This window comes from Lathyrus oleraceus, chromosome 1 (assembly GCF_024323335.1).
Source record: "Lathyrus oleraceus cultivar Zhongwan6 chromosome 1, CAAS_Psat_ZW6_1.0, whole genome shotgun sequence".
NCBI classification, from domain to species: domain Eukaryota; kingdom Viridiplantae; phylum Streptophyta; class Magnoliopsida; order Fabales; family Fabaceae; genus Lathyrus; species Lathyrus oleraceus.
This window is the reverse complement of record NC_066579.1, coordinates 303,251,428-303,323,516: the sequence shown is the minus strand read 5'-3', so window position 1 is coordinate 303,323,516 and position 72,089 is coordinate 303,251,428. Positions and strand designations below refer to the sequence as shown.

Below are 72,089 nucleotides of genomic sequence, written 5' to 3'. Positions count from 1 at the left end.
TCAGGAATACCAAAGGATTGGTTCCTGGAGATTTCTAACTCAGATATCTTCTTAACTGGTAGAAGTATCAGAGTCAGAGGCAGAAACACATTTGTTTATATCAGAGTCTCATTTTACATCTTCAGAGCCACACTTCATTCAGAGCAATTTTGAATGTTCAGATTTTCTAAGATAAAAAGAAATCTATCTTCAGCTAGAGGCTTAGTAAAGATATCTGCCCATTGATGATCTGTATCAATGAACTTCAATGTTACTATCCCTTTCTGAACATAGTCTCTGATAAAATGATGTTTTATTTCAATGTGTTTAGCTCTGGAATGTAGAATGGGATTCTTACTTAGACAAATGGCAGCAGTATTATCACAGAAGATAGGAATGTTACTCTCGAAGATTTGCAGATCTTCTAACTGATGCTTCATCCAAAGCATCTGAGTTGTGCACAGTGATGCTGAGATATATTCTGCTTCTGCAGTTGATAGAGCGATAGTTGACTGTCTTTTGCTAGCCCAGGATATCAGATTGTTTCCCAGAAGCTGGCAATTTCCAAATGTGCTTTTTCGTTCTAGTCTATCTCCTGCATAATCTGCATCACAGTAACCCGAAAGTCTATACTCTGATGTTTTCTTATACATCAGGCCCAGGTTAGGAGTTCCTTTCAGATACTTGAGAATTCTCTTAACTGCTGTTAAATGAGATTCTCTAGGATCTGATTGGAATCTGGCACAGAGACAGACACTAAAGAGAATATCAGGACGAGTAGCAGTCAGATAGAGAAGAGAGCCTATCATTCCTCGATAGAGCTTCTGACAAACCTTTGCGCTTACTTCTTCCTTTTCAAGAATGCATGTCGGATGCATTGGAGTTTTTGCAGAGTTGCAGTCAGCCATGTCAAATTTCTTCAGAACATCTTTAATATATTTGCTTTGATGAACATATGTAACTTCTGAAGTTTGGTTAATTTGAATTCCCAGAAAGAACTTTAGTTCTTGCATTAAGCTCATTTCAAATTCTGCCTGCATTAACTTAGAGAATTCTTGACAAACGGAGGCGTTAACTGAACCAAAAATAATATCATCAACGTATATCTGGCATATCATGAGATCATTGTTAAGGTTCTTACAGAAAAGTGTGGAGTCAACTTTCCCTCTGATAAAATTGTGTTCCAGAAGAAAATTGCTTAAACGTTCATACCAAGCTCTGGGAGCTTGTTTAAGTCCATATAAAGATTTTTTAAGTTTAAAAACATGTTTTGGAAAATTTGGATTTTCAAAACCTGGAGGTTGGTTGACATACACTTCTTCTGAAACCCAGTCGTTATCTTGAAGTGCTTCATCACAGGACGTAGGCTCAATCAGAGACACTAGTCCCAGAGGAGTATCTTCAGAGGTCCTGAAGGTAGATCTGGTTCTAACAGGTTCGTCTTTGTTTCCCAGAATCAAATCTTCAGATACATTGATACGACTTTTAACTTTCTTTGGGATTTCTGGGGATTTAATTTCTTCAGAGTTCTGAGTGACAGTTGCTTCTGGAGTTTTATCAGATCCTGCAAGAGTGATTTCTAAATCTGCAAAATTTTCAACTAGCTTTGACTTTTCAGGGTCAAGCTTATCATCAAATCTGACATGAATTGATTCTTCCACAATTTTGGTTTCTGTGTTGTATACTCTGTAGCCTTTAGAGCGTTCTGAGTATCCTAACATAATACCTTTCTGTGCTTTGGAATCGAACTTGTTCAGATGTTCTTTAGTGTTTAAGATAAAGCAAGAACATCCAAAAAGATGAAAATATGAAATGTTTGGTTTTCTTCCTTTACACAGTTCATAAGGAGTCTTTTCCAGAATAGGTCTTATAGAGATTCTATTCTGAATGTAACATGTTGTATTTACAGCTTCTGCCCAAAAGTTCTTTGCCACATTAGTTTCATTGATCATGGTTCTGGCCATCTCTTGGAGTGTCCTATTCTTCCTCTCTACAACTCCATTTTGTTGTGGAGTTCTAGGGCAGGAGAAATCATGGGATATTCCATTAGAGTCAAATAATTCCTCAAAATCTTTGTTTTCAAATTCTCCACCATGATCACTTCTGACTCTAATAATTTTAGAGTCAAATTCTTTTTGCACTTTGGAGCAGAAACTAGTGAATACAGAGTGAGACTCACTCTTGTGCTTTAGGAATTTCACCCATGTCCAGCGACTGTAATCATCAACAATGACTAGTCCATACTTCTTTCCATTGACTGATGCTGTTTTCACAGGACCAAATAAGTCAATGTGGAGAAGTTCCAGAGGCTTAGAGGTAGAAACAACATTTTTCTTTTTAAAGGATGTTTTTGAAAATTTTCCTTTCTGACATGCTTCACACAGAGCATCTGAAGAAAACTTCAGTTTCGGTAGGCCTCTGACTAACTCGAGTTTATTTAGCTGAGAAAGTTTCCTCATGCAAATGTGGCCCAAGCGTCTATGCCACACCCATTGCTCTTCGTGAACAGTCATCAGACATTTAACATTTTGTTCTTTTAAATCAGAAAGATTGATTTTATAAATGTTGTTTTTCCTCTTGCCTGTGAATAGGACTGAACCATTGTTTTGATTTATGGCTTTACATGTTTTTTGATTAAAGATTACATCATAACCATTATCACTTAATTGACTTATGGATAACAAGTTATGCATTAATCCTTCTACGTAAAGGACATCAGATATAGAGGGAAGAGTACCATTACCAATAGTTCCGGAGCCTCTAATCCTTCCTTTCTGATCTCCTCCGAAACCTACAAATCCAGCGTCTTTAAGTTCCAGACTTTGGAACATAGACTTTCTTCCCGTCATGTGTCGCGAGCATCCAGAGTCCAGGTACCATGACTGGTGTCTGAACTTTGTTGCATAGGATATCTGCAACATAAACAATCTTATCTTTCGGTACCCAGAATCTCTTGGGTCATTTCTGATTAGTCTTCCCAGAGTTTCTTATAACTTTGGGTTTTCTAGCATTTCCAAATTTTTGTTCTTGTGTGTGTGTGTAGTGATATGAAAATGGAGATTTAAGTTGGTCACTAGAAGAAGTTTTAACTTCCTTAGGATCATACCCAATTCCTTTTTTATTGTTCTGACTGACTCCATAAATCATGGATGCCATAATACTCCTACCTATTCCATTTTTCAGAAATTCTTGAAAGGCTTCTTCGTATTCATAAATTAATTTATTTGAAGTTTGTGGTGCTTGAGACAACGCTTCTTCTAATTCTAAGCTTTTTCTTTTGGCTCCATCTCTTTCTAATGTTAAAGATCTGATTGTATCTTCCCGCTCTAGAATTGTCATCTCAAGCTTGCCACATTCTTCAAATTTTGCTTTAAAACAGCCTTTTATGTTTTTAAGCTTTTGTTTTAATTTCTGATATGAGCTAAGAGTTTCTGACAAGCATGATTCTAGATCAGATCGAGAGAGTTCAGAAAATACCTCTTCAGATTCTTCATCTGAGCTGCTCCTGGATGTGGTAGCCATAAGTGCCACGTTGGCCTTTTCATCAGAGTCAGATTCTGATGACTCAGATTCACTATCATCCCAGGTAGCCATCAATCCTTTCTTTGTCCTGAAGGTATTTTTCTTGAAGCTTTCTTTTCTAGAATTGTCTTTCTTTAGCTTGGGGCATTCATTCCTGTAGTGACCTGTTTCTTTACATTCATAACAAGTAATATCTTTGTTAGTTTTACCTTTTGAGGTTGATTCTGATCGATCCCCTCTGGGTCTTGGTCTTCTGAAGTTGTTGTTCCTCTTTTTCCAGAGTTGTTTAACTCTTCTGGTCAGGAGGGACAATTCTTCTTCATCATCAGAATCTTCTAGTTCAGAGTCATCAGTATCTTCAGTTTCTGCCTGGAGAGCTTTGGTTCTGTCAGGTTTGCGTCTTTCATATCTGGACTTTAATGCTACGGACTTGTTCCTTTTCTGAGGCTCATCTTCCTCTAGTTCTATCTCATGGCTTCTGAGAGAACTAACAAGTTCTTCAAGACTGATATTGTTCAGATCCTTTGACAGCTTCAGAGCAGTAACCATGGGTCTCCATTTCTTTGGCAGACTTCTGACTATCTTTTTGACGTGGTCTGCAGTTGTGTATCCTTTGTCTAGAACCTTGAGACCTGCAATCAGAGTTTGGAATCTAGAGAACATTGCCTCTATGGCTTCATCATCTTCCATTTTGAAGGCTTCATATTTCTGGATAAGCGCCAGAGCCTTTGTCTCTTTGACCTGAGAGTTTCCTTCATGAGTCATCCTCAGAGAGTCAAGTATGTCTTTGGTTGTTTCTCTGTTGGTGATCTTTTCATACTCGTTGTAAGATATAGCATTGAGGAGTATAGTTCTGGCCTTGTGATGATTTTTGAAAACTCGCTTCTGATCATCTGACATCTTACTTCTGGGAACTTCAGCTTCATCCTCTGTGATAGGAGGTTTGTATCCATCTGTGACAATGTCCCAGAGATCAGCATCATAGCCTAGAAAGAAACTTTCGATTCTATCTTTCCAGTAATCGAATTTCTCTCCATCAAAGACAGGAGGCTTAGCATTGTAACTATCCTTTTCATTTGTGTGGGCCATAGATTTTCTCGTTCTGGATCTCTATACACTGTTAAGTGTTTGATTAGAAAATCAATAACAGAGCCGGAGCTCTGATACCAATTGAAGGTGAGAAAAACAAGAAAGGGGGGGTTGAATTGTTTGGAAAATAAGCGCTTTTTCAAAATGAAAATCACACAAGGATTTTTATACTTGTTCGCTTATAACACAAAGCTACTCCAGTCCACCCGGCCAAGGTGATTTCGCCTTCAACAAGGACTTAATCCACTAATCTTTAAAGATTGATTACAAACAACGTCTAAGAGAAGGATCTCTTAGTCCTCTCAAGTATACAGACTGCACAGAGTCACTTGAGGAAATACAACAAAGATAAAAACTTATGTAATCTAGAGTGCTTCTAAGATAAGCAAATATTACAACAGTAAGAACAAAGTGTTTTACGTTTCAAGCAAAAGCTTTGTGAAAATCATGGAATCTGTTGTAGAACAATTTTTGTTCTTACACTTCTGAACTCCCTAGCCTATCTCAGGGGGAGCTCTTGTCTATCTGATCTGATATTGTTTATGTTTCATCTGCTAATTAAGTTTGTTTTGTCATCATCAAAAAGGGGGAGATTGTAAGAACAAAAATTGTTCTACAACAGATTCCATGATTTTGATGATAACAAAGGATGAAACCAAAAATGGCACCCTAACGAAAAGTTTCTAAGTGTGCAGGGTTCTAAGGAAAGAAGGAAGAAATCATCAGATACAGAATCATATCAGATACAAATTATCAGAAGACCAGAAGCATCTGAAGTAGAAACACGTTCAAGAAAGTCTAACTCTGAGCAAAACAGCAAAATATCAGAAGCATCTGAACAAGAAGTACGCTCTAGAAGTTCTGACTCTGAACAACGGTATGTCAAACTCCAGAAGTTCTCAGCGCTATCTGAAGAAACCATCAGAACTCAAAAGAGATCAACATCAGAAGTTAGATAGCAAGATTCCAAGATCTCCAGAAACACGAAGACTCTGATTATGGAATTGCTAAATAAGGAAGGTAACGTTAACTTCAAATAAAGTTATGGAAATGGACTTCCTAATACAGAAAGAGACGTTAACTCCAAATTCAAATGAATAGGAACTATATTTGGAAAGTAGTCATTCAAGGAGAAAAAGTTGTTTTGGCAACAAACAACATAAGTTATGGCACTAATTATTATTCAAGAGTTATTATCTGCTATGATTTTTTCAACGGCTCTTTCTCTCCTATATAAAGGACAGCAATCAACTTTGAGAGGTTAGAGAAAGCAAGCATACACAAAAACATTCTTCATCTCTCTCAATATTTCACAAAGCTTTTGCTTGAAACGTAAAACACTTTGTTCTTACTGTTGTAATATTTGCTTATCTTAGAAGCACTCTAGATTACATAAGTTTTTATCTTTGTTGTATTTCCTCAAGTGACTCTGTGCAGTCTGTATACTTGAGAGGACTAAGAGATCTTTCTCTTAGACGTTGTTTGTAATCAATCTTTCAAGATTAGTGGATTAAGTCCTTGTTGAAGGCGAAATCATCTTGGCCGGGTGGACTGGAGTAGCTTTGTGTTATAAGCGAACCAGTATAAAAATCCTTGTGTGATTTTCATTTTGAAAAAGCGCTTATTTTTCCAAACAATTCAAACCCCCCCTTTCTTGTTTTTCTCACCTTCATAGTCATCAACGATTACAAAACCATAATAATTTCCACCTAAGCTCTTTGTCCTAGAAGGTCCAAAGAGATCCATATGGAGAAGCTCAAGGGGTCGTGAAGTTGAAATTGCATTTTTAGATTTAAAAGAGACCCTCGTTTGTTTTTCCATTTGGCACGCGTCACATAGGTGGTCTTTTGAAAATTTTATTTTTGGAAGACCGACTACTAGATCCTTAGATACAACCTTATTAAACAAATCGAAATTAACATGCGCTAAACGTCTATGCCAAAGCCAAGAATCATCATTCAAGGTAACTAGACATTTAGTACTTGTTAAAGATACATCAAAAAGGTCAAGCATATAGATATTGTTTACTCTTACACCCTTAAACACAACGTTCTGTTCAGCATGTTCAATTATGCAGCAAGTTTTTGTGAAAGAAACTTTATAACCCTTGTCACACAATTGACTTATGCTTAACAAATTGTGTTTAAGCCCCTCTACTAAATGGACATCAGAAATAGTAGTGGTATAGGGATTACCTACACTACCTTTGCCAAGTATAGCTCCTTTGTTATTGTCTCCATAAGTAACATATCCCTTCTTCTTTGCTTTGAAGTCTATAAAAAGCGATATGTCACCGGTCATGTGCCTTGAGCAACCGCTGTCAAGAAACCATCTCCTATCTACGGAAGCAAGGCACTCATCCTACAATATCAAAAGAGAGAAGTTGGTATCCAATTTTCATTGGGTCCAAGTGGGTAAGTGCTAACATGGTTGCCTTTTGGCTTCCATTGATAAATACCTTTAGGAACAAGAAATCTCCTAAACTTGCATTTCTCAATGGTATGGCCAGCACGACAACAATAATGACATAAACCATGATGATGTGTTTGTTTATTCTTGTTCCTTAAATCCTTTGGAATAAAAGAGTATTTTGCATATGGTGGATTTAATGACTTCTTAAACAACCTAGAGTCAATGACATAAATAACCTTAGGTTGTAAAGCTTTTTCCAATTTGACCTTGAGAATGTTTACCTCTTGTTGCCAAATATGACAAGCTTCACAATCCCCAACTTTACTACATCCATCAATGTCAATATTTTTTGAATTTTCTGCAATACTAGCTTTTAACCATTCTAAATCTTTTTCAGCTTTGTATACTTTACCTTCTAGAAATGAAAAAATTTATTTATCGGAAGATAATCTTTTAAAAGCATCTACAGCTTCGTTATGCAGTTTTTCAAAAGCTATTTTCAGTTCAGAAAAAGACATAGAAGAGAAATTATTATAATAGGCTTGTTTTACCTTTTTATCATTGATTTTCTTCTTGTGGTAGGACAAATTTTTGGTGTGATCCATAAGGCACAGATTTGCGGTTTCATCACTATCACTTGAACTTTGTGTGCTTGATGAATCACTATCACTTTCCCATGCAATGTAAGCTCTTCGTTGTTTGATGTACCCTTTTGGTGGAGCTTTTCCTTGATCCTTATACTTCATAGGACAATCTGTTTTATAATGTCCAGATTTACCACAATTAAAACAAGATCCTTTTCCTCTACTCTTCTTATTCTCTTCCTGTTTTGAATCTGTAGATTGTCTTCGAAACTTCATGAGGTTTTTGTCGGAATGCTTGACTCCGTTCTTTCGAATGAATCTATTATATCTCCTTACAAAAAGTCCCATTTCCTCATCATCCGAATCTTTGTCACTACTAGAATCATTGTCACTTTGCTCTTTTCGTGAGGACTTAGAGCTAGAGGCCACAAGAGCTATTGGCTTCTTCTCTCCCTCTTTGTCTCTCTTCTTCTCCTTTTCCTTCTTACTTTTGTTCTCAAACTTTTCAAGACTTTCTAATGCTTGCTGATGTTCTTCCAGCTTTCCAAACAGAGTTGTAATAGTAAGTGTCGTTAGATCGTTGGCTTCCTTAATAGTTGTTACTTTAGGTTGCCATTCCCTGCTAAGACATCTCAGAATTTTATTAGTAGCTATTTCATTGGAAACAGGTTTTTCAAGTGCATTCAAACGATTTGTGAGATGAGTAAATCTCTTTTGCATGTCGGAGATAGATTCTCCTTGTTTCATGCGAAAGAGCTCAAACTCTTGATTGAGTGTGTTAATGCGGGACTGTTTTACTTCAGTAGTACCCTCATGGGCAACTTCTAAAGCATCCCACATTTCTTTAGCTGTCGTGCAATGGGATACCCGATAATACTCATCAACACCAAGTGCTGAAATTAGCATATTTCGAGCTCTCCAATCACTCGACCACTTTTTCTCATCTTTCTCATTCCAATCACCTTCTGGTTTAGGAACTATGGCGCGATTTGTCATAGTAATTTGAAAAGGATCATTTTCAATGGCAGCCCATACTAGCCTATCAACAGAATTTATATGAACTCGTATGCAGTCTTTCCAGTAGCCGTAATTTTCACCGATGAAAATCGGCGCTCTATTATACGCCCCCTTTGGTTCAAAATCCATATCGTTACAGGGAGCCACAGAACACCAGCGAACCGGCGCTCTGATACCACTTGTTAGACGGTGTGGCTAGTGATCGAGAGGGGGGTGAATAGATCACCTCTTTTAAATAAACGGATTAAAAAAAATCTTATCAGAGTTATTGAAACTTAACGAAAAATTACAGTCCCGAATCGACTTCCGTCTAATCTGAACCGCTACTAGAAAACCGGACACGCGAATTTATTGCTGGATTTGAATAGGAACGATAGAGATTATTAACACCAGAATATTATCAAATCAAATGCACTTATCACTAAATTCTAATTCCAATGAATAAAACTCAGCTGACAGTTTTGTCAAACATTTGGTGTGTATGTGATCAATGATGAACAATGGTGGAGTTTAGATAAAGAAGTTTTCTTGCCACTATTGTATCACGAAATGTACAGCCACAATACACTAACTGAAATCACAAAACTGTTGAAAACGTAAAGATAAATAAGGAAAGAATACGATACGCAGAGATTTGGTAAGGAAGTTCCCCACTGTCGTCCTCGCGTGTGGGTACGTCTCCCTCTCAATTTCAAATGAAATTGAGAACTGTTGTTATCAATAATGTCGAATTCGTTGATACAAGGTTACAATACAAAGACAGAAATCTAAATCCCAAGATCTTCTTCTTGTATAAAACTTCCACTTGATCTGAGCTCGATCAAGAATTTCCTGCAAGAAATTGCAAACAATTCACCGGTTTCACGACCTATTTGCGAAATTACCCAATTTCCAAACCCTACGCTACGGCTGAATCTGTTCTGCAAACGTGACTAACAAACCCGCAAGAACACTTCAGTTCTTGAAGGACAAACCATTTGGTTTTTCCTCGAAACCCCCTTCAACCTTCAACTCAGCTAGATCCTCGATCGTTCCACTGAACACCTCAGCTAGATCCTTCATCGTTCCACTGAACGTTATCTCGTTGATCCTTTAATCCAAAGAACAAGAATGATTATGTGTTGATGTTCTTGAAGAAAAGAGATTGAGAAGATGAAGAAGATGAAGTCTCTTTCAGATTTCTAACTGCTCAAAACAATTGCTGCTACACACTCCTTTGATTTGTGTTACAACTGTTTTTCACTTCTGAATTCGTACTCTTTAACTGAGCTGTCAAAAATACTTCTTATATGTGAAAGACAGAAGCTGTTAGTAGACAAAACAGAATTATGTATTGATACAAAAGATTATGCATCGATACATACTGTAGCTTTGATTAATTTTAGAGAATTAATACAAGCATGTATCGATACAAAGCTCGTATGTATCGATACATAGAACATTTTAACTAAGCATGTATCGATACAAAGCTCGTATGTATCGATACATAGAACATTTTAACTAAGCATGTATCGATACAAAGCTCGTATGTATCGATACATACTGAAGCAAAAACGTTTTGTGATTTAAAACAAATTTATGTATCGATGCAGATGAACATGTATCGATACATACTGACACAAAACAGTTTTTATGAGTTCTTTTAAGAAATGTATCAATGTGGATCTTTATGTATAGACACGAAACAATAGTATAGGCTAAAAACACAAATGAAACATGTAAAATAATGCACAACCAACAATTAGACAATGATCACACAATTTACTATCATTCAAAACTTATTCAAAGTAAAGAATTTGCTCACAAACTTTCCGCTAAGTTTCAATAACTCTGATAAGATTTTTTAAATCCGTTTAGTTAAAAGAGGTGATCTATTCACCCCCCTCTCGATCACTAGCCACACCGTCTAACAAAAAGGCCATAGATTTTAGACTATATCCTTATGCAATGTCACTCTTAAAATCATCACTAAACTATTGTTAACAGAATCAAACCTATGCTTAATACTACTATCAACCCTTGTCAAAGTGCTTCCATTCCGAAGAGATTAATAAATGACAATATCATTTTGGATTTTGAATCCTTCCACTCTCTTAGCAAGAATAAAAAATAAAAATAAACGCTACGTTTGACTAAAGTTAGACATGACTAAATCCTATGATAGACTTAAATTAGATTTCATCAAGAATAGCTTACTTGTAATGGGATTTCATCAAAACCTCACTAGCACTATTCTTAATTGTGTTAATATTGTTTCTTTCTCTATTCTCATTAATGATAGTAATTATGGTTCTACTTTTTCTAGAGGTATCAGATAAGGGGACCATATATCCCCTACATTGTCATTCTTTGTGTTGAGATGTTGTCAAGGAAGATCACTAATAGCCAATCTATATGTTGTACTCACGACCTAAAAATATCCAAGGTTGCCCCTAACAATATCACATCTATTTTTTTTTGCTGATGATATCTTAATTTTTGGTAGGGCTAATGAGGAGGAATCAAAAGAGCCTTACCCAATCCTAAAAAAGTACCAAAATAGTCTGCGTCAACTTATTTATTTCAACTAATATTTTCTATGATATTGAGTAGTAAATCAAATAATGATACTCGAATGAATTTCATTTAGTAGATGCCCATTGACATAACTAATCAAATGAGAAAGTACATGGGCCTTCCCTCTCATATATGCAGATCTAACTTCAGTTTATTTTCTTGATAGGGTCAAAAACAAGATTAATGACTGGAACAACAAACATCTATCTTATGCCAGAAAAGTTATCCTCATTAAAGCAAAAGCAGTTATTCAAGACATTCCTACTTATGCTATGAATGTCTTTAAACTTCCTAGTAACCTAAATGATAAGATCGACAATATGATTAGGAATTTTTGGTGGGGGAGAACCAAATAAGAGAAGCATATGTTGGAAAATTTGGGATAAGATTCTCCTTTTGAAAGACAAAGGTAGCTTAGGATTTAGGAAGATGACCATCATTAATGATGCTCTTCTAGCTAAGAAAATTTGGAGAATCCTAATTAATGAAAACACTCTTATCAACATTTATTTGGAAGCTTAATATTTCCCGAATTCCATTATTTAGGATATCAAGACCAACCTTAAGGATAATTACATATGGAAAAGCCTTACGCACTAGCCGAACAAATCGCAAAAGTCAAAGTCACAAGAAGAACAATAATTCTACCTATATGAACTTCAACAATAATAGACAGACTACTAAGGAGAACAAGAAGAAGGATATTGGAAAGAAGGACACCTTATATGAGAGCATCAATATCAGCAATGAGAAAACCAACCACTCGAACTATGCTTCCACCACTTCTACAAATCACAACAATATTTCCCAACTTGTCAACAACAAAAAGCAGCTTAAAAGATGCAAAAGATCCCTAACACATAAGCATACTGAAGATAATAGTACCCATACAGTCAAAGCCAATATAATTAGAATACCAGATGCTCATTTGGAAGGTATTGTGATCTATAATATCTTCATTCAATATAATTATTCCGGGCACCAGAATTTCAACAACAGCAAACCCAACAAAAAGGAGAACAAAAGTCAGAAGAATACTATAGATACAACAAAAGAAAAGGAAATTAAAAATAACAAAGGTAATACTAAAATTGACCTTCTTAAGGGGCAATATAAAGAGCTCTGCAACATAAGGAAAATAACCATGAACCTGCATATCAGAACCACCCAAGTCAACCACTCTCCCAATCATATCAATAATAAAGCATAAACAAGGCCATCCACCTTCAATAATAAGAGAATTTGGTGTAAGGATATCCCCAAAAGTTTTATCATAAATCCTACTGAAGATAAGATCATCTATCAAATGGAGAAAGTTAATAGGAATTCTAACATCTCTAACAACAAGTATTACGACAATAACCCTAAAATAAAAAATGACAGATATAGATATGCAGGAAAAGAGAACACAAGTAATTACTTAAATGATCTCAACAAGCATCTATAGGCCAATGGTGATGAGCAACCATACAAGAAGCGTAAGAGCATCACCAATGTTCTTACTTGGAAGGATAATTTGCAAAGGCATAAAAGTCAACATCAAAATCAGAAAGCCAATAGTCAAAAGAAGCCCAGTAAGAAGAACCAAGGCCAAGAGGATAAAAATAACCATATGTCAACTTATATCTCAAGCATAATCTGAATGATAACGCAAGAAAGAATAAGAATTCCATGCCCAAATTCCAACTGGGAATCATACAGAATCAGAAGACGAATCCTCAATCCCATACTTGGAAACCCAAAAGTGTTATCATATACATGTATGCCAACTTAACGAGAGAATGGGAGTGGAATTTAGGAGTTTACTTCAAAAGTGATACCAACGAGGACTTGGCAGAATGCACTTGGAAACAAAAGGGCTATAATAACCCTCAATAAATTGAAGATCATGTGATCTTGGAAGCTCTCCAAGCACCAACCCACATGCAAGCTATATACATGACTATTTTCACTAACTGCAAAGCAATGGTGTAAAAAATCATTCAGGACAAATATGAAAAAATTAGAGATCAATATAAAATAGGTAAAAAGCCAAAGTGATAAATCATAAGGAAATAGATAATACCAACAGAAATCGATGTACAACTCAAAATAAGAACAACAACGACTATCGTAACAAGGATGACCAGAAAGAGAAGAAGCAAGAGCAAGATAGGTTCAAGCCCGTGCATAAATTCCAAAATGAAGTCTCAAATAAGAGAAAGAATGAAGCAAGCGATGAGATTAGGGACCGTACGCATATTGGATGGTTATCATCCAACATAAGAAAATTTTACCTTTACCCCTATAGTTAGCTTCATACCCCTACAAAATTCTAAAAATTCTCATTCTACCCTTAATTGGTTTTAACCAATTTACCATTTCATTTTTACCATTCAGTTGAAAATTTCAGAAATTACACTTTCACACCCCTCGCACCGAAACTCCTGCAAAAAGTCTTCCGATATGTATTTTTCCCAAACCGGAAGACTTTAAGAATGACTTCCGGAACACACAAAACAATGAACCGGAAGACTTCATAAAAGAGTTCCGGTTCAATCAAAAAAAATTTATAAAACCAGAACACTTCTTGAAAGAGTTCCGGTGAACAAATTTACACATACCGGAACTCTTTGGAAAAGTGTTCCGGTTTGTATTATATATGTTCCATAAGTCTTTCATGAAGTCTTCCGGTTCGTTTTTTTTTTTAATTTTTTTTAATTTGTTTTTTATTTTGCAGGAATGGAAAATCTTCCCCAAATATGTGTAGATACTACTGATGCGTTTATAACGACGGAAAGATTTGGTACACGAGAAGAGGTTATCAGATGGATTAAAGAGGTTGGAATCGATAATAAAGTAACTGTTATTATCAGTCGTTCAGATACTGAAACGGGGAAGAGAGGGAGAAGTAACAAAATAATATTTGGTTGTGATAAAGGTGGGAAACACAAGATTAGTGATAGTGGTACCCAAAGTGCGTCCTAGAAATGTGGATGCCCATTTACCTGATAGATTAGAAGGTCGTTCATTTATTGGTAGGTTGACCACAGATGAGAAGCAACATGTCGCTGATTTGGCAAAGAGACATGTACCACCTAGACATATATTGCTTTCCTTGCAAGACCGATATCCTGAGAATGTCACTAGGATTACGCAAGTATACAAGCATAAGAGTGTGATACAAAAAGAGATAAGAGGTCCTAGGAGTGAGATACAACATCTGTTTAAGCTTATTGAGGATGCAGACTATGTCTATTGGAGTAGAAAAAAGGATGACTCAAAAGTGGTGAGAGAGATATTTTGGGCACATCCTGATTCACTGAAGTTGTTTAATATTTTTCCGATTGTGTTAGTTATGGATAGCACCTACAAGACAAACAAATATAGACAACCTTTGTTTGAAATTGTTGGCATGACATCGACCGAGTTGACTTTTGCTGTTGGATTTGCGTATATGGAGTCTGAGCAAACAGAGAATTTTTGCTAGGTATTGGAGAAATTAAAAGAGTTGTTTGTGAAGAAAGACATGTGCCCACAAGTGATTTTGACAGATAGAGATCTTGCTTTGATGAAAGCAATTGAAATTGTGTTTTCTAGGTCGATTAATTTGCTATGTAGATTTCACATTAACAAAAACGTTGGTGCCAAATGCAAACAACATGTGGTGAATGACCTGCAAAAGACGATAGACACATTATGGATGGAAGTTGTCTGGGCTAGTGATGAGGTTGAGTATGGTCAACAATTGCATCAACTTGAGCAAGCATCTGTCAGGCATGTATGGAACAACTGTTTCACCCCACTTCAAACAGCCCCTGTAAAGACATATCTCATCAAATAGACGTCATGCTCTATGATCCTCAAATGGACGCCATATGACGTCGGCAGGTGTCAGCTCATCCAAAATAGGTCGTAAATCATCAACCTTTAGGACTCCTTGCCTATATGACCATCTCATCGCTCGGGGAAGACCACAGTTATCAGCAGGTTTCCAATTCTCCCCTCTTTTTCCAACAGTTGGAAAGTATTCGTGAATCCAGCACTGTTACAAAATACAAACATAATAAATAAAATTAATTAAGTTAACATATTTTATAAAATGAATCTAACACTTAATAAACAAAATTAAATTATATACCTGTAGGAGAGTAGGATATCCACCGAGCTGTTTGCAACTGTACATGGACGCATCTCCAAGATATCTGTAGAGGGTAACTAGTGCAGTTGCTCCCTAACTATATCCTGAACATCTATCCAAGTCCGTAAACATGAGGAGGTATCGTGCCTCTACAAGTGTAAAGGTCTTATCAGCAAATATGGTGGAACCCACCAACATCAATAGATATGCTCTGGTCGCATATGTCCAGCTGGAAGCAGCTCTATGTTGTACGAATAAATCGTATAACCACTCCAACTTGTAATACGACCCCCTGCAGCTACGAACATGTGACTGTGCCTGACCCTGTGACACTCCTAGGTAGTCAACAGCAAGTTCAACAGCTACCTCTTCAGTCACATCCTGAGGACTCCAGAAGATACCCCTGATGGGCAAGTGAAGTAGACATGAGACATCATCTAAAGTAATGCTCATTTCACCAAACGGCATGTGAAATGAAGATGTCTCTAGATGCCATCTTTCCACAAATGCAGAGACAAGATTTGTGTCTATCTTATTCAGACTAGTTCTCTGCAGTGAAGATAAACCGGGTCTAGATACCCAACTCTCCATCTGTGGTGGAAGAGCCAATGGAACCCTAGAAGTCAACTTCAGTCCATGTCCAGTAACCTTCAACTCTTTCTTTGGACCTCTTTCCTAAAAACAATTAAAACACATATTAGAAAACAAAATATAAAATATTCAACTATTAATCATTTTCAAATATATCCCGTTTACTTGCCTCACTGAACCATAAATGTCAAGCAACATGATGCTCGTACTTCACCAAAAGAGATGTATCGTACAACCCTCTTGGATATCCAGTCGGCTCAGCTGCAGATGAAGATGCACCCCGATCTAACGTGCGGACTGGAATCCTACCATTTGCACCTCGTCTTAGAACCACTGCAAAAAGAAAGTTTAAAAAAATAATTAAAATTTAAAAATAAAATAAAAATACGTACCAGAACACTTCAAAGAAGAGTTCTGGTTAGTAAAAAAACAAGATGACTTCCAGAACACTTTCTTAAAGAGTTCCGGTTTAGATTATCCAACCCGGAAGTCTTTAAGAAAGACTTCCGGTATACAATAATCCAAACCGGAAGACTTTCTAAAAGACTTCCGTTTCAGTGCCCCTAAAGGTAACAAACCGGAACTCTTTAGAGAAGTGTTCCGGTATACATTTCATGAACCGGAAGACTTACTCTGAGTGTTCTGGTTTACAATGCCAAAAAGCGAAAAATTTCTCTTCTCCGGAACTCTTGAGCGAAAATGGTAAAAAAAAATAGAAATGGAAAATATACCCTATTTATATGAGGGTATTTTGGTCAAAAAAATTAAATGTAGGGGTGTGGGTATAATTGTAGGGGTACGGGGTAAAGTTTTCCCAACATAAATGTAACCTTAATGGGCTTGAGAATCGGGTAGGTCCAATTTGTTAGCAGATTACATAATACTTTGTGAGATATTGGATCAAACTCTAGTATGGTCGAAGGGTAGCTTCTTGGTTCGAAAATTCGACAAGACCTTAGCATGTCGTCAAAGTCTATTCACATGTTGTAGTCGAAATATGTTAGGATTGTTAGCATGTCGAATTGGACCTGTTTATTATGCTCAATTGTTTAAGTTAGCTTGTGTAATAGGCATGTGTGTAAAAGCTCATTAGTTTAGTGTGTTAGTTTTCTTATAAAAGCATACTAGACTCTCATCATTGCATAAGGAAAACCCGAATTAGGGCGAGAGAGGTTATTTGCTATTTTGTAATACTTGTAATCTTGTTTCAAAGAGAAAGTAAAGAATAGTAGTTTATAACCAATTTCATTGTGTTCTTCTTCTTGTTTCCTTTCTACCCTTGTGGGCTTCTAACCGATCAAGAAACCAATTATACTTACAACAAATTGGTGCATTGAGCATGGAGAAGTTGCCATCAACAAAGTATGAGATTGAAAAGTTCATGGGAGTGAACGATTTCGATTTGTGGCGCTTGAAGATGAAAGTCCTACTGGTTCAGCAGGGTTGTTTAGAAGCGTTGAAGGGAGCCGCAACCATGGACCATGCGTTCAAGGATAATATTTTTTTTACTATGGTAGAGAAAGCTCACATCGTCATCTTATTGAGCCTTGGTGATAAGGTTCTTCGACATGTTTCAAAGGAGACGACAACGTCGGGTCTTTAGGAGAAACTCGAAAGTTTATACATGACCAAATCATTGGCCAATCGCTTCTGTTATACCCTAAAATTTACCCTCCCCTTTTCATTTTTTCATTTGAACTATGACTTGAGATAAATTTAAACCCATACCTTATTCATGTGCATCATTCATTCATGATTAACACTTCCTAACAAACATCATAGATTCAAGGTTCATGGTTGGTGAAAACAAGGGCCTTGCCTGAAAATTATGGTTTTGCTCATCATGCGGGGTGAAACCCTAATTGATTACTTCTTTGAGGCCTTGACTCTTAAAGTCTATTTCATGACATTCATTTGGGTATCCCAACCCTAATTCTTGGCTTTTCTTCTATAGGATCTCGTGTTTAACCCTCTGTGTATCTTACTTGACTTTTAAACCCTAATTGTGGGCCCATACTTAAGTTAAAACCCTAATCCGGGGTAGTTGATACTTAGGTGTTTTTCTTGGTTGACCTTTTGGACTTGGGATTCATCAAAACCCTAGATATTGATATGGGAGGCTTTTAAATCATGTGACTTGCATTGAGGTGTTGGAAACCCCAGTTAGGGTTCATGGCATTGTTGCACTACTTGAGTTGACTTCTCACTTGGCTTGAGGTTCTTGTTTATGGATTTGCATTGTGATTTTGACCTAGCTAAAATCTCATTCATGGTGTTGTATGATTGGTTCCAAGCATGCTTGCATTCATATTTCATTGCATATTGTCATTGGTCTCATTTGATCTAAGTCACTTCATCCATTGATTCCATTGATCTTTATTGAGCCAAATTTCATTGATTCATGTTGGTCAGGTCATGGCATGATCATTAGGTTTCACTATCATTCATTCATAAAATACACTGGTTCCAATTGGTTCAGGGTTCCATTTTGAATATGCATTTTTAATCAGAGAAGTCCATTTCATCATCTTTTTGCATCTGTTAACTTTTGGTCAACTATTGACTTTTTGGTCAACCAGTTGACCAAAGTCAACTTACCATACTTTCATCCCTCAATCACCTTGACCTTGTTCTTGTTCTCCATTAATCACCTAAGTCCATTTCATTTGAATCCATGATCTATTTTAAACAAAGTTATTTTCATTCACAATTGCATTTTAAACCATTTTTGGACCATGTTCATTTTTAATTCATTCCACTTCCAACCAAGTTACATTTCAAAGGTCAATTTCATACAAAAATGTCATACAAAAACAATTGGAGTTAGTTTCAATTTTAAGTCGTATCTTAAACCAACCATCATAATTTTCTTTACAATATACCATTTCAAATCCCATAATAATTTTGATCTTGTCACACCACATTCAAATTTCAAATCAACTTTCAACCATTATTCCCATTACAATTTCATACTTAAACCAATTCCAATTACATTCATTTCATCCAAACTTCAACATTACAAAATTTAACATAAAGCCTACAAATATCATGTCCATTCAAACCTCATATAACCCAAACATGTACAAATTCATACACATTTTAAACCAAATGATTTCCATTCAAACAATTCCAATACTTCATTCAACCACTAACTCACATTACAATATTCAACCATTTGTTTTCATCCTAGGTTCGTCTTTGGAAACACAAAGCCATGGGGAGGAAGACGAAGCGGCGTGCAAGCGTAGCTACTACTTTTGACCTACGTGTTGGAGTTGGACTCGGTCTAACCCGACTAATGGTCTTGGATTTGATTTGGGCCTAAGGCCCAAACAAATTTCCTCTTTGCACCCCCATTATCCAGATTCTTGGACTTTTCTGCTGGCTACAAGGAAGAGTTTAGGCCTAAAGCCCAATCATTGATTGAATGTAACTTTGCCAGTTTTGCACCCCCCTCACTTGGATAAGTTTCGACTGGGCTTGGTACTCCAAGCCCAAATCAGAATTATTTTTTCACTCCTTACATGGGCTTACAAACCCTCTGCTATTTGAGCCCATTTTCTTTTGTTAATTAGTCTTTTTGTTTATTTTGGTTAATTTAGAATTAGATTAGTGAATCTTGGTTAGGCTAATTAGGTTTTAGGCTAGATTTTTTTGATAATTAACAATTTAGGGAGATTTGGAGTTAATTAGGATTTTAGGATTATAATTAGAAATTAATTAGAATTTTAGTTATTTTAGAACCTAGTTAGATTTCTAAGAGGAATTAGGTTTTAAAAATGGATTAAGATAGTTAATTTTAGAACTTGATTAAATCTTTAGAATTTTATTAGATTAATCTTAATTAGAATTTAATTTTTGTTCCTAATTGAATAATTGCATGTGAAAATGATTATTTTTGCCCTTAGGGGTTTATTTTGTTATTTTAGCCATATGAATGCATGCTCTTTTAGGGTTAATCTTTGACTTAGAATTTTAAATAGTTTTAATCAATTTTTTGATTAATATGCATGTTTCTTCAGGAATAGCCTGTGAATAATCTTAACCCTTAGATTAGGTTAATCCCATTTTTCAAGCTAATTCAAACTCTCGATTCAAGTTGATCAAAAGCAATTTTGATCAACTAAATCCTTTGATCATGTATAATCCCATAGTCCATTCAAGTGATAAAAAGTCCCTTGATCACTTGATAGGACGATCCTTAATCCCGTGGATCTCCAAGCTTCAAGTCCAGACTTTCACGCAAGGCATCCCAGTCACATAAAGCAACGGATTATACAAGATACATCAAAGGTCAACACTTGGTAACTACGATTCAATTTGTATGACATGAGCCTTGAGTAATGAGGAATGATGAGACAAAGTTTCTCCTACCCTTGTCTAGAGTGACTTTGCGTACGGGGCGTGGACCCTGGCTATTCAAAGCATTCGCCCTTATTCATAGACTTTAATACAATGTAAATCAAACAAAGTGCCAAGTATTCTTCATACAAAGCAACAACAAATCAAGGAGTGGCAACGGGGATTCTTCTCTAACAACTTGTCAGTTATGAGAAGTATCATGCGCCACAAGACTTAAGTAATGAGGAATGATAACACAGAGTTTCTCCTACCCTCGTCTGGAGTGGCTTTGTGTACGGGGCGTAGGACCTAGCTATTCAAAGTATTCACCCTCATTCATAGACTTTAGTGTGATTCTTATCAAATAATTTTCAAGCACTTTTCATATTCCATCAATCATTTCTTTTGCCTCAGTCATCTTGCTGTCAGCCCTAGTGGGCCGAACTACAAAAACTCTAACTTTCTTATTGCACAGTGAGAATACGTAGGCAGGAGAATTCATATTCTCCGCGAGCTACCTTATTTATTAATCCTTCATTCTCCATTCATTCAAAACCATCTTTTTGAGATCAAATATCACTTTTCCTTGGACTCCATATGCATCCTTTTAGGATGATATAGTGGCAGTCTACCTTGTGAATCGAGAGTTGTTTGGCTCTTACCCAAACATTTAATTCCTTCTTTTTGGTTAAGACACCTATTTACTCTTTAGTTCAGAGTCTATTCATTCATGGATCCAAGATACCATTCTTCTTCAATCTCAAACTGTTTTCCCCAACAAGTGATATATTATTCCATGTACTATACAATACTGCAATTAACACTTGAAGTGATGTTTGTCTTGTGAGTCTTTGTTGCTTAGAAAAATCTCTCTCTCGCTCTCTCTCTTTGTTTCCACTGCAGTTAACCTTTGAAATTGGGTTTGTCTTATGAGTCCCTGTTGCTTATACAAATACCTTTTGTTACCCTTTTGTTGATGCAAGTTATACTTTTCATCACTTTCAATCTTATCTCTCTTTGTTCTCGTGGTTCCAAGAACTACGAATGTTCTGACTTTCTCATTGCATGATGAGAATACGTAGGCACGAGGATGCGAATCCTTGGCGAGCATAATCCTAATTATTCCTTCTTTCGCCTTAGGGCATCATGCATATCTTTCACGATCCATTATCTACCTTCAATCATTGAATCTCTCACCCTAGTGACATATTGTTTCTTTGAAACCCAAATACAGTTTTCTTTAGAATTCCATATATACCCTTTTAGGACAATATAGCAGTAATCTGCATTTGTACCTAGAGTTGTTTGACTCGTACCCAAACATTTTATTCCTTCTTTTTAGGCCAATAAGCTTGTTTCCTTCTATGGTACAAATTCCATTGCTCCTATGGATTCCAATATATACCTTGACCATTGGCTCCAAAGTACACCTTTTCAGTCACTTCTGTGACTTTGGTCATTCATTCCATTCATCTCCAAGATGCATTCATAATCCTACCTTTATTCACTTCATGTGATATACCCTATTCTTTGAGTCAAATACAGTATCTCTTTAAGATCCATCATGTGCCACCTTGTGAACCAAGAGTTATTTGACTCGTACCCACACACTTAATTTCCCTTGTTTTCAGCTATACCGTATAGTGGCAGACGCTTCCGGCTAGTCCACATATTGGTCAATTCCAATTTTACTCTTGGGTTCAGATTTCAACCATTGTTGGAGTTCAAAACATATTATCCTTTGGTTCAAACCATACCTTTTTCACACTTCTTTTCACCTCCCACCACTAGTTTTATGAACTACAGAGCTCTGAATTCCTTATTGCAATATAAGGATACATAGGCATGAGGGCCCAAATCCTCACTGAGCACTTGATCTATTATTTTCTTTCCTTTTATTCATCCGCGAGTAATCTTTAGATATAACACCCATTCGAGCAAGAATAATCAAAACAGTTTCCATGGAGTACCATGGATATTAGGGGTGTCAATACCTTCCCTTGCATAACCGACTTCCTTGCCTAACATATCTCTTTTCCTCGGGTTTTATCGATAGAGACTTTGTTGTATGTTCGAGCGTGCGATGCGTTCATGTATATTTCTGCTAGCTTCAACCTCTACCTGAAGCAAGCTTTGTATTCATTCAAGATGAGTGAAGACAAAGTTCTGCCTAAGCATTTGGATATGTTCAACAATCTGATTCTCGATCTTGAAAATATTGATGTGAAAATCGAGGATGAAGATCAAGCATTGTTACTGTTGTGTGCTTTGCCCATAACATATGCTCACTTCAAAGAAACTCTATTGTATGGAGAGAGTCTGACCTTTTGAGAAGTTCAATCAGCCTTGTACTCTAAGGATTTGAAAAAACAAAAGGAGCATGTGCCATCTTTTATTGGTTAAGGTCTGTCGATTAAGACGAAATTCACAAAGAGAGATGGCAAGTTTGACAAGAAGAAGGGTAAAAGTCAGCAGAAGTCTTATAGTGGTGATGCATATGGTATTCAATTTTATCACTATAACAGGGAGGGTCATACAAGAAAAGTGTGCCTTGAACACCTGAAAGATCATGGAGGTAAGGATAATAGCAACACAACCATTATTCAAGATGATTTTGACTCATCTGATGTTCTTGTGGTTTTAAGCGTCGGCTCAAGTAAAAAGTGGATTATGGATTCAGGTTGCACTTGGTACACGACTCCAAACAAAGACTTGTTTGAGAACTATGGGATCAAGATGGTGGATCTTCATTTCTTGGAAACAATAAAGCTTGCAAGATTGCATGTGTTGGATATGTGAGATTCAAGCTCCATGATGAGTTAATAAGGTTGTTGACTGAAGTCAGATATGTACTTGATTTAAAGAGAAATTTGATTTCTCTTGGTGAATTCGACAAGAAAGGATATGTTTTGTAAGAAGAGAAAAGTATTATAAAAGTCATGAAGAGGTCTAAGGAAGTCTTAATAGGCGTGAAGAAACAAGGTTTGTATACCCTTGAGGTTGAAGTTGTTAGTGGTTCTGCAAATGCTGCATCCACAAAACCTTTGTCGAAGATAAAAATTTGGCACATGAGATTGGGCCATGTTAGAGACAGGGATTTGGTTGAATTGGGGAAACAAAACCTACTTGGTGGAGACAAAGTCAAAAAGTTGAAGTTTTGTGAACCCTGTGTACTTGGAAAATCTTGCAGAGTGAAGTTCAATAAAGGCAAACAAAGAACACATGGATCCCTTGATTACATCCATGCTGATCTTTGAGGGCCTGCGACGTGTCCATCATATTCAGGTGTCATACCCTAATTTTTAACCATACGATCCCATATCTCATTTTCATCTTTTGCATACAAACAAGGTCCCATATTGGCCCTTCCCTTAACCATCTTTGGGTTTGCTTCTTGCAGGGATCACCAAACACCTCTTTGCTTTACCTTTATGATTATTTGATTCATTGCTTGTCTAACCACTAATCAAAATATCAAAAATATGTCTTGTTTCTCTTAAGTTTATTGTGCAAGATAGGGTTTCTCAAGTCAAGAGCATCCCAAAGTTTGTTGGCTTACTTCTTAAGAAAGGTCAAAGGTTCATGTGTTTATTTTCATGTCTTCTTCAAGAAGTAACTTCAAGCTTTGAGAAATTTAATAAAGAGTCCATCAAGGACACCTTATCTTGAGTTCATAAGATCATCCATGTGCTTTGGAATGCAAGGAAAGTCCAAGTGCACAAGCTTGTTCCAAGTGGTTTGACCTAAAAGTTAACATTTTGAAGTCAAAGTTCTAAGGATCATAACTCCTTCAATTCTAAAAAAAATTGAATGCCCCTTTTTTAAATTGACTCATCTCAACATCCTCTACAACTTCTATTTACATGACAAAAGCCAATTATGCTTGAAGGATCATCAAAAGTTTGAAGACATTATAGGTCATTTGTGGACTTAGTGAAATTTGACCTATTTTCAAGTGACTTTTTCCCAACTTTCAAAGATCATAACTTCTTCAATTTTCAAGACATGGAGCTGATTCTTTTTTCATAATTCCATTGGTGATACCCTCTACGAGTTTGCTTCAATGACCAAGGTCAAATTAAGCTTGGAAGACCATGGAATTCATTGGGACATTATAGGTCATCTTCAGGCATGAAACATTCAAATTTTTCCAAGTTATGGAACCAATATTTTATGCCAACTTCAACACACCATAACTTTGTGATCAAACATCCAAATGCAACCTTTTTTGGCTCATTATAATCTTGGTCATGATGTTAACACATTGCAGAAAGAATGGGATCAAAAAGCCTCTTGAGTAGGATGCCCCATTGAGTTGAACATGGTGAACTGAAATTGGAGAAATCACCATTGCCCGAAATTTGATCCCGACTAAACTCAATTCCAATCTGAATTAGCAAGTGTTTTGGTCCTAAATATGCCTAATTAAGTCTCCAGAAGTTAATTGACACTTACAACACGTTATTTGGCTGAGTTTTGAGGAGTTTCAAGTCACACTTTTCACACACTTGGATCAAATTCGTTTTGCACGAATTTTGCATTATTCCACACGTATTCGGATCCAATTACATTTCCTATAAATAGAGGGAGCTTTTGCCTTCATTTGCAAGCTTTGGAGAGCTAAGAAACCCCTGCTGTAACTTGAAATTTTTCCAGAAAATTCAACTATCGTGTTTTGAATTTCAACCTGTTTCAATCCATTTTCTTGATTCTATTAACTCCATATGTATTCTCTGAAACTTTTGAAATAATTCCCAAGCTCTAAGACCTTCTAAAGTGTTCTAACCAGATCGAGCTTCATCAATTTCTGATCACCATATGGACAAGGTAGTTCTGAGCATCATTTGAACTCAAACAAGTTACCACAATGCAATTCTTCACTCTCTGATGCTTTCCCCTGACTTATCTGGTGTTGATTGATCGTGTTCATCATTTTATTTTATTTTTCGTGGCTTGCTTATTTATGAAACTTCTTTGAAATTCTCTTTGCTTAATTCACATAAATGAATTTGAGGCATGAGGTTGAATTCGGGATGAGAAGAGGATCACAATGGTGGTGGTCTCGTGTCTTGAAGTTACCAAACGATGAAACTCTAGTGAGAGCTGTCATACCCCAAAATTCACCATACCCCTAAATAACTTTCATCTGATCTATGATCCTATTACACATACATAAATTCATTGCTTCATCACCATAATTACATTAACATTCATAACCAAATTCATATTGCATGGACTCAAGGCATGGATTTTACACTTTAAAAAAAATAAAAAAAATTGGGAAATCGAATACCCCAATTGGGGAAATCGATTTCCACTGCGGAAACAACGGTAGTAAGTCTGTTTTTTACACAAAGTGCTTTTGGTTTCCCCCACTTACCAACTTGCTTTCCCTATAAATAGATGCACTATTCCCCCTTATTTTTCATGCTTTCTAGCCCCCCAAAACTCTAAAAAAATATCATCCAACCCCCTCTTCTCCAAACCTAAATCAAAACAAAAAAATCTTTCTCTCCCAAAAGTCACCCCCACCAACTTTTTTCCATTTCACATTTTTTCCTCAAAATTTCTCACTCTCTAACACTCATAACTCAGCCCCTTTACTAAGCTTCCACCACAAATATTTTCATCACAAACCCCTTGCTTCACATTCAAGCTCAATACCATTTCAACCTATCTTTTTTCACATTTTTTGGGTAATGATTTTAGCTTAAATTTTTTAACTTTGTGGTTCTATTTTTGGTTAAAAAATGGTTGCTTGTTCTTGGTTGGCCTTTTGAGATGATTTAGATTCAAGCTTGCAAAAAATGATTAACTTTGGTTTACACATTTTTTTTGATATTTTTTTGCTCTTACTATCTTTTTGTTCACCTTTTTGTGGTTGCTTTGTGTTTGTTATCATTTACTTTTGTTATTGATTTGTTGTTACATTTGTTTGGTTAATGAGGTCTATTAGATCATGACCATGGTTGTTTATGGTTGATTAAATCTTCAATGTTTCATACCTATTAATGATTGATCATTAGATCATTCATGATACTTTGAGGCATTAATAGATTGCCTCTATTTCAACCATATTTGAGTCATTTGATGCATAGATGAAACCATTTTCTTATTGTTATTCTACTAACCACTAACTACTAACTTCTAAAATTTATATTATCGCACTTTATTTCCTTGCAATTTATTTTATTTTCCATTTTATTTCATGAACTTTATGTTTATGTTCATTATCTACTAACTCCTAACATTTGCATTATTGCATTTTACTTCCTTGCAATTTATTTTATTGTTCACTTTATTTCAAGTACTTTCTGTTTATGTTTATTGTTATCTAACTATATCATTTACATTATGTTAATTTATTTACTATCTTCCTATCTTGCTAAATAAAAGAGGAATAAAAACAAAAGAAAGAGAACAAATTATAATTTTTTTAAATATTGATATATGGACTTAGGGTTACATAACTTTGTTTGTTACAAATATATTGTTAGTTGATTTATTAATCATCTTCAATACTTTGCATCAATGATAAGCTATCCCTTACTGTGTCATATTTGAATCTTTTTGACCTATGAAAAATAGTCCTAAAAAATATTTATTTTGTACATATTACTAACCACTAATTTTACTTCACTAACTTTGTTTATCATTAACCTTTGTTATTGTGATTTTGGTACTATTGACTTATTATTTGTTTTATGTCATTTATATCCACTAACCATTATTATCGTGATGTTTTCATTCTTTATCTTGTAATTTACTTTTATGTCATTACCTTGTAATTTATATTCAAGTACTCATTACCATCATCATTGTACAAACACATTATGCATGTTTATTTACTTGTTATTTATTTTATTGTCATCATACATTAAAAACAACAAAAACATGATAAAATGATAAGAATGTTGGATTTTATTCGTAACTTACATGCATGTTGTAAGAATGACATCATGGCACCACCTTAGGGGGACATGTTTGTAAGATCGTTATCATTTGTTTAGCTTAGGTCACCTTTGCACACAAAAAGGTCAACTAACACACAAACATTTTCTACTCCGAACTACGGAGCTCTGATTCCTCATCCCCAAATGAGTGATACGTAGGCACGAGGACCCTAATCCTTGGCGAGCACTATAATAACAAAAACACCCTCTTTTTTCACACACATTCTTTTGAAAATAAAACAATGATAGATAAATCCCCATGTATGTAAAATAACCCAAATGGTTCCCATGGAGTACAATGGACGTAAGGGGTGCTAATACCTTCCCCTTGCGTAACCGACTTCCGAACCCAAATCTCGATTGCGAGACTGATTCCTTATTCTCTTTTAGCGTTTCCCGTGCACATCTTTTTTCCAAGGGTTTTATCGACTATTTCCCCTCTCCTCTTCGATAGAGGTAAACTAAATAAAATTCGGTGACGACTCTTCTGATCTTGCCTCTCTTTGGCATCTCTTTAGTCCCGATTTTGTTATCGTGAAATCCCGATAGCGACAACTGGCGACTCTGCTGGGGAATACGGTTTTTCCCTAAGCAAGTCTAGCCTAGTTTGGGTTGTTTCCTTTACGCACGTGGAGATTTATCTATTATTTATTTTTTCTATGTATATTGCTTTTGTTGCTAACCTGTACATATTTTTTGACTGTTGGTATGAAACTTTGGCTTTATGACGAAGAATTTTGGAAGCAATAATTATTGCAAAGAAAAAGCTTGTGTGGAAGACTCTCCGCCCGAGTCTGAGAGTTTTGCTTGCGATTGGAGAGGTTGAGTAGTATTGGTTCGCGAGGTGCCTTCCTCGTTAGGGTCGTACGAGAACCTCACTTAGTGGTAGATTCTCTTAAGGGGATTGATGACTGTCGTGCTTTCGGCGTAAGCATCTTTTCTTTTACTAAAGCTAATGACCCTAAAACCCATTTTAGAACCTTTAAACTATGGCTAACCTAGACCGATGGTCGCATAGTATAGGCCACCGAGGTGCCTTCCTCGTAAGGGTCAATACGAAGATCTCACTTATAGTAGATGACTTTGACGGAGTTGTCGCTTGGCAAGTAAATTGACATAAGCGGATGACAGTCAAGGAGTCCATGACTCTAAGGGAAATGTCTTACACTCAATTTTCCAAAAGCCTTAGATCACACAAAGCGAGAACCTTGGTTTACTAAGCAGTCATTATTAACTTCATGCTTCATCGCGATGGTCCAAAACCATGAACCCATGCCTAAAATCACGTGGAAATAATAAACCAATCATTTATTTATACATTCATTCATCATCAAAATAATAAGCAAAGCTCTTAAAATTTCCGTCTGTTCGAACACAGAATTACAAGACTACCTTTCGACATAATCATGGATACTTCAACAAGGAAAAGCACCTCTACTTTCCGCTTCAAGAGTCCTAACATCAGTTCATTAAAGGTCCTCTGCTCAAAGGTCGTAGCTCTCAAAGATAACAAGTTTAGAGCCAATTTTGGGAACATCATAGATCTTCTAACCGAGAAGGTTGACTATGGTGTTATCACTACAATGTCCCAATACTATGACGTCCCTTTAAGACGCTTCACTTTCCCCGACTTCCAAATCTCTCCAACCTTGGAAGACCACGAGAGACTCCTCAATCGATCAATCAAAGAGTACAACCCTTCCCCGAAGTTGGAAGAAGGCTTCTGTTTGACCGAGCTCTCACTCACCTTGGGTATCAACACCAACAAGCTAGTGGACAATTGGGGCGTTAAAGGATCCATCAAAGGTTTAACCCAAAAGTTCCTCGAAGCCCATGCTTGGGAAATGATTAAAAAAGAAAGACCCGACTTCTGTAGTGCAACCTTGGCACTTTGGATTCATGGAATTGTCCTCTTCCCAAATATGGAAAAGTCTGTGGATCATTTAGCAGTTGAAGTCTTTCTAACAAAGAATCTGATGCCTTTTTTACTTGTCGACTTCTACCATACCTTTCATATAAGGCATGAGAATAAGGGAGGTACTTTCCTCTGTTGCGCTCATATGTTACATCTATGGATGAGGGCCTACATGCCTTAAAATGGACCTTTTGCTGAAAACAAACTGACATGGCCACAAAGGTTCACATCTCTCTCCACCAACTCAATTCTATGGTACAAGAGGGAGTGGGATACAAAAGTCGTCATCGCAAGATATGGGTAGTTCTCTAACGTACCCTTAATAGGAACATAAGGTTGCATCAACTACAACCCTGCTATACTCAAGAGACAACTAGGGTACGCCATGACGAGTCCTCCCGAGGAAAGAGATTTCATTCCCTTTGTCATCAATACTGTGGATCTGTTTGATTCAAATGTGAAAAGAGTGCAAAAAGCTTGGACAAGCATAGTCCGTATTGACCAAGAATGGGGTAAGAAAAATATCCTAGCCAAGAAACCCTACTATGTGTGGGTAAAAGAGAGGGTCATGGTTGTTAAGATGTCGTTTCTGTTTGACCCTTCTTCATTCCCGTTGATGCCCGAGCCCGAGACTATCCTACAAGAGGACGTGGACAAACTTACCAGCCAAATCAAAGAGCTTAAGTTGGAAAACACTCAATTACGAGTCCTACTCAATCGTGCCAAGGAACGTAACCACGTCTTGGAGTATAAGGGTAAACAAGTTTGTGAAAATTTTGAAGATAGCAAGAAAAGGCTCCAATTAGCCGAGGGGAAAAGTTTGGGTTGGTGGAACTCTACAAGGATCTAATTCTGAGTTAGACTTCTGCATCGACGAGTTGAATCGAGCGTCCCGAATCATCAAGGACCTTGAGAATACTGTCGAGAGGTCTAATGCCTGAAGAAAGAAGCGAGGGAAGATTATGCGGCCCAGATTCTCGAACTAAGGACCACTCTAAAATAGTATAAGGAACTTCTAGCCAAGGAACAACTAGACAAAGAAAAGATTCACCGAAGCTTCTCGCGTGAGCAGTTTAACCTTGGACGAGCTTGCGAGCAAATCAATAACTTGAAGAGGGGAATCTATGACCAAGCCTATGTAGAGTTGCAAAACAACTGTAGACATTAGGAGGAGCGTTGCCATGGATTCGAAGCTGCCATTGCTCAAAGGGATGAAATCATCCATAATCTCCAAGCTCTTTACGAAGAATGGAGGGACAAATACACCAACATGGCGATATTAACTAACTATGCCCTTCAAGGCTTTCCCGAAAAGTTGAAGGAGGCGGATCTGATCATGTGCCCAGATAATACCGCCGAAGAGGTCTATCACTTCGTCAAGTTCTACAAGAGGACGATGGCTAAACTCATCACTGACATTGAGGCTCTCCGCAAGTCTCAAGGGGTCACTTTTGGGATGGATATCTAGTTAGTTTATTTGTTTCCATTACTTGTATTTTGCAACTTCTATGTATTGCAATCTATTTTCCCTTTAAAGGATGAATGAAAGCTTCGTGATTTTCTCTATTGTGTTTTCCTTTATTTATGATTGTGAACATAAATCGCCAAGTAGTTTTTGCAATGAATAAACGCGAATAACTAAAAAGAGCTTTGCTTTAACATAAAACAAAAAAAACATTCATGCATCATTTGCATCTTTCAAAACATTAAAACATAAAAACTCATCCATCAACCCTTTTTTCTGACCAGAACCACTCCCCAAAGCTGACTTTCCGGTACGATACACGAGGACGTCGACAAGCTGTCATGGAGCAACTTCAAGAAAACCAAGCTGCCCTTCAGGAGGAAGTATGCCAGGTGCGGTCCTAAATGCGGCAGTTGATGGAGACTATTCAAGCAGTCGCAAGAGGCCAAGAAATTATGGCAAAAATGCAAGAAGAAATGAACCAACTTGCCAGTACTTCCAATCACCCTACCCCTCCAGCGGTCGAGACTCCAACTTCAGTTCCTCAAGTTGATCCTCCAATTAACATTAGTGCACCCGACGGTGTTCCAAACGGTAATCCTCATCCTCATGTTTTTGAAATAGACGACCAACATGATGCATTCTTCAGCCTAAGGGCTGCTTCTCAGGATGCGACTTCGGTTCAACAACCAACAAGATGGAGAGGAAGGTAAAGGCTATCGAGGAAAAGCTCAAGGAAATGGGGAACACTGATGTTTTGGGCCTTGATGCGACAGAAATGTGCTTAGTGCCTGGGGTCATCATTCTGGCCAAGTTCAAAGTTCCAAACTTTGAAAAATATAAGGGAAATAGTGACCCTATGACTCACATTAGGACATACTGCCGAAAGATGGCTGCTTATTCTAGTGATGTTCAACTATTAATGCATTTTTTCCAAGATTTCCACAATGGAGCATCTTTGGATTGGTATATGCAACTCGAGGGCAGCCATATTCACACATGGAGGGAAATGGCTGAGGCATTCCTCAAGCACTATCAGTACAACACTGATATGGCACCTAATCGAACGCAGTTGCAAAATCTAACTCAAAGGTTTGAGGAGTCCTTCAAAGAGTATGCCCAACGATGGAGGGAGTTAGCTGCTAGGGTACAACCCACATTGATAGAAAGGGAACTCGTAGACATGTTTATGGGTAACCTGCAAGGTCCATACCTTAATAGAATGGTAGGGAGCACCTCTTCGGGCTTTTCTGGCCTGGTCTTAGTAGGTGAAAGGATAGAAAATATGATTAAGATGGGAAAGATCCAGAACTCTGTCAGTACTTCCAGTGCATCAAAGAAACCTTTTGTTCCCTACGGTAAAAAAATGAGAAGGTGAGACCAATGCCACCTCCATCATTCGAATAAGAAATGTCGCTTATCCACAAGTAGTTACCATAGCTCCAGTCCAACCAAGTCAACAACAATCATTTGCAATTCTTGTTCAAACTCAACAGCAACAACGCCACCAACAACCACAACAACAACGGTATCAACAACAACCGCAACATCAGCAACCATAGTATCAACAACAAAAATAAAGGATGCGAAGGCCCGAGAGAAGAGTTGACACGGTTCCCATTCCGTATAGCTACATTCTACCATATTTATTGAGGGGATCACTTGTAAAACTAAGGGAGTTAGGACCCCCACCAGCGGTTCTTCCTCCCGGTTATGATGCAAATGCCCGCTGTGAATTTCATTTTGGCGCTCATGGGCATTTGATCGAGAATTGTAAAGCATTAAAGTACAAGGTTCAAGATCTTATTGATTCTAAGGCAATCACGTTCGCCCCCAAGGGGCCGAATGTAAATAACAACACGGTGCCCCTCACAATAATTCAACTATGAATATGATGGAAGTTGACAATGGAAGGAGATTGATGTCCTGAGTGGACGAGTTAAAAACACCACTCATCGAGATCAAGAATGCTTTAATGAAGGATAATGCCTTTCCCATTTGTAGTAATGACTGTGAATATTGTCTGATTAACCTGCAACAATATAGAACATTAGAGTATGTCATACAACAATTAATGGACCAAGGGATCTTGGTGGTAGACTGCTCGTCCATAAAAGAAGATGTGTCTACCCTCGAGATACCATACGACGAAGTCCCTCCTCTGCAAATTCCATATAACTTCTCTCGGTTAACTCTGTCAATAAATCTTGTTACTCCGAACATAATAACAGTTCCCACACCATTCCCGTATGTTGACACCAAGGCAGTCCCATGGGTGTATGACACCTCAGTTTACATTCATGGACATAAGATTCAAGAAGAACCATTGACGTCTAGTGATCCAATGATCAATATCACCGACACTGGCAGAATTACGAGAAGTGGAAGGATATTTACGCCGGCACCCACTCCAATTGGAAATATCAATCCTTCAACTTCAGACAAAGGAAAATAAATTGATGGTGCTCAGTAAAGACAAGACCCTGCACCTTCCAATGAAGTAGACGAGTTCTTACGCATTATCAAGAAGAGTGATTATCGAGTAGTTGATCAGCTTAACCAGACTCCCTCGAAGATCTCAATGTTGTCTTTATTAATATGCTAGGAGGCCCATAAGGATGCTTTGGCAAAATTTATGAGGACATCTCACGTACCGCAAGAGATCTCTGTTTTTCAGTTTGAAGGGGTAGTTAACAATATTGCTACTAACTTAAGCTTGGGTTTCAGTGATGAAGAGCTTTCCGCTGAGGGGAGGAATCATAACAAGGCTCTTCATATTTCTATTGAGTGTGTGGACATAATCCTATCAAGAGTTTTGGTAGACATTGGGTCTTCCCTCAATGTGATGACTAAGAGCTCCTTTGTTAAGCTAACTATTGAAGGACTTGTGATGAAGCCGAGTGAGCTTATAGTAAGAGCATTTGATGGGACTAGGAGGACTGTAATCAGTGAGGTGAATTTGCCTATGAAGATTGGTCCATATACTTTCCTTATCACTTTCTCCGTAATGAACATCTATCCAGCCTACAGTTGTCTGCTTGGAAGGCCTTGGATCCATTCAGCTGGTGCAGTCACTTCAACGCTCCACCAAAAATTGAAATTCTTAGCTGATGATAAACTAGTTATTGTCGAGGGTGAGGAGGACATTGTGGTAAGTCACCTCGCATCTTTTTGATACGTTGAAGGAGAAGGGGAGATGAGGGAAGTCCTGTTCCAATCATTTGAAGTTATCAATGTTGAAATGGTTTACCCAGCAAGGGATAAATTAAAAGATTCCGAGTCTCCAATGGCATATCTTAAGTATTCCCTGACAATCATAAAGGATGGACACTCCCAAGGATGGGGAAGATTGCTTGAACTTCCTGCCAACAAGGACCGTACCGGTTTAGGATACAACTCCCAGAATTTGAAAAAGCCCGCGTCGATAGCTACAAAGGGATCAGTGTTCCCGCTATCCAAAAACTTCTCAAGCGCTGGTTACCATGATGACAACCGTATCTGTGCCGTGGAAGAAGATGAAGAAGAAGATGCTGGATTGATCTTCACAAAGACTGATGGAAAGGGTGCCACCAAATGGACCGAGATTGAAATACCTAAAGTGACCCTGATTAAAATGTAATTCCCAGTGTTGTTTTCCTTGCTTTTTATCAAAAGAACCTATGTCAAGCCTAAGGCATGAGGGGATCATTTGTAGGGCCTCATCAAATTTCCTTATTAATCATTAATGAAAAAGGTTCATGTTCGCAATCAATTTTGAGATCCTTATCTTTCATTTATTTATTTCACATTTTTTCAAAATGGCAATTTTCTATAAAAAAAATCTTTTCAAATCATCTTTTCTTTCATATCAATAAAAGTGTGGACCTTAAATCATGCAGATCATCCTCGACAATCACCAATGACAATTCTGCTATGGTCTCATACGACTTTGACAACCCAATTAATCAAGCCGATGAAGAGTGTGAGGAAGAGGCCGAACTCCCCGAAGAATTGGCAAGGTTGCTCAAGCAAGAGGAAAAAGTCATCCATCCGCGCGAAGAATCGGTAGAAGTGATTAACCTTGGGATGGATGAGGAAGCGTAAGAAGTCTGAGTCGGCTCCGCTCTATAAGACGAGGTGAAGGCAAAATTGATCGAGCTCTTGAAGGAGTACAAAGATGTGTTTGCATGGTCATACCAAGACATGCCCGACCTCGATAGTGACGTTGTGGTCCACCATCTGCCTCTTAAAGAAGAATGCTCTCCAGTAAAGAAAAAGCTACGAAGGAGTCGTCCTGATATGGCTATGAAAATCAAGGAGGAGGTACAAAAACAGCTCAACGTCGGCTTCCTAACGGTCTCCAATTATCCTCAATGGATAGATAACATTGTGCCTGTACCTAAGAAGGATGGCAAAGTGAGAATGTTCATAGATTATAGAGATCTAAATAGAGAAAGACCCAAAGATGAATTTCCATTACCATACATTGACGTGCTAGTAGATAATACCGCTCAGTTCTCTGTTTTCTCTTTTATGGATGGTTTCTCCGGTTATAACCAGATTCGCATGGCTCAAGAAGATATGAAGAAAACCACTTTCATAACATCACGGGGCACCTTCTGCTACAAGGTGATTCCTTTTGGATTGAAGAAAGTCGGTGCCACATACTAACAAGCCACAATCACTCTCTTTCATCATATAATCCATAAAGAGATTGAGCTCTACGTCGACGACATGATAGCCAAGTCTCAAAGTGAAGATGAACACCTTATCAATCTAGAAAAGCTGTTTGAGAGGCTGAGGAAGTTCAAATTGAGGCTTAATCCCAACAAATGCACATTTGGGGTAAGATCCGGCAAATTGCTAGGTTTTATCGTCAACCAACGTGGCATTGAAGTAGATCCTGAGAAAGTGAAGGCCATACAAGTTATGCCTTCACCCAAAACCGAGAAGGAAGTCCGAGGATTCCTAGGTAGATTGAACTACATTGCTAGGTTTATATCTCACCTCACTGCCACTTGTGACCCAATCTTCAAACTTCTTCGAAAGGATCAAGCCATCATTTGGAACGATGATTGCCAAGACGCATTTGAGAAAATAAAGGAGTATTTGCAAGAACCTCATGTGTTGATGCCTCCTGTACCTGGTAGACCATTAATCATGTATCTCACCTTTCTCGAAGGATCTATGGGATGTGTCATCGGCCAACATGACGAGACTGGTAGAAAAGAGCATGCAATATACTACTTGAGCAAGAAGTTCACTGATTGCGAGAGTAGGTATTAAATGCTTGAAAAGACTTGTTGGGCACTAGCATGGGTTGCCAAACGTTTAAGACAGTACATGCTCACTCATACAACATTGTTGATCTCTAAGATGGATCCTGTCAAATACATCTTTGAGAAGTCAACTCTAACCGGTAGAGTAGCCCGATGGAAAATGGATTTAACCGAGTACGATATCCAACATGTCACTCAAAAGGCCATCAAAGGGAGTGTATTGTCTGATTATCTTGCACAACAACCCTTGGAGGACTATCAGTCTATGCGTTTTGAATTACCTGACGAGGATATCATGTTGATTAGGGATTGTAACATTCTCGATCCTGAGGAAGGACCCGAGCCTGGATCCCGATGGACCTTGGTTTTTAGTGGAGCTTCTAATGCTCACGACAATAGCGTTGGGACAGTAATCACTTCTCTAACTAATTCCACCTCCCCTTCACTTCCATATCATGTTTTGAATGTACAAATAATATGGCCAAATACAAGGCTTGTATCTATGGTATTGAAGCTGCTATCGATCTTAGGATCAAAATCCTGGAAGTCTATGGAGATTCAGCCTTGGTAATCAGCCAAGTCAAAGAAGATTGGGATACTAGAGATCATAAGCTCATTCCTTACAAAGTGCATGTCTTAAAACTAGTCCCTACTTCGATGAGATTACATTCCACCATATCCCTCGAGAAGAGAATCAGCTAGCTGACGCCTTGGCAACTTTGGCGTCCATGTTTAAAGTTAAGTGGAAGAACGAAGTGACATCCTTTCACCTGAACTACTTGGACGAACCTGCTTACTGTATGGTAGCAGAAGACGAAGCTGACGGTTATCCTTGGTTCTATGACATCATGAAATTCTTAGAGAGCCAAGAGTACCCTGTGGACGCATCCATCACCGGCAAAAAGTATCTTCAAAAACTAACATCCAAATTCTTCTTAAGTGGAGAGGTATTATACAAGAGAAATTATGATTCGGTTTTGCTTAGATGTGTGAACAAGCAAGAAGCAAACCAGATTATAATGGAAATTCATGAAGGATCCTTTGGGACGCATGCTAGTGGGAGCACTATGGTAAAGAAAATCTTAAGGGCCATCTACTATTGGATGACTATGGAGGTTGACGGTCATCGCCACGTCCAAACCTGCCACAAGTGCCAGATCTACACCGGCAAAATCCATGTGTCGCCAACGCCTCTCAATGTCCTAACATCACCTTGGCCTTTCTCCATGCGAGGCATTGACGTGATCGGACGCATAGAGCCAACTACCTCGAATGGACACCGCTTCATCCTTATAGCCATTGACTACTTCACAAAATAGGTAGAAACAACCTCGTACGCCAATGTTACCAAACAAGTGGTGACTTGATTCCTCAGGAAAGAAATCATTTGTCGTTATGGGGTCCCCAATAAGATCATTACTGATAATGAATCTAACCTTAATAATAAAATGATGAAAGAGCTATGCCGAAATTTCAAGATCGACCACCACAACCCATCACCTTATAGGCCTAAGATGAATGGCGTTGTTGAGGTAGCTAATTAAAAACATCAAGAAGATCGTGCAAAAGATGGTGGAAACCTACAAAGATTGGCACGAAATGCTCCCATTCGCATTAAACGGCTATCGTACTTCCGTACGCACTTCTACTAGGGCAACTCCCTTCTCCCTTGTGTATGGCAGGGATGCAATCTTGCCAGTCGAAGTAGAGATTCCTTTCTTAAGGATTTTGACTAATGTTAAGCTTGATGAGTCTGAGTGGGTACAAGCTCGATTCGACCAACTAAACCTCATTGATGAGAAGCGTTTGGCATCCATCTGCCACGACCAACTCTATCAAAAACGCATCAAGAGGGCACATGACAAAAAGGTTTCCCCCACAGCCTAAAGGCCGGAGACCTCGTGTTGAAAAAGATCCTCCCAATCCATACTGACCCAAGGGGAAAATAGACGCCAAACTACGAAGGCCCGTATGTTGTAAGAAAGGTATTCTCCGGATGAGCCTTAATCCTTGCAACTATGGATGGTGAATATCTTCCATCCCCGGTGAATGCGGATGCAATCAAAAGATACTATGCTTAAAAAAAAGAGAAAGCCCGATATGTTGAAAACCCGAAAGGGCAACTTATGCAAAAATGGGTATCCTGGTAGACTGAAAACCCGAAAGGGCAGTCTAGGCAAAAGTTAGGGATTTAACAAGAGCAAGAGGCTGCATCCCGCAAGGAGTCCTTCTTCATTTCCCGACGAATCAATTATGTGGGTCCCCCATCAAGTCAATCCTATCACCCTCCTTATGAAAGCAAGATCAAAGGACGACCAAAGGCATAGAGGATATAGTAGAGTTAGAATTTGGTGGAAACCCGAGATGTTTCATTGCCATTACAATTATCATTTTCTTTTCACAATCACCTCTTTTAGGAATTGCTTTCCTTTGTACAAATTCCCTATTTTTGGGACCATTTGTCAATGAAAATCATCTCCCTCACATGTGCTCCATATTTTTACTTTTCCTGCTTTGTCTGTGAAATATGACTTTTTTCTAAATAAAATTACATGGGAAATTTTCGATTAAAAGACCCTTTTAAAAAAAACTATAAGGGAGACAACATCAAATTACATTTCTTTCAGAAATTTGCTAAAGGTAATCAAAACACATTGGGAATTTGCAACCCGAGGGCGCCACACAGTTCTTTGGACTAGGCCGATCATTTCTCTCCCCATCGGGAATTCTCAAATATTACATTCAGCGCTTGCTTGGACGTCAAGCTCCAATTGCTCAAAATACCAGAAAGTCAGTACATTTTCCCCAATCACCCTTTTTTTAACCCCAATCACCATTGGCATTCCCTAAATACACTCCTCCGTAAAGCCCAATCATATTTGGCATAACTTGCAAATCCTGCATTTCATATATTCCCCGTGAAAGCCCAAACACGCATTGACATACATAACATCACATCATAAGTATCTCCTTAACTTACTCAAATTAACTCGTTAGAGTTCAGAATTTTCCATCCGTTGTTAGGAATTTTCCCCAATAAAATCAACGTTCATCCTCAAAACATTTCCCAAGCACAGTCACGCGTTCCAACCATTACTGGGAATCGTCACTAAGCTGTTTCGTTTCATTTTCAAGTTTCCCTAGAGGAGTCAGGCATTCTAGCCATTACTGAGAAACATCAATGTACTTCTTCTATCCCTAGAAAGTCATCAACACATTTTCCCCTTTCCCCGTAGAGTCGGGTATTCTTAGCCGTTGTTGAGAATCATCAATGAACTCTCCTTTTTCATACTAGATGCATTTTAGGCTCATTCCCTAAGCCGAGTCAGATATTCATAGCCAAGAATCATCACTGAGTTCATTTTCTCCAGCAGATGTCAGGTATTCTATCCAATGCTAGGAATCGTCACTTGACTTCTGTATTCTCCTCAGCAGAGTCAGGTATTCTAGTCGTTGTTAAGAATCGTCACTGAACTATTTGGTCTTCCCAACGGATTTCAGGTATTTTAGCCGTTGCTAAGAATCATCATTGTACCTTCATGAAAAGTTGTATCTCCAGTCGAGTCGAGTATTCTAGCCGTTGCTAAGAATCGCCACTGAATAACTTATTTTTCCCTCAAGAGTCGGGTATTCTAGCTGTCGCTAAGAATCGTCACCGTACCTTGTCTTTTCTCTCCAACCGATTCAAATGTTCCAGCCGTCGCCAGACATCATCATTTGAAATCATTTATCATCCCCACTAAGTCAGGTATTCTAGTCATTGCTAAGAATCATCAATGAATTCGTTTGTTTGACCCCCAATAGATGTTAGGTGTTCCCGTCGTTGCTAAGAAACATCATGTTGTTTTTCCCCGACCGTTGCTAGGAGTGGTCACCATTGTTCTCATTCCCTAGTGAATTTTTATTCCCTTAATTTTTCTTGGGGTTTTGACATCAAAGTTTTCTCATTAAGAAGATACTTAGGGTGCATACATCACATTGCATGCATAACCACACATAATCCCCAACAAATCCTAACATTCTCCGGCAGGGCAAATTTCTGGTTACTCCCATTATATTTAATCCTCTCTTACCTTGAACACATTGGAAAGCGTCGCTATCCATATATTCAGGTCCGAGAAAATTAAATAGGGGCAACTGTCATACCCCAAAATTCACCCTACCCCAAAACAACTTTCATCTTATCTATGATCTTATTACACATACATACATTCATGGCTCCATCATCATAATTACATTAACATTCATAACCAAAGGCATATTGCATAGACTCAAGACATGGATTTTACACTTAAAAAAAAAAGGGAAATCGATTTCCACTGCGGAAACAACAACACTAAGTCTATTTTTTACACAAAGTGCTTTTGGTTTCCCCCACTTATCCACTTGCTTTCCCTATAAATAGATGCATTATTCCCCCTCATTTTTCATGCTTTCTAGCCCCCCAAAATTCTGAAAAAATATCATCCAACCCCCTCTTCTCCAAATCTAAATAAAATAAAATAAAAATTTCTCTCCCAAAAGTCACCCCCACCAACTTTTTTCCATTTCACATTTTTTCCTCAAAATTTCCCACTCTCTAACACTCATAATTCAACCCATTTACTAAGCTTCCACCATAAATATTTTCATCCCAAACCCATTGCTTCACGTTCAAGCTTAACACCATTTCAACCTTGCTTTTTTCACATTTTTGGGGTAATGATTTTAGCTTAAACTTGTTAACTTTGTGGTTCTGTTTTTGATTAAAAAATGGTTGATTGTTTTTGGTTGGTCTTTTGAGATGATTTAGATTCAAGCTTGCAAAAAATGATTAACTTTGGTTTACACACTTTTTTTGAGATTTTTTTGCTCTTACTATCTTTTTGTTCACCTTTTGTGGTTGCTTTGTGTTTGTTATCATTTACTTTTATTATTCATTTGTTGTTACATTTGTTTGGTTAATGAGGTCTATTAGATCATGACCATGGTTGTTTAGGGTTGATTAAATCTTTAATGTTTCAAACCTATTAATGATTGATCATTAGATCATTCATGATACTTTGAGGCATTGATAGATTGCCTCTATTTCAACCATATTTGAGTCATTTGATGCATAGATGAAACCATTTTCTTATTGTTATTCTACTAACCACTAACTACTAACTTCTAACATTTATATTATTGCACTTTAATTCATTGCAATTTATTTTATTGTCAATTTTATTTCATGTACTTTATGTTTATGTTCATTATCTACTAACTCCTAACATTTACATTATTGCACTTTACTTCCTTTCAATTTATTTTATTATTCACTTTATTTCAAGTACTTTATGTTTATGATTATTGTTATCTAACTATATCATTTACATTATGTTAATTTATTTACTATCTTCCTATCTTGCTAAATAAAAGAGGAATAAAAACAAAAGAAAGAGAACAAATCATAATTTTTTAAAATATTGATATAAGGACTTAGGGTTACATAACTTTCTTTACTGCAAATCTATTGTTAGTTGATTTTTTAATCATCTTCAATATTTTGCATCAATGATAAACTATCCTTTAATGTGTCATATTTGAATCTTTTTGACCTATGGAAAATAGTCCTAAAAAATGTTCATTTTGTACATATTACTAACCACTAATTTTACTTCACTATCTTTGTTTATCATTAACCTTTGTTATTGTGATTTTGGTACTATTGACTTATTATTTGTTTTATGTCATTTATATCCACTAACCATTATTATCGTGATATTGTCATTCTTTATCTTGTAATTTACTTTTATGTCATCCTTTACATTCAAGTACTCATTACCATCATCATTGTACAAACTCATCATGCATGTTTATTTACTTGTTATTTATTTTATTGTCATCATACATTAAAAACAACAAAAACATGATAAAATGATAAGACCAAAAATATTCACTCCACTCTTAATCAACTTGGACTTAGAGGATTTCATCTTAGGACCTTGGCTTGGAGGCCTTTTCATTATTCTTTGTGATACTTTGTAAATGTTGGATTTTATTCGTAACTTATTTGTATGTTGTAAGAATGACATCATGACACCATCTTAGGGGGACATGTTTTTAAGACCATTATCCTTTGTTTAACTTAGGTCACCTTTACACACAAAAAAGACTTTATCTTGGGCTACCTTACAATGAGACCCTTTAATTTCTTGTTGGTTACTTTGCATTCATCTTGCATAAGCCAAATTTCATAATCAAATAAACCAAACCCTTGATTCAACGTCAAGTGACATTTTCATAATCAAATTCAAAACACTTAATAATTAAGGTTATTATTGTGCGCCATGAGCCTTAAGTGGTGGAGAATGAGTAAGAATGGAGCATTCCTACCCTTACTCTGATTATTTTGGACGTAAGACGCTTGACTTGTTGTTTAGAATAATTGCCTCCATCCATAGACTTTAGTGCAATATAATCACAAACATTCTTTCATAAAACCCTTATTCAAGGTAAAAACAATACAACTCATCAAACTCATTTTTGTGCCTTAGGGCATCATCCCGAAAACCCTTTTCTCGAAGGTAAAATCAACCAACACATAAACATTTTCTACTCCGAACTACGGAGCTCTGATTCCTCATCCCCGAATGAGTGATACGTAGACACGAGGGTCCCAATCCTTGACGAGAACTATAATAACAAAAACACCCCCTTTTTTCACACACATTATTTTGAAAATAAAACAATGATAGATAAATCCCCATGTATGTAAAACAACCCAAATGGTTCCCATGGAGTACCATGGACGTAAGGGGTGCTAATACTTTTCCCTTGCGTAACCGACTTCCGAACCCAAATCTCGGTTGCGAGACTGATTCCTTATTCTCTTTGAACGCTTCTCGTGTGCATCTTTTTTCCGAGGGTTTTATCGACCATTTCCCCTCTCTTCTCCGATAGAGGTAAACTAAATAAAATTTCACGGCGACTCTTCTAATCTTGCTTCTCTTTGGCATCTCTTTAGTCCCAGTTTCATTATTGTGAAATCCCGGTAGCGATAGTTGGCGACTCTGCTGAGAAGTATGGTTTTTCCCTAAGCAAGTCTAGCTTAGTTTGTGTTGTTTCCTCTTTTACGCATGTGGATATTTATCTATTATTTACTTTTTATATGTATATTGCTTTTGTTGCTAACCTGTACATATTTTTTGACTGTTGGTATGAAACTTTGGCTTTATGACGAAGAATTTTGGAAGCAATAATGATTGTAAAGAAAAACCTTGTGTGAAAGACTCTTCGTCCGAGTCTGAGAGTTTTGCATGGGATAAGAGAGGTTGAGTAGTATTGATTCGCGAGGTGCCTTCCTTGTTAGGGTCGTACGAGAATCTCACTTAGTGGTAGATTCTCTTAAGGGTATTGATGACCGTCATGCTTTAGGCGTAAGCATCTTTTCTTTTACTAGAGTCAATGACCCTAAGACCCATTTTAGAACCTTTAAACTATAACTAGCCTAGACCGATGGTCGCGTAGTATAGGCCACCGAGGTGCCTTCCTCGTAAGGGTCGATACGGAGATCTCACTTAGAGTAAATGACTTTGATGGAGCAATCGTCTGACAAGTAAATTTACATAAGCGGATGACAGTCAAGGAAGTCCATGACTCTAGGGGCAGTGTCTTATACCCAATTTTCCAAAAGCCTTAGATCACACAAAGCGAGAACCTTGGTTTACTAAGCAGTCATTATTAACTCCATGCTTCATCACGATGGTCCAAAACCATGAACCCATGCCTAAAATCCCATGGAAATAATAAACCAATCATTCATTCATACATTCATTCATCATCAAAATAATAAGCAAAGCTCTTAAAATTTCTGTTTGTTCGAACGCAGAATTACAAGACTATTTTCCGACATAATCATGGATACTTCAACAAGGAAAAACACCTCTACTTTCCGCTTCAAGAGTCCCAACATCAGTTCATTAAAGGTCATCTGCTCAAAGGTCGTAGCTCTCAAAGACAACAAGTTTAGAGCCAATTTTGGGAACATCATAGATCTTCTAACCGAGAAGGTTGACTATGTCCTTGAATTTTTCAATGAGGCGTTCAATAGTTTTTGTGCAGCCTCTGGTATTGCATGACATAAAACTACTGCAGGTACTCCCGAACAAAATGGTTTGGCTGAAAGGTTTAATCCAACAATCGAACCATTTAATAAAGATTTAGATACACGCTAACCCGTGCTGGGTTAAAGAAGGTGTTTTGGGCAGAGACTATTTCGACAAACATCATATATGATAAATAGATGTCCTTCGACTGTATTAGATATGAAGACACCTGAAGAAGTTTGGTCGGGACATCCACCAGATTTTGATAAACTTAGAGTATTTGGCTGCATAGCCTATGCTCATATTAGGCAAGACAAGGTCGAACCTAGAGCTCTGAGATGCATGTTCATGGGATACCATGAAGGAGTCAAAGCTTATAAGCTATGGTGCCTAGAGCCACGTCATAAGAGGTGTATCACCAGTCAAGATATAGTTTTCAATGAAGCTGAGATGACTTTCAAGAAAATTGATGACGTTAGTCAAAGTGCATAAATATCTGAAGAAGAGCATGAACGTGAAGATATTCCTGTTGAGGTGGAGCATGTCGATGCTGAATTGCATATCCTAATCAAGTCGAAGAAGAAGCACAAGATACTGAAGAAGTTAAGGAAAATGTCGATGACTACCTATTGACAAGAGATATGCCAAAAAGAGTTATCAAGCCACCTCAAAGACTTGAGTATGCAGATCTCATAGCTTATGCCTTAATCTCTGCAAGTGAGGTTCTAGATAAAGAATCTAGAGACTATAAGGAAGTTATGAGGAGTCGAAATAAGACTGAATGACTGAAGGCCATGGATGATGAGATGAAGTCTCTTCATGATAACCACTGTATGCAATTGATAAAGCTGCATGAAGAAAGCTAGTTTGTTCCCTTGATGTTATAGAGTTTGTTCCAATATGAAGATTTATGAGATATTGGATCAAACTTTAGTATGATTGAATGAGAGCTTATTGGTTCAACAATTCGACAGGACCTTAGCATGTCGTCGAAGTCTGCTCACATGTTGTAGTCAAAGTATGCTAGGATTGTTAGCATGTCAAATTGGGCCTGTTTGTTATGCTAAATTGTTTAAGTTAGCTTGTTCTCTAAGTTAGCTTGTGTAATGAGCTTATGTGTAAAAGCCCATTAGTTTAGTGTGTTAGTTTTCTTATAAATAGCATACTAGTTTTCCATCATTGCATAAAGCAAATCCTAATTAGGGTGAGAGAGATTATTTACTATTCTATAACACTTGTAATCTTGTTTCAAAGAGAAAGTAAATAATAACAATTTATTACCAATTTCATTATGTTCTTTTTCTTCCTTTCTACCTTTGTGGGTTTCTTATCGATCAAGAAATCAATTATATTTTGTAATTTCGACATTGTTTTCACAACATACTTGAACCTACAATTTAGTTATCCAAGCGATAAAAGAAGGAAACCAATTATGTATGTATAATGAGTCAGATATTATAAACTTGTCCAACAAATAAGGGTGACAAACGAGCATGTCCGTCCGATTTAGGTCCACCCCTCAAAAGCCCGTAAGAAAATGGGACAGAGCGAGCTAGGCATTTTTCAAGGCGTGAGCCTAAAATGTTGGTCCACCTCGTAAAAAATGAAGGAGGGACGAGACAGGATTGCGGGCATTGCACATTTTTAATCTAAAAATTGAATTTTTTTATATTAATGTTCACACTCGAAAAAGCCCGAAAAAATGCGGTGAAATAAAACAGATATGATAGATGATGCGAGTCTAAAACTTTAATTCACCAGCAAAAATGTGCGCATAAAACAAATATGCTCGACGGACCGGATCCGTTTTAGCATCTTTATAAAGAAGGAGAACAATTAATTTATAATATAAAGCTCTTAAAAAAGAAGATAATTTAGTTTCCATTCATTATCAAACCGCTAAAATTTCCCCTCCCACTCATTCTTTGTCCCAATTGCAACATTTCATGCAAACCCAAACTCAAAATTCCATTCAGAAATTACCCAATCACGTCAACCCATGTCCCCATCAATCCAAACAAACACAAACCCCTCTTTCTCTCCCTCTCTTTCCTTCTAACAAATATTCAATTCAACAACTTCACGAAGAAACAACAAAGAAAGAAACTGATTCTCCAGCACTATTATTGTTTCTTAGTATCTGATTCCATTTTCAACTTCTGGGTATCTTCAAAAATCCAATCTTTATTCTTTCCCTCTTCTGGGTAGGTCTAACATCATATTTCAACAAATTCCAACATTTGAAGGTCTGTGAAATGGTTATGGTTTCTGCTTTCATCTTCTTTGGGTTTCTTCTTGGTGTGGTTGTTGTTGTTGCTGTTGAATTTCTTGTTTTTTTGTGGATCCTTAAACGACTGCGTTGCAAGATTAACAGTGATAGAGACAAAATTTCATCAATAACCCGAATTGGTAGTAGTAATAGTTTACAATTTGATGATTCTCAACATTCTTTCAAAAAAGAGGTAACTTTGATTCTTCCACAAACTTCCCCATTTTTTTTTGTGAAACCCTCATTCTGTAGTAGAGTCAACTAAGATAGCAAATTTTTTTAGTATTTTATTATTTGGTTATTTTGTGTGTTTCAGATTGTTCATGTCATTGATATTGGATTTCGGTTTGGCTTTGGCTTTCTTCAGGGTGTGGTTTGGGTTTTAGAACCAGAAAAAGTTTCAAAGTACTTTGTGGAAAGATCATCAAAAGAGGTGAAAAAGAAAAAAGAACTTTTTGAGGCTTCTCCTGTTAGGAAGTATGGTAAAATCAAACATCAGTCAGTTGTTCTCACTGAACCTGATGGATTGGATACAACCATTCAACTCAAGGGATGCATTGTTGAAGCTGTTTCTGCCACAAGCCTTCCTACAAAAAAATGGTAATGTTGTGAAGTGGGAAATGTTTTTCTTTTGGTGTTGTTTCCATTTGCATTATGTTTATGTGACTTTGATTTGTGATTTGTGGACTTCACTATTTTTAAGATTGATTTGTTTACTTTAATTTGTGATTCTTTATGGTTGATTCCTTTGGCTTCTTCAGGGGAACTTCTAGAATACTAGTTTTAGTTATTTGGTTGGGTCTTGATAATATTAAAGTATATGTCTATAGAAAGGTATAATACAACCCTGATTCTAAAATTGCTGAGAAATGGGCTTCTTTTAAACATTCCCTAGTTTTAGATTTAGAATGGATATATCGCATTTCCTTTATGCCCTGCATGCATTCCAAAGAAAAAGTAACTTGGTATAGCTCGAGGCCTAGGAAGACCTAGAGGTTAACATGTTTGATAGAAATATGATATATGACAGAACATTATGGCTTCGTTTGATCCATGTCAGCCCAACTTAGTGGGGATAAGGCTTGGTTGTTGTTGTTGTTGTTGTGATTTGACTTAAGCATCATATATCGAATGATTATGGATATGAATTATTTTATTATGCCCTTAATGATTAGCTATGGAAATTAGGTACTGCATGTTCTTATTTGATTGGTAATGAATTTTATAGGGCAAAAAAGTTCCCTATCAAAGTGGAAAACAAGACCTCTGTGATATACCATGGAAGCAAAACTCTTTACATATATCTTGAGACTTCATCCGAGAAAGAGGCATGGTGTAAGGCCCTTCGAATGGCCTCATGCAATGAGAGAGAAAAACTCAAATGGTTTTCCCAATTGCAAGAAGAGTTTCGTAGTTATCTAACATTGTTAAATACTGAATATCATTCTTATATGAAACCATCAGTAGGAACAAGTGTTGAGGCAATAGAAAGGGCTACTAAGACAGATGGCTCTTCCTCAAAGGTCCGTCAATTTTTGAAAAAAATTACAAGGAAAAGTTCTCGTGTTGGTTTAGATAGCAAATCAGGTTCGACTTCAATGTCAGGCCGTGAAGATAAAAAGAAAGCTGACAAGCTTCGTGCTTGTCAAGATGCAGTTTTAGCCACTAGCTTAATGAAAAATGCTGCAGCAGCTAATCATTTGAAAAGTTCATTGTCAGACGATGCTCCACTATCATCTTCAGTATTGTCTCATTCAGGAAGCCAATCTTCAACATTGTCTCATTCAGGAAGCCAAAGTCAATTTTCAACATTGTCTCATTCAGGAAGCCAAAATCAATTTTCAACATTGTCTCATTCAAGAAGCCAAAGTCAATTTTCTGTCTGTTCTGACACCGATGAAAAGTTTGGTATTGATGAAGGAACATTATGTTGGAATTTGTTGATTTCCCGACTCTTTTTTGATATCAAAGGCAATGAGGAAATGAAGAAATCTGTACAAGAAAGAATTCAGGTTTAAGATTTTCCCACAGGAATGTTTTTTTAATCATCTTTACATTAGATGAGAATTATTTTGGCTAACATTCAATTTGTCTACTCTATGTTAGTTTGTTGCTTTGTTAAATTGATATTAATATACTAACTCATCCATATTGGACCCTGGATGAAGAGTATGTCGTCCTTTAAGCTACTATTTCCATTGCCAATTGTTCCAGAAACTTAAGTTGATAGGTATAAGCTGAATACTAATGAGTAGTACTTATTTAGTTTAACACGTTAAGGGTATATGTTGGCAGTTTAACTGCTAGCCTGCGTCATTTTGGTCCATCAAACTCTATTTAAGGAGTAATCATATTGAAAGCTTCATTTTGTTATGGTAATTTATTATGGTCTTCTCTATTTTTTTTTACAGAGGACGTTGTCCAACATGAGAACTCCTGCTTATGTCGGTGAAGTCATCTGTACAGACATCAACTTGGGGAACGTTCCACCCTGTATCATTGGGATGAGGGTTCTTCCGATGGAAATGAGTGAGGTATGCGCCTTAGAGGTTGACATTGAATATTCTGGAAGTGCAATATTAGAAATTGAAACAAGGCTAGAAGTTCGTGAACTAGAGAAAGAGGGCTCAAATCCCGAGTCAAGCAACGTTGGGTCTGTCCCATCAGATATTCTTCAAGATTTTGGATATTTTGATAAGCAATTAGGTCTTGCCGAAGGAACGAAAGATTTGCAAGAGCCTAAAGAAGATGGTGACTGGAAGCAATTAGGTCTTGCAGAAGGAATGAAAGATAAGCAATTAAGTACGTAAGTTCTATCACATTCCACTACTTGTGTATTTTCTCTATGTAGTTGTTTGTTATCTTTGAACTTGATTTTTCTCCTGCTAAAATGGAGTTGATGAAAATCGTAGTGCTAACCATTTGTGAGCCTTCATTTAAAAACTCAAGCTTTTAGAATGATTTATCTTTCATGATGTATTAGAGCCTCTGACTGAAAGGTCAAGAGTTCAATCCCTGCCTCTCTCAAAGAGCTCTTGCATGAAGCATATTTCGGTAAAAAAAAAACCATTCACATGTTTTTGTTTTTAAAAGAGACGACAAAAGTTTTGAAGCATGTTATACTGTAATTCTTTTGGCACTTTTGGTGATGGCAGGGCCTTCCAAGATTCCTTCTGTTACCACCTATTGTATCTTATGAGATTTTAGTTTTTTGTTCCTTGTTTTCTTTAGTTACAATTTTTTTTTTGTATGTTTATGACATTGGAAATGAAATCTTGTGGTTTTCAACAGTTTTTTTGGTCTTGTTTTCCTATTGGATACCTTATCAAAATTTTTTTAGTTCTGTATTTCTCTTCTACACTCGTGTAGACAAGCTATCCTCATATCTAGATATAAGTCCTATTATAAGGCATTCAAATGGATGATGTCAATTTTTCCTTTGCAGATGTGCCAAAGAAGTCAAAGAGCAACGCACCTTCTTCAAGATGGAAATCTATGTTAAATTCTGTTGCCAAGCATGTTTCACAGGTGCCGTTTCTTTATTTTTCTCTCCGCTTTTTCCATTGGTTTCTTTTTCCCCTGCATTTTTGTCAGCTATATAATTATGACCTATGGTTTGGACTTGTATGAACTTGGTTATCATGTCAAAAACACGAACTTTTATGCGAGACTATTTGAATTGTTTTTTATGTTACATCTTTCGTGTGGTGGATAGATGTAAAGAGAAATATTTGAACTATAAAGCAGTGACACAGACACTGACATCAACATAGACGACGATAATAATTTAAGAAAATAGAAGTGCTTGCATGTAATTACATGTATTCATTCAGAAGTGTTAGTTCTGCTAATAAATAGCTAATGCTGTGTTGTTCTCAAATTAATGGATTTGTTTATTATCAAAAGGTTCCTATCTCTTTGGCAATAAGGGTAGCATCCCTTAAAGGGACATTGCGAGTTCTAATAAAGCCACCACCCTCCGATCAACTGTGGTATGGTTTCACATTTATGCCTGATATAGACTTAAACTTGGAATCATCTGTTGGAGAACACAAGATTACTAATACGCACATTGCAATGTTCCTAATCAGTCGACTCAAGGTACATACAACCGTTCCCTTTTCGTTAAGTTATGAAGGTATCATAAATTGTTTCTATAAATATTTATGTTTATTTCTCTTCCGCAGGCAGCGATTCGGGACACGCTAGTGCTCCCAAATAGTGAAAATATAAGCATTCAATGGATGCTAGCAGAAAAAGATGATTGGGTTCCTCGTAGTGTTGCTCCGTTTATATGGATCAACCCAGAATCTGGGAGTGAAACTTCAAATTCAATTGATACTGTTGGAAAAGCTCACTCAACAGATACCAGTAATGAAACTAGTGCAAGGACCTCAACTGATGGTCCAGAACTGAAACAACAAAAGTTCTGGAAAAGTGATTCTAGGAAATCAGATTCTCTGGCAATTTCGTCGATATCTTCTATTTCAGCAGCATTAAGGAATAGCAAAAGTTTGGAAGAATTTACAAAACCTTTATTAGAAAGTGGCCAACAAGAAGAAACTAGTGACTTGAAAGATCTTTGTACGCCTTTATTAGAAAGTGGCAGCAATGAAGCTAGTGAAGAGAAGACGGATGATGTTTCTGTTTGCAGTTCACCTTCCAATAGTGTGGTGCCGGATAGGTCTACCAGTCCGAGTTCGATTCAACAGGATGATTCAAAACCGAAGAAAATTGGAAAAAGGGAAAAGATGTTTGATTTGCGAAGGAAAATGAGCGAGAAATTTGAAGAAAAGAAGCGGAACATCGAAGAAAAGGGTCGGCACATTGTTGAAAAGATGAGAGTTTCTGAGAAATGAGGAAAAACAAAGTAAATGTCAGTTACTGAGTTCTTGTCATTCAGAGATTAGTATCATTCATAAATAAGAGATTAGTATCAAATATTGTTTCATTGATGAGTTGAGTTGAGTTGAGTTGTATATTTCCTAGGGGCTTAGAAAATCAAATGGAATTACATATATAGTTACAAAAGAAATACTTTTATTGCATTCCACTGGAGTTCCAAAATTCTTTGACTTGTTCTTTTGTAAATTTGCAACAGGCATGTATGGCAGAGGATTCAGGATTCATTTCATTGTTTGAATACCAAATAATTTTGTGACACAGAAATGATATACAAATCCATATATAGTTGATCTTATTTTATGAGTTTTTTTTTTTATTTTTTTTATAATTTTTTTATTGCTTAGAACACTTGTTTGTGTTTAAATATATAAAATTTTCATGTGTTCAAATATATATGATATATTTTTGTTTGTGTTTAAATATATAAATTTTTCATGTGTTCAAATATAGATGATATATTTTAATTGATGTGTGTTTAAATAAACACTTAGGAAATCACATTAGCGAAGTAGAAAATTGTACAAAATTTTATTTATGGGGTGATTAATTAGTTGTAACATATTATTATATTAATTATTAATCAACTAGAATAAATATTTTTTAATTTGATTTATAAAATATATAATAATTAAATATACGAGAATTAATGGTTATGAAAAATACATATTTGCCCCCAACTCGGGGGGATATTTCTTGTCCAATAATTTAAATTTCCAACTAAATTCTTTTAATTTGGAAAAAGCAACTATAATGTTTTCTTTTTCCTAAATTTTTTTTCATGTCCAATTAATTGAATTTTCAATTAGTTTGGCAAAATTATAATGTCTTTTTTGGCATAATTAATCTTAAAATCCTTAACTTAATTTAATATTTTGTTTTCCTCTTTTAGCTAAAAAAAACTATTACATATTAGTCCCTTAAGAATTGTTCTATCATATAAAAAACTAATGTTGTTAAAAATTCTAAAAAAATATTAATTTTGATTACATGGCGTGACATATAAACATTATAGTTAATAAGTTAAGTTAACATATGTATTAAAAAATGATATTTTGGAGAGGTTTTATTTTCAGAGGTTAAAACCCTTATGTGTGAAAAGATAACAACAATTATCTGGAGGGCATCATTTTCTTCTGGTCTTTCAAAGCTATAATTTCCAGCTTCTTCATTGCCACTTTCTTTGCTTATACAATTTCTTTGGGAGAGCCACATAGAGTTTCCCTCACGTACAGAAACAAGGAGTTGGTGAGACAATTGCCTATATAATTATTGATCTACAATTTCTTACTAAACAAAACAAAGACATGTGCAAGCATCAACGAAAAAACTCAATAGCAAAACTAAGGAGTAACAAGAAACCAACAATATCACAATAATTGGTAATTTTCCAGAAAAATTATTAACTAATTAAACAAGAGTTCTCCTAAAGTGCTGAATGAATTTACACAAGATTCCTAATTAACGTATATGATGAAAGTTCAATGCACATAAACTGAACCAAACTCAAGATTTTAACTTTGAAACATTTTATCCGTGGACCTAGGGTTCTTCTCATTAATAACTATTGTTGGTGCCTTATCTTTCTCAAAAAATAGTTTGTCAGCCCCAAATCCAAGATGATCTCTTTTACCTTTGGTAGTAGTAGTCAAATAAGAATTTTCTAAGGGAGGTAAATTTGATAAATTAACTTCTAAAGCTAATATGATCTTGCGTAAGTCACATCCATCGTGATCGCAACAAAAGATATGACATGCTTTCTTGACTTTGTCACTGGATCTTTGGTTTTGTGTGTTCCATCACTGACCCTAGATATTTTTACATTACTAATAGATTCAGAAGTCACACATTTAGATATGGAATTTTTTGTGTAGATGTCCATTAGATATTTGAAGACCTGATATCTATTGAAGGAGAATAAAGAAAGAAGGAGATGGAGAATTATGGTGGTGGAAGAAGGAGAAAAGAGAAAGAGAGAGAGGGAGAAGAGAGAAAGAGGGGGCGACTAACTTAAGGTTTATTTTCTTCTCTTTTTGTTAAAATTTCAGAATTTAGATAGATAATTAAAAAACAAAGAGAAAAAAAAGTCAGGTCAAATTTTACATGTGCAGCAAAACAGAAGTTAACGTTTTTTTCTCCAGAAAAACTAATAACAGAGATCATTGAAGGTAACATAATAATTTTTAAGGGATTACTTCATAATATTTTTTAGTTAAGAGGCCAAAGAGAAATAATAAATTAAATTAAGGAACCAAAAAATGCATTAGACATTTTAAAAAAAAAGGTAATTGATTCAAACTACATTTGAAACACAATTTTGTACATCACCAACCTTTATTATTTTAACTATACCAACTTTTTTAAATATTTTTTTTTCTATTTTTCCTCGTTCATTTCTTATTACAATATTTTTTATTTTTCATATTTTTTCTTTCTTCAATTGAAAATTATATTGACAGTTTTTTCCCCAAAACTTGAATAAATTTAATTTAATTATATGATGATCTTTTAAAATCTGAAACTTGAATGCTATCTTCAACTTGAATATAAGTTTTCTATACCCATACAATTTTAAACAATTTTTTTTCTTCCTTCTTTTTACCTACCAAACTCAAAGTTTTAGAAATAGAAAAAGAAAGAGGATTTCTTATCCCATCCTTGTGATACCCTTAAATTCATCCTACCCTCATACAATACTCATAACCCTAATTCATAAGCATACATCCCTCTTATATCATTTCATATGCATTTACACCCATAACAAGCTCAAACATAAGGCATGGAGTTTCATCTATGAAGCTTCAAGGTCCCCTGATCATGTTGAGGTGTGCCCAAACCACCTTAACCCTAACCTTCATCCTCAAGCGTCCTTGAATCTTGGAGGGTCATCCAAGACATCTCCCACACCTCTAAAACCCTAATTGAATGGTGAGCCCTCATTGAACAGATGTGAAGATTCATCTAGTCATCTAAGGACCTCAACCCTAGTTCTTGACCCTCAGTGGCTTATGCAAGTTCCCATTCACTTTGTGCCTTGACCATACCATTAAAGACCCCTAATATTCAAACAGTGTTCATGCCAAAACCCTTTGAGTCACCTCAATACAACTCTTGCACCCCAAAACCCTAATTTGTTTGACTATGACTCTTGATGAAACTTGTGGTCCAAGAAACCCTAATTTGTGAATCCTTTTGCCTCATGGATTTGCCTCATTTGATCACCCCTTGATTAAAAATTTCATTCACCTTTAATTCAAGTCATTTTCAACCATAATTTACCAAGCAAACGACCATTTAATCCATGGTACAAGTCTTTGGTTTGATCTTGAACTTTTCACTTTTAATGCATTGATTTCACCCATGGACTTGACCTAAAATAATCCCAAAAAGCTCCAAGCCTCATTTTTCATCAATATATTATCATTTTAGCTTCAAACTTCCATCACGGTGCCTTAAAAATCAAGAAATCTCAAAATGACATTTCTAGGTCATGTTGGTTGGTCACATTTTGGCAAGTTTGGCCTACCATTTGGTCCAAACCCCATAACATTTTCACCTTTCAATATTTTCAAGATCTTATTTGAGCCAAATGTCATAATTGAATCCTCCTTCAACTTTGTTTCAAGTTCCAAGACCTAATTCATTGAGAAAGGGCCTTAAGTTTTTGATTGGCCAACCTGGTCAAGATGCCTAGCCAGACCAAGAATCATGCTCATGACCCCCACTTTACCTCATTTCCGTTTCCAAACCATAACTCTTTTTGACATGGTTCTTTTTGAATTTGATCAAGGGCATCGAAAATAACATTTGGCACAAGTTTCATGCAAAACGCACGAGCGAATTTCATTTGGCCCAAGTTCAAAGTTGTTGACTTGCCATGGTGCACATACCAGACCACACTTAACCAAATTTTGCATTAACTTATTTTAAGCCCATAAACCACTTTGTTTCACTTCCATTTGGTGCTAAACATTTATGTAAACATCACAATACACATTTGCAAGCTAGAATGAAAGGGACTAAGGTCACATGAAGCCCAAACAACACTTGTTGTGCTAGGGTGTAAAAAAATTGAGTGAAGGGAAGAACCAAGTCAGAACCACAACAACACTTCCTCCACAAGTCACACTTGAGCATGCTTTGACCCTCACCTACTTTCTGAGCAAAATCCCTTCATTCTGAAACAAAACACTTCCCTCACCTTTCCTATAAATAAGGGAAGGTATTCCATACATTTCCCAAACTTTTGAAGCCAAGAACACTCTGCCTCGAAACCAAGTTTTCACCCTCAAAATTGAGATTCGGTTTTGAAGTTTCAAGTCCATTCAATCCAAAATAACCACCTATAAACCTTCACAACACCTCAGTTAAGCTTTCTGAAACACTAACAAACCTTGAAACCACCTTCCCTGAGCTATCCATAGTCACCGGAGTTGCCATCTAAGTTTGATTCTGACCAGATAGTTCCACTCATCTTTTTCACTCCAACAAGTTACCCCCTTACTCGAAATTACTCACTGATGCTTAAGCCCATGGTATGACTCCTAATTATCCATTATCCACCATTTTATTTTATTTTTAGGTCAAACTCCATTTCTGTATTCTTGAGAAATTCTCCACACTCAGAGCCAATCAATGGCTCATGAGTATGGAAATGATAACGATAAAGTATGGGGAGGTTGAATCCATGAGTGATTCCCTCCAAAAACACGAGTTTTAGAGTTTGATTCTTGATGGTTGAAGTTTGAATATGACCTTCGTGCTCGTTATCACGCGCCATTTTCAAATTTAAAAATATCCAGTGTCTCAGTCTGATTAGATGTTGTACGCACATGTCTATTTTAGTGTTTGACTTAATATATCATCTGTTGGGCGCGTAGTCACCACAAGGCGCTTGGCCCAATGGATGAGGGTTGGATTCATGACCCTAAGGTCAGGGGTTCAATCCCCAGTGCCCCCACTTTGTTATTTTACCCCCTTTTCTTTCTTTTGTTTGAATTTTCTATTTTTAAAATTATTTTCTTTCATTTTGATTTTTTTTCACCTCTCATTTTAATTCTGATTAAAATATTTTTAACATATACCCTCATTATTTCCCCCCTTTTATTTTATTCCATCTTTGGTTTATTTTATTTGGACTTATTTGGTTGACTTTTCATGTCTTGATTAATGATGGTTAATGAAATCTATTATGTCATGACCTTGGTTATTTAGGGTTGATAAAACCTTCAATGTTTCAAATCTATCAATGAATGATCAATGGATCATTCATGATACTTTTAGGCATTGATATGTTGCCTTTATTTAACCATACTTGACTCATTTGATACATAGATGAAGTCATGTTTGTAGTTTTAACTTGTTGTTTGATTTTGCTTGTTTTGTTTCCATTATCTACTAATCCTTTAACATTTGTGCTTCCATTGCTTAACTTGTACATAAATAAATCCTTAACTTAATCATTAATCAACCATTAACTTGTAATAATTAGGTGATACAATCTTCCATTTGTCAAATCATTGATAGATGGACTTGGGGTTGTATAACTTTCATTGTTTCAAATCTATTATTAGATGATCAAAGATCATCTTTAATATTTTGCATCAGTGATAAGTTATCTCTTGATGCGCCATATTTTGAATCCTTTAACCTATGAATAGATCATCCTCAAATGTTTACTTTGTACATTTAACTAACCAGTAACTATGCTTCACTAACTTTCAGTGTTAACCTTTGTTATTGTGATCTTGTTATTACCTTGTGATTTAATTTTATGTTATTGTATTGTAACTTACATTCAAACACTCATTATCATCATCATTGTATAAACTCCTCATGCATGTTTATTATTGTCATTTATTTATTATCATCATAAAATAAAAAACAACAAAACCATGATAAAATTATATTCAGTTCGTCCGGTTGTCTCTGGTATTCGTCTTAATCCCGATATTGACAGCTGACGACAGAGGATTCGGAATTCATTTCATTGTTTGAATACCAAATAATGTTGTCATACAGAAATGATATACAAATCCATATATACAAATCCATGTATAGTTATTCTTATTTTATGAGTTTTTTTTCTTTTTTTATTGCTTTGAATACTTGCCTGTGTTTAAATATATAAAATTTTCACGTGTTGAGATATATATGATATATTTTAATTGATGTGTGTTTAAATAAACACGTAGAAAATCAGATTAACGTAGTAGAAAATTGTACTAAACTTTATTTATGGGGTGATTAATTAGTTGTAACATATTATTATATTAATTATTCATCAACCAAATTATTTGTAGAAAATAAATAAAATGATTAAACTAGAATAAATAGTTTTAATTTGATTTATAAAATATATAATAATTAAGTATAAGAGAATTAATACGAAAATTAATGGCTATGAAAAATACATATTTGCCCCCAACTCGGGGGTACATTTCTTGTTCAATTAACTAAATTTCCAACGAAATTCTTTTAATTTGGAAAAAGCAACTATAATGTTTTTTTTCCTACAAAAGATTTCATGTTCAATTAATTGAATTTTCAACTAAAATCTTTTAGTTTGGCAAAATTATAATGTTTTTTTTTGGCATAATTAGTCTCACAAGTCCCTTAATTTAATTTAATGTTTTGCTTTATTCCTTTAATTAAAAAACATTATATATTAGTCCCTTAAAAATTGTTCTGTTACACAAAAGGTCATTGTCGTTAAAAGTTCTAAAAAAACATTAACTTTAGTTACATGGCGTGACATATAGGCATTAGTTATTAAGTTAAGTCAGCATATGTATTCAAAAACGATATTCTGAAGAGTTTTATTTTCGAAGGTTAAAACCCCCGCAAAATATTAATTATGTGTAAAAAGATAACAATTCTTCGGAGGTTATCATTTTCTTTTGCTCTTTCAACACTGCAATTTTCAACTTCTTCATTATCACTTTCTTTGTTTGCTTGTACAATTTGCTTTGGGAGAGTCACATATAGTTTTCCTCATGTACAAAAACAAGAAGTTGGTGAGATAATTGCCCATAGAATTATTCATCTATAATTTCTTATTAAACAAAACAAAGACATGTGCAAGCATCGGAAAAACTCAATAGCAAAACTGAGGAATAACAAGAAACCAACAATATGAAAATAATTGGTAATTTTTTAAGAAAATTATTAACTAACTAAACAAGAGTTCTCTTAAAATGCTGTATGAATTTACATAAGATTCCTAATCAAAGTATATGGATGTAAATTCAATGCACATAAGCTGAACCAAACTCAAGATTTTAACTTTGAAACATTTTATTAGTGAACTTGAGGTTCTTCTTATTAATAACTACTATTGTTGCCTTATCTTTCTCAAAAAGTAGTTTGTCATTCAAGATGGCTTTTTTTAATCCTTGGTAGTAGCCAAAGAAGAACTTTCTAAGGGAGGTAAATTTGATAAATTAACTTCTGAAACTAATATGATTTTGCATATGTCACACCCACTTTGCATCGTGATAGCAACAAAATATAAGATATGCTTTCTTGACTTTGTCATTGGACCTTTGGTATTGTGTGTTCCATCACTGGCCCTAAATATTTTTACATTGCTAAAAGATTTATAAGTCACACATTTAGACATGAAATTTTTTGTGTCGATCTCCATCAGATCTTTGAAGATCTGATATCTATTGAAGGAGAATAAAGAAAGAAGGAGATGGAGGATTGCGGTGGTGGAAGAAGGATGAGAGAGAGAGAGCATCTAACTTAAGGTTTGTTTTCTTCTCTTAAAATTTCAGAATTTGAAATTTTTACCCAAATAAACAACTTTTTCAAATAAAAACCCAAACTAACCCACATTCCCACATATTTGTGTTGAATACACTTTCCCTCTGTATTTGTATATTGTCGCCAATTGGATTGACGACTCCTCTTAATTTTTGTACACTGTCGCCAATTGAATTGGCGCCATATTTGTGTTTAATTTTTTTTGTTTGAAAGTTGGTTAGTTTGGGAAATATGTGAGAATGTGGGTTAGTTTGGGTACTTATTTGAAAAAATTAGTTATTTCAGTTATTTTATCTCAGAATTTAGATAAACAATTAAAAAACAAAGAGAAAAAAAGTCAAGTCAGATTTTACATGTGCAGCAAGACAAAAGTTAACGATTTTTCAGAAAAACTAATAATAGAGACCATTTAAGGTAATATAATAATTTTTAAGGGATTATTTTGTAACGTTTTTTATTTAAGGGACTAAAGCAAAATAATAAATTAAATTAAGGGACCAAAATAATAAGTTAACATTTTACAAAAAGAGTAATTGTTTCAAACTACATTTGAAACACAACAACAACACTACGTATGAAAGTACAACATACAAGTAATTACCTTTCGAATCAATGCAACGACAACTGCCCTATTTTATTTTCCACTTATTTTTCTTCTCTATACATCGTCAACCTTTACTATTTTAACTATACCAACTATTTTTTATTTTTTTTTCTATTTTTCTTCGTTCATTCTTATTACAACATTTTTTATTTTTCATATTTTTTTCTTTCTTCAATTGAAAATTATGTTGACTATTTTTTTTCTCCCATAAATTGAATAAATTTAATTTAATTATATGATGATATTTTAAAATTTGAAACTTGAATGCTATCTTCAACTTGAATATAAGTTTTCTATACCCATAAAATTTAAAATAATTATTTTTCTTCCTTCTTTTTACCTACCAAGCTCAAAGTTATAGAAACAGAAAGAGAAATGGAATTTCTTATCCCACCCTACAGAGTAAAAAAATACTCTATGAAAAATCCAAAGTGCCCATCAGATTTCAGATATGCCCATCAAAATGTTACAACTTATCCGGAGATACATCTCTGAAATATTTCAAAATCCACCCCATGCATCCCACTGAGGCAGACCAACATATTTTGTAAACACGAATTAAGAGATGCATCTTCAAAATATTTCAAAACGCATCCCATACAACCCTCTCTCAAAGGCCCATTTTAAACATTTAAATTGATTCAGAGATGCATATTCGTTTAGGGTTCACGAAAATTCATCTCCGTAACCAATCAAAACAGTGCAAGTTAAGTTAGTTTTATGGTTACTCAGATGAAAATGACGATTTATAAATGTTAAGGCCCCTGTTATGTGATGATACAACCGAATGTTAAAAGTGACATATATAAATCAGGAGTTAGAATAAGTCATCATGACATACACAATAAATTCGAAATATACAATAAATTCGAAATAAGTAAAAAAAAAAAACTGAACATAAATCCAAACTACAAATACTATCAACTATTGCGTATGCCAGATTTGAGCTACTCGGGCTCATCGGCCTTCTCTGTCCCTCGTGATCCGATGTTGTCTCTAGTACATCAGTGTCTCTCGTGCCTTTATCATAATGGCATTTAAGACCCCCGTCACCTCAGAACCATCAGGAAAGATACCCTTATAAACACTTGTGTGCACAATGTCCATAATACGACGGCATCTAGGAAACACATCATGAGCATGATCTAACTTAGCCTACTCCTTCTCTAGTATCTCCTGATGAGCTGACTTCGATGGATCTCCTGGAGCAGTATGCACCATATATGGATGTGACACCCTGAAGAACCACCTAATGTACCCGTCAACATAGCTCCAGTCGTTCTCAACTATGGTACTCCGTGCCTCCTCAGGCACCAGATGCCTAAGATAATCATCAAACATGGCATCCATATCTCTATGTATCATAATGGGAGGAACAAATACAACATGGTGTCTGGGAATAGTCTAGGTGTAGCCGAACTGCCGCATGACGCGCTCAGGCATATGAGAAAATGTAAGACGTGAACCGCAAGCCAACCATCATGAGTATAACACTATGTTGTCAAATGGCCGCATCTCACGGTGATTGACATAAGTGTTATAATGCATATCCTCTACTACCAAGCAATCGAGATACACTCGAAACGACTCTGTCACCTAGTTCTTTATGAGCGGGACAAATGCATAAGCACACGATATATCCTCAGTATAGGTCGGTACACGCGACCAACCTGAGATGTTCGGGAAGTGTTGGAGGATCCAAGCCTGAAAAGTGTTGGAAAACACAAATCATTAGTAAGAGCGTTGCAAACATGTAATGAAAATGACACACAAATAATAAAAGACCAATAAATATTACAGTCTGTCATACCCCAAAATTTGCCCTACTTTTTTTAATTTGCCTGGCTTATGGTTAGTTCATTTGCATACTTTTTCTATTTTTATCATGCACTCATCGACATTTATATATGGTAGCAAATTTAGGCAAAAGGTTTGATGATAATGGATTTAATCAATTTAAGTGGATTTTCGAGGTGGATATTATTTGGTAATTATTCAGGTTTATTTCCCATATTACTTGTGGTAGGGATCATCTATTTATTTGAGATTCATGGTTATCAGGAGAGATTGAAATGATCATCAATTAATTCAGAGGTTTGCTTGGGTTCAAAGGAAATGACAAAGTTGGAATAAAAGGAAAATTTCATTCATTTAGTGGAAAATATCACTTCTCAAAAGTACTAAAAATCATGGGTTAAACCACTCAAAATTCAAGCCAAAAGTGGTAGAAAAATCATGGCAAATGCATGAAAATTCAAGTTCAATCACTAGTGACTCTTTGCCTTACATCCTAACTTGGTACTTTTGCTAAACTCCAACACCATTGGTCTTTAGCTATCCTTAACTACTTATTTCTCCACAAGCCATCCATTTACCTAATTACCCTTAACTACCATAACTTCTAAACTAACACAAAACTTCCAAATAAATACAAATCTCAACTTTTATTTTTTTCACCCAATCCTAGCCACTCTTAACAATTAATTCTATGGTTGAAATTTGTGATCCTTAACTTGAGCTTAAATTAATTTCTAACCATTGATAAAACCAATTACTTGGATCATAATCCAAGGGTGATCATTCACCTACCAAGTCTATATAAACATGTTATTTTTCATATTTTGGGGGGTTAACTAACCTAACTTAGAAAAGTCATAATTAACCATTATTTTTCCACCATTTTTCTTCTATTCTCTCTAGATATTCATATTCTCCCTCACCTTCACTAAAGTTTATCTTCATCACGATTTAGAACTTCACATTGAAGTTCTAAAATGGTGGAACATAGCCATCAACAATTTTTATATTATCATCAACAATTCAAGCATTATCATAAAAAATTATCCATAAACAATTTCTGCAACAATCACCATCAAAAGTTTATCAAGATTTATCAACAAACATCATCCAAGATTCATCAATTCAAGCTTATTCATCAATATTTTACATTCATGATTCATCTTCTACATTCATTCATCATCAAGAATAATTATCGAAGCTTGGAAGTTAATTGGATTAATGATGAAAAACTTCTATAAAAATAATTAGGTTTCTTTAATTTGATAAAAATAGTTTTCTTAGAACTTGATTAATTTTTAGTTTTTAGTTAAGATATTGATTAGGGTTTAATTTTGTCCTTAAATTGAATATTCATGTGAAATGATTATTTTGCCCTTATGGCTTAAAATCTTGATTTTAAACACATGCTCCATTAACTTAAGGCCTTAATCAGATTTGTCTGATTTTTTATCTTTGCTGATTAATTCAATATGCTACTATTGTACATGATTTAATTATTCTTTTCAATCCCACTGATTAGTGTTGACCAAAGATCGCTTTGGTCAACCAAATCCTTTGTAATTGTGTTGCAAAATCCCAAGCCTATTCAAGTGATCAAAAGACCCTTAATCACTTGATATGGCAGGTCCATGATGCTCAAGCTATTGTGGATATGATGAGTCTCAGGAGCTCAAGACCTCAAGATTCTAATGCAAGATCAAGACTTCAAAGTCAACATCAATCAAGCATAGCTAGCAAAGTGGACTACTTCTCAAGCACATCAAAGGTATCAACACTTGACGATCACAATTCTGAGTGTGTGACATGAGCCTTAAGAAATAGAGAAGGAATGGGATTGGAGAATTACATTAACTAATTCTGAATATCTTTGGGTACGAGACGTATGACCTAGTTGCTCATCGTATTCATAGACTTTAACACAATTCAAATTATATGATTATCAAGTCTTCTCCTACAGCAAGTAGTATTGCATAAATAAGATCAACACACATGATCTCCTATCATCAACTTATCAATTTGGATTCGAGTTGCGCGCTATGAGCCTTAAGAAACAAAGAATGATGAAAGTGGAGAATTCCTATCCTTGTCTAGGATATTCTTGGGTACGGGACGCATGACCCAATTGCCCAAGGTATTTTCCTTTGTTCATAGACTTTAGTGCAATTTGAACAATACAATTGACAAGTCTTCTTCAAGCAAACATCAATCATTCAAACACTTCAATAATGGAACACTTTTGATATTAGAAACTTGTGGTTGTACACCCTCTTTCAATTCAATCTTTCGCCTTGAGAGGTGGTAAACCTTGACACTATTATTTGCCTTAAGAGGTGGTAAACCTTGGCAGTTCAATTCTCTGTCTTGTAAGGTGGTAAACCTTGGAACTTGTTCTTTGCCTTGTGAGGTGGTAAACCTTGACACTTGTTCCTTGCCTTGAGAGGTGGTAAACCTTGGAAAATAAGTTCCTTGCCTTGAGAGGTGGTAAACCTTGGCAATTCAGTTCCTTGCCTTGTGAGGTGGTAAGCCTTGGCAGTTCAATTCTTTACCTTGAGAGGTGATAAACCTTGGCAATTCAATTCTTTGCCTTATAAGGTGGTAAACCTTAGCACTTGTTCTTTGCCTTGTGAGGTGGTAAACCTTGGAACTTGTTCCTTGCCTTGAGAGGTGGTAAACCTTGGCAATTCAGTTCCTTGCCTTGAGAGGTGGTAAACCTTGGCAGTGCAATTCTTTGCCTTGTAAGGTGGTAAACCTTGGCACTTGTTCTTTGCCTTGTAAGGTGGTAAACCTTGGCACTTGTTCTTTGTCTTAGGAGGTGGTAAACCTTGGCACTTGTTCCTTTCCTTGATAGGTGGTCAACCTTGGCAATTCAGTTCCATGCCTTGAGAGGTGGTAAACCTTGGCAATTCAGTTCCTTGCCTGGTGAGGTGGTAAACCTTGGTAGTTCAATTCTTTGCCTTGAGAGGTGGTAAACCTTGACAATTCAATTCTTTTCCTTGTAAGGTGGTAAACCCTGACACTTGTTATTTACCTTGTGAGGTGGTAAACCTTGGCCATCCAATTCCTTGTCTTGTGAGGTGGTAAACCTTGGCAGCTTAGTTCCTTGACATCTGCAATTATAAACTCCAGTAGTGATACCTTACCTAGAAGGTGGTAAACCTTGGAACATGTTCCTTGTCTCGAGAGGTGGTAAACCTTGGCAGTTCAGTTCTCTTTGCCTAGAGAGGTGGTGAACCTTGGCAATTCAGTTCTTTTTATCTAGAGAGGTGGTGAACCTTGGTAGTTTAGTTCTTTGCCTTCAAAATTATACTCTGGTAGTGATACCTTGCCTAGAATATTGTGAACCTTGACGCTCCTTTTTCAGCCTTGAAGGGTTGTGTACTTTGGAAAATCAATTTATTTTCCTTTTGTTTCAGCCATAGTAGGCTGAACTACGATTTCTCTGATTTTCTCATTGCACGATGATAATACGTAGGCACGAGGGTTCGAATCCACCTTGAGCATACTTATTTATTCCTTCCGCCTTAGGGTACTATCCATACCTTTCACGATCCATGATCTACCTTCAATCATAACCGCTTACCCTAGTGACATATTGTTTCTTTGAAACCGAATAATAGTTTTCTTTGGAATTCCATATACACCCTTTTAGGATCATATAGTGGCAATCCGCATTTTTACCTAAAGTTGTTTGACTTGTACTCATACATTTTATTCCTTCTTTTTTGGCCGATAAGCTCGTTTCCCTCTATGGTACAAATTCCATTTCTCCTATGGATTCCAATATATACCCTTACTTTTGGTTTCAAACTATACCTTTTCGGTCACTTGTTACCAAATATTCAATTCTGTGATTTTGGTCATTCATTCCATTCATTTCCATAGTTCATTCATATTCTCCCTTCATTCACTTCATGTGATATACCCTATCCTTTAAGCCAAATACACCATACTTTATGCTCCATCTTGTGTCTCCTTGTGAACCAAGAGCTGTTTGTGTTGTGAAACCAAATACTTAATTCCTTTCTTTTCAGTTATTCCAATAAAGTGATATCATGCCTTAGGCCCCTCACTTGTTGGTTCATACCAGTTTTACTCTTGGGTTCATATTTCACCCCTTGTTGGAGTTCAAAAAACACTATCCTTTGGTTCAGACCACACTGTTATCACAACCTCTTTTAACCTCCCACCACTAGTTCTTTGAACTACGAAACTCTGAATTCCTCATTGCACTATGAGGATACGTAGGCATGAGGGCCCTAATCCTCACCGAGCGCTTTATCTATTCTTTTCCTTTCCGTTCATTCTTTTGCGAGTAATCTTTAAATATCACACCCATTCGAGCAAGAACAATAAAAAAGGTTCCATGGAGTACCATGGATGTAAGGGGTGTTAATACCTTCCCCTTGCATAACCTACTTCCTTACCCAACATATCTCTTTCCTCTCGAGTTTTATCGATGTTTTCCTTTTCCTTCGGGAATAAATAAAGTTCGATGGAGACTCTGTTATATGTTCGAGCGTGCGATACGTTCAGATATATTCCCGCTAGCTTCACCGTCAAAAGTGTGATACTGTCTGTCATATGCTTCGTCTTTCACCTACAACCCTCAGATAACTTAGAGTACAAGTAGACCAAACAAGCGCTCCCCCAATTGTACTTATGGATCCACTCAAAGTCCTTAAAGTATCATAGGTAGAGGACATCCACATATATGACACTCTTGTCCATAAAAATGGTAGTGCAAACCAAATATAATAGGTATACTCTCATATCATATGCTCTATGCTTCCCCACTTGCTCCTTATCACCAGAAACCCGCTTTGCTCTAACTAGATCATCTGTATATACCTTTTTTAGGAATTCAAACCAAGCATGATCCCCTCTGGTTTTTTCAAACTCCCTCAACGCACCGTCTAGGTCAACTCCCAGATAGTCTACCATCAACTCAAGTGCCTCATCTTTTCTAATCCTCCAATGATCTAAAAGCTTCCCCTAATCGAAATATCCAATTGACATGATACATCATCGAGTGTGATAGAAATCTCACCAAGTGGTAGATGAAATGATGAGGTCTCCATATGCCACCTCTCTACAAATGCATTAAGCATCATGTGATTCACTTTAACATAACTGGTATTGCATAAGTCATTCATCCCAGATAGCTGTAAAGTAGCCTGAAACCACTCGTCATTAGCCTAAGGTACCTTTGGTGCCTGGGATGACACTGGTGCCTCTAGTGACTGAGGTACCTCTGATGACTCGGGTACCTCTACTATCTGAGTAGGTAAAACCTGTCTCCTACAGGAAGATGGAGGAAGTGATGCGTCACTAGGTGACACCCGTCTCCTACGGGAAGAATGAGGTGGAGATATATGAGCCTCAGAAGTAAATGCCTCAACATCAACCAGGCTAGAGTGAACAGGAGCCTGTGAAACCTGACTCTTTTTCCCCCGGATAGATGCATGTTGTGCAATCCTACCCTGCCTCAATTTGTCGTCCCTATTAGCCATAATGCTTATAAGTAAACAGGACAAGTGTCACACAATTACTACAAGCAACCCTACAAGCAATAAAAACAAAAAAACACAGATTGATAAAATACGAAGATGCATCTCCAGTTCTTGGGAATCCAAAACATTGAAAAAAGACGGAGATGCATCTCTGGATTTTCCTACATTTTTCATTTTCGTCAATAGCGCTAATGCAGACTACCAAGACCACAAAAATAATGTATTGATCATTACTTTTAACTATGAAACATATTTCTCATAATGTATCAACTATCAAACATGCATAAACTATGTATTTCAATACCTAACCATCAATTTCTACAAATTTCTACAAAAGCTCAAATTTTTTTATAATAATAGAAAACGTTTAAGAAGTGAAGAATTTTGAAGTTGTTGTAGTTGAGTGAACACTTTGATGTCGTCTGATGATGATTGAAGAAGTTTTGATATTGCTTGATTGATTTTGAGACAATGTGATTTTGAGAGAGTTTTATAGAAAAATTTATTTTTTAACAAGTGAGGAAGAAGAATGGTTCTCCAACGTTATGTACAAGTAGTGTCCGGAGATGCATCTCCGTAATGTTTACGAAGACGCATCTCTGTAGTTTTCGCACATTAAGTCAACCTTCTATTGACTTAAGGTGTGTCCGAAGATACATCTTCGAATTTTAGGGATACTTTTGTATTTTCACGTGGTGCCCTAGTAATTCATAAAGTGCATTAATAAATTTCCAAAATAAAAAGAAAAGAGTTTTGTTTAAAATTTAGATATGAATGACGATTGAGTTTCTGAGAAAAGATGATGAAATGTGAAATTATGAAAATAAAGTGCATGAAAAGATTACACAAAATCTAAACTAAGTTAACGAGGATATTGAAGAGTTTAAATAAAAGTTATAGAACAATAAAAATCGAATACATAAAAAATACTGAGATTTGTTTATGTAGTTTACCATAATAGTATATGATAATTTAACTAGGTGTGGAAAAGAAAAGGAATAAGAGAAAATATTTGATTCAATCTAAAATTTTGTTTTTTTATTTATTTAAATTTTATTGTTTTGTACAAAAATTAATTATGTTTTGTAAAATAGAATTAATATATATTTTATTTATTATTTTAAAAAAAGATTATAGTCTTTAAAATAAATTGAATATTTTTTTTATTTTTTTATTTTTTTCCAACGGTAAGAGATGAATAATATTTCAACGAAAAAGAGATGAATTCGTGGTTTGGAACTCTCATCATGAAAAAGAGATGAATTTAATAAAAATATTTTAATTAGATGATGAGAAGCAAGAAACATTGAAGATGAGATGAAGAAAGAAATTAAAAGATAAAAATATTTGAATGTGAGATGAGAAATGTGAGTGATGAGAATAGTGTAATGTGATTGAAATAGATAGTTGATGGACAAGGCTGACCCAATCATCTGGAGGCCCTGTTCTAATTTCAAAAATGAGTCCAAATTAAAAAATACAATTATAATGATCAAAAAAGATATATCAAAAATAAAAAATATAATTATGTATTAATAAAAAATAAATTTAATTATAATTATTTTGAATTTTGATCAATCTTAATTTTTATACGTATCGTATTTTTATCATAATATTTTTTATTTATTTATTAAGTTTTTATTATAATATTTTAAATTTTGGACCCTATACTGTAATGCTTGTTGGACTTGCAGAGGCCGTCCTTGTTGATAGATAATGAATGTACTTTTTATATGGATAATTGATGGAAGCTGAGTGTTCTTTCAATCTAATTAGTTAATGGTGCAATGTGGTTATCATTCATATTTTTAACGCGGTTTGGCAGGCATGAAACAACATCAGATTCAAGGACAATTTCATTTCTTTAGTTGTTTATATTAGTCTCGGGTAATAACACTAAGTTGGTTTCTTCTCTCGACATTCAAGATTTTATTATCAACTCTTCGGCCGCCTAAAGTGTAAAAAATAGTTGAATTTATTTGGAAGCCGCCCCTTTGGAGATGGATTAAAGCTAATTGTGATGAAGCGTCTTTAAACAGCGTGGGGATTTTGGCTTGTGGAGGTATTTTTAGAGATCATAGAGGTTGTTTTCTTGGAGTTTTTTTTCTTCAATTTTTAGATGTTTCAAACTCTCTCATTGCTGAAATTTCAGGAGCTATGTCAACCACTGAGTTCGCCTATGAGAAGGGATGGGTTAATTTTTGGTTGGAAACTAACTCTATTGCAGTGGTTCAGACTTTCAAGCCTCCATATAAAGTGCCTTGTGTAAGACCCCAATTTTGACCATAACATCCCTCATGCTATCTCATTATTTGCATTAGCCTTGGGATCACACCTTGACATCCTCCTTACCCCTTAATCATTGAGTTTGCATTGGGAGAGATCACCAAGCACTTTTGATTGTACCATACTTTTTTTTTATTATTTACTAACCAAAATACCAAAAATATGTCAATGTATAGTTTGTTGCTTTTGTAGGTAGTGTGTATGCTCACCCATGCTCCATCAAGCTCATATCTAGGGTTTGAGACCCTTAATGCAAGGAGTTCAATCAAGAATTGGTTCTAGGCATCATATATGGATCCTCATGATCTTCACATGTCATTTTGATCAAGAAATCATTAAGAGTTTGAAGTTTCTTTGCCTTGGAAACCCTAATTCATCTGGGTATCTTGTGTGACCTCTTCAGCAAGTTTCTTCATCAATTGATCAAACGTTTCTAAGGAAACTTCACATTACATCATATTATGCATATATTATCCTCCATGAGTCCCAAAAGTCAAGATAATTTCAAGCTAGCAAGATGGTTCATGGTGGTTGACCAGAGAAAGTCAACTAGTCAAAACTGGGGTTTCCTAGACCCTATCTCCTACAGTTTTTGTCATATAAAAATGATTCCAAGAGAAAAGTTACTCAGAACGACATTCCAAACAACTTTCATATTTAGGTCAAGAGCTAGTTTTTCTTGTAAAGTCATTTTTTATGGTGAAAGATTATAGGTCATTTTGTCTGAACCCTAGTTTGGAGGCCAACTCCCCAAGACCATAACTTGCTCAATTCTTATGATATGAAATCCATTAAAATTCCATGATCAAATTCAAGATGTCTACTTACACTTTTATGTTTGGAGGGAGTTCAAATTCAACTTGCAAATGCATGTGCCAAGAGGAAACATTATAGGTCACTTTGGACCATTACCATTGAACACGTGATTTTCCTCAACGTATAAAATGCATAAATCCTCCATTCCAAATCTAAATGAGGTCAAATTTGTTACCAAATTTAATAGGTTTGAAAGAGCTACAAATTTGATGAAGGAACTTTTTCCATTTGAAGTCCATAACAAAAGTTATTCAAGGTGGAAGAAGTGAACATTTGACTCGGGACTTAGAAAATTTTCAGATATGTTTGATTTCCTAAACTTCCACCTTAAAATTCATCATGATTCAAGCTTCAAATGAAAAAGTGTTCAACATGAAAGTTGTTCCCCTTGATCTCTCCTTTCTAAAAAGTCCAAGATCATCGCATTTGGCCAAATATTGAAGGACTTGCGCATGGGTGCAATGTGAAGTACCATTTGGAAGAATTTCATGATCCAATTCAATTCAACAATGCATGGCTTAATGCAACACCTTCAGCATGACATGTGCAAACTTTTGGACCTTTGTCAATCATTCTTTGGGCTTTGTACCTGCCCATGCAAGCTCATGATGGAAGGTTGATATTTTTGAACATTGAAATGGAAGTGTGTAGAAATCAATGGCATTGGCTATAAATACAAGAGCAATGAGCTCAGAACTTCATCAACACCCTGCCCAAGCTTTGCTAGACTGATCCAAACCCTCATTCCCATAGAATTTCTGAAGATTTCTCTTGAAATCGAGCTTGAACTTCATATTCTGTTTGGAAGTTCAAACTCCAGAAATTCACTTTACTTTTCATCTCAATTGGTTTCTGCAAGCAATAGGAAGAGAAAGTAAGAAAATCCAGATCAAGATCAAGTGAAATTAGATCAACTCGAAGGTGATTTTTCAGAAACTTCATCTCTTTGATTCTCTCTCAATTCTTCACCATTCTTTGTGATTTTTGGTTGGCTGAAGTCCTACCAATATAGGCAACAAGATTGAGTTGCTTTGAGGTCAAATCGAAGCAACTCAATTCATGATCCTCAAAATTCAAATCTCTGTATCTTTTTATATACATGGATTTGGAGAAAATTGAGGGCAGATTCAAGCTCATGAACATTTTTTCTTTAAATCCATGTCTTTGTTTTTCATTTTGGTGATGGTTGATGGTGGACCAGTCCGGTGAGGTCCACCGGAGAAAAAGACCGGAGCCCTAGCTCCGGTTGTGTGTTGTCACACCTCTCAACCATAGGATCCATTCAAAATGTTTTAATCTTAGCCATTGGTTATGATTACCATATGTATATCACATTTGACTTGGTGAATGGTGGAACACGCGCGTGTGGCCATCAGACCTATCACCTCAATTAATGAGGGAGATCTGATGGCCCATGATTTTCCATATTTTCTGATTTTTCATTTAATTATATTATTTTGATTAATTCATGTTAATTTCATTTTTAATCCAAAAAATATTTTAAATTATTTTTGAATTAAAATTTCATTTTTAATTTCATTTTCTGAATTAAAATTATTTTTTGGATTAATTTTGATATTTTTCATGAATTAATTGTTTTTGTGCATATTTTAAATTGTTTAAAAATACTTATGACTTTTTAAAAATCATAATTTTTTTTGTCTAAGGTCCTTTGACCTTGTTTGACCTAGGATAAATCTCTTGGCCATTTATTTGGTATTTTAAAGAGGTTTTAGGTTTTGACCAAACTAAATTTAATTTAAATGCATTTTTAATTTGATTTTTAATTGATTAATTGTATAAAAATTATGTTGAGCCATTTTTATTGACTTGTGATGTTTGACTATGTGTTTGGACCTTGGTCAAGGTTGATTTGACTTTTGTTAGGTTAAAATCATTGGATTTAGGGGATTGATGAAATGTACATTTCATCTCCCAAAATGAATGAATGATTTTAATTTGATAAAAATTCTCCCATGAGCAATTTGTGTTTCTCTCATCTCCCCTCCCTCTTCATCTTCAATCCCATTCTTTCCCATCCTTTTCATTGACCAATGAAATCTCAATATCCTAAGGCTAATTGGTTCATCAATAACCTTGTGTTAGATGAACCAATACAAGTATGGATGAGATAGGTCCATCCGTTGATCTTTTTATTTTAGTATGTGGCATGTTTTAGGAATTTGGTTCATCATACAAATCTCTAACATGTATTGGCACCTAAAAATGCATAACTCATTTAAACCATTTTGGTACCCTTGTGCACT

The 72,089-nt window shown here is 36.0% G+C and overlaps 2 protein-coding genes and 1 long non-coding RNA gene across 5 annotated transcripts; 2 read left to right on the top strand and 1 right to left on the bottom strand.

Annotated features, from left to right (window-relative positions):
- Window positions 1–8,922: 8,922 nt before the first annotated feature.
- LOC127131843 (uncharacterized) lies at window positions 8,923–13,404 on the bottom strand. Of its 2 annotated transcripts, none has more exons than XR_007806524.1 (5): window positions 13,225–13,404; window positions 12,966–13,114; window positions 12,256–12,309; window positions 12,077–12,113; window positions 8,923–11,944 (listed from the first exon to the last, which is right to left on the bottom strand). It is a non-coding gene; the product is annotated as an uncharacterized LOC127131843 (long non-coding RNA). The 2 variants fall into 2 exon arrangements; XR_007806525.1 differs by having other exon boundaries at window positions 12,077–12,104.
- Window positions 13,405–31,283: 17,879 nt separating this feature from the next.
- Window positions 31,284–31,922, top strand: LOC127104177 (uncharacterized). The gene has a single exon (XM_051041380.1). The coding sequence runs from the start codon at window positions 31,284–31,286 to the stop codon at window positions 31,920–31,922; it is 639 nt and encodes a 212-aa protein (XP_050897337.1).
- Window positions 31,923–45,747: 13,825 nt separating this feature from the next.
- On the top strand, window positions 45,748–51,271 carry LOC127131830 (uncharacterized). Of its 2 annotated transcripts, none has more exons than XM_051060733.1 (7): window positions 45,748–46,330; window positions 46,505–46,737; window positions 47,366–48,149; window positions 48,549–48,939; window positions 49,583–49,665; window positions 50,044–50,238; window positions 50,325–51,271. In XM_051060733.1, exons 1-7 carry the CDS (start codon window positions 46,124–46,126, stop codon window positions 50,994–50,996), a joined length of 2,565 nt encoding a protein of 854 aa, XP_050916690.1. In that variant the 5' UTR covers window positions 45,748–46,123; the 3' UTR covers window positions 50,997–51,271. The 2 variants fall into 2 exon arrangements, with proteins under 2 accessions (XP_050916690.1, XP_050916684.1); XM_051060727.1 differs by having other exon boundaries at window positions 46,454–46,737.
- The last annotated feature ends 20,818 nt before the right edge of the window (window positions 51,272–72,089 follow it).

Excerpts from the sequence above, each read along its gene's own strand:
- LOC127104177 (XM_051041380.1), top strand. The coding sequence starts at position 31,284 with ATGGGGAACACTGATGTTTTGGGCCTTGATGCGACAGAAATGTGCTTA.
- LOC127131830 (XM_051060727.1), top strand. The coding sequence starts at position 46,124 with ATGGTTATGGTTTCTGCTTTCATCTTCTTTGGGTTTCTTCTTGGTGTG. Across the intron at positions 46,738-47,365 it reads AGCCTTCCTACAAAAAAATG|GGCAAAAAAGTTCCCTATCA; the intron begins GTAATGTTGTGA and ends TGAATTTTATAG. Across the intron at positions 49,666-50,043 it reads TTGCCAAGCATGTTTCACAG|GTTCCTATCTCTTTGGCAAT; the intron begins GTGCCGTTTCTT and ends TATTATCAAAAG.